Below are 71,426 nucleotides of genomic sequence, written 5' to 3' on the forward strand. Positions count from 1 at the left end.
TTCACCTCCACCCCCACGTCAAGTTGAGCCCCTCCATTTTCTTTATTTGCTTTTTTTTTCTTCTTCTTCTTCTTTGTTAAATTCCTTCTTTCAAAAATCATACTATTTTTTAGACTTTGTTGAGTTATTGATAACAAAACTAATTATTTTTCTAACATAAAACAAAAATTTAAAGGTATCATCAATTAATTTATCTCATTTTCATATAAATTCAAAGCTAGAAATGATAATTTTGAAAGAATCAATGAATTCTCCGAAAATTGAAAAAGTTTAATTGACTTTGGATTAAAAAAAAACTAAACAAAACCTAGTACTCATCTTCAAATCTAATGAGTTTATCAAATTGTTCGAAATGTAATAAAATATTTAGATATAATTTTAAGATTGAAGAGAGTTAAACTAATAGTAGTAAAAAAGGGAGGTGGAGTTGTGGTAAAAAGTGACATTGAAAGTGAGAAGTTTCATAATGGAGATGAAAATGAATTTTTGAAGAAGGAAGAAAGAGCAAGAAAAAAATAATGAGGAGAAAGTTAAAATAATAAGAAAAACAAGAACATATATTTTATAGCAAAATACTTGTAAAAATAAAATTATATTCATTTTTTTAATTTGTTCACGTTCTTTAAGAGAGTGTATACACTCTCCATGCCATGTGGATAAAAAATGATGTAATAATATCAATTTTGAATTGTTTAGGGGGTAATAGGATGCTTGCATAGTTTAGGTGTCTTTTAAATTTGTGATAACTTTAGATGTGACTTTATGTCTTTTCTCTTTATATATTATTCATAAATAAAATATAAAAATTCATGTTAGTGTTTTGGTACATAATTTAGTTGTACTCCTCCATGGTAGTTTGACAATTGTTGAGCTTGAGGTTTTCATTTTATTTTTTGCTATAAAAAAATAGTATTCTTTTGATCTTTGGTGTATAATGATTTTAGTATTGCCTACTTAAATTTCTTTGTTTGTGTAAAAATAATTCTAATATTGTTTAATTGATCAATTGAATCTATAATAGCTTTTATATGGATTGTTTATGTACGAGGTGTCTGTGTCTATTGAAAGATGTATGCTCTCATAGCACTTATTGCTTTCAAATCGAGAAAAACTAAAATACCCGAATTAAATCGAATCAAACCATAGCTATTTTTTGATTTGATTTTAGAAATTTAAAAATCGACTGTTTTAATTATAATTTTAACCACTAATCAGTAATCACTCCAAAACAAACCATGAAAACCTCTAAAATAATACTCAAATATACAAAAAATAAAATAAAATAATTTGTTGTTGCGTTCAGCATATGCCCTTTTACTAGGTTAAGTTAAATAAAATAATATTAAATATTTTCAAAAGTTATAATGAGATTATGGCCAGTAGAGATAAATATACAATTCAAATATAAATTTGATATTCAATTTCTCTGAGCTAAATTTTATATTTAATTTATAAGAAATTTATTTAATATGTATAAAATATTAATTTATAATCTTATACTTACTTTTAAAATTTTGAATCATAAATTTCATATTTTGAATGCAAATTACACAAATTAAATAATACTATAAATTATATATGATGATAACAAATTTCACATTATTAATACAATGAACTCTTTTTATTAAGAAAATATATAAGTAGTAGAATAAAAATTTACCAAAATAATATATTTTGTATGTAGTAATTATTTTTTTCGCGTATCAACTACGCGTGTATTTACCAGTTCAAATAGGCAATACTAACCTCATTTTGAAAGGGCATTGAGCCACCCCTATATTATTCTTTTTCTTAATTAACGAAGGAATTCTTGCATGAAATTTCGGTGATATGTCCGATCAAAACCCTAAGCCCTAAATCTATTATCTTAATATTCTAAGGAAAATTCAAGAAAAGAAAATTTTCAAGAACCTGTTGGCTTTTTTCAAGAAAATTCAAGTACTTTTTTAAAAATAAGTTAAGTTGTCATCCTGACAGTGTATATTAAGGATGTTCAAGAATTTGTTTTCTCTTCCCATTTTCTTGATATTATTCTTTTTAATTCATTAAGAAAAAGAAAAATTGTTCTGGTACTTTCCTTTCATCATAAATTCCCCTCATGATCTTCATGTATTTTAAGTCTCATTTTAGTAGCGGCTATATTAATCTATAGATCATGATCGACGCATATGGGTGTTACAATACGTCTTCGATCAAGAAGAACATAATTTAAAATCGAAGATTCTAAATCTGCAAATTCAGCATTACTATTCGTTGAACTAATCAGAAATTCCTTTTATATAGTGGATATACATGGACATCAACAATATAAATACACCATTGTTGACTTTTGTGTTACATATATACCTTTTCTTCTATTAGTATGATGATCCATTCTAGTTTCAAATGAATATTTTTATATCACAACACTATTTCTTTTTTACCATGAGATTTACATTCTTGTAGGACTGTTCTTTTTATGTTTGTTATTCTTATAAGTTGTGTTCTCCTAGGTTGAACTTTAACCCAGTTTCCATTTTCTATAGGCATGGGAATCTGTTATGTTAAGGTCAATGATAATGGTAAGTATTAGTTTCTTTGACATTGATCTAATGCTTTTTGATGGGCATACGTTCTGCTCAATTTATTATTCTAGTTGTACCTTCTTCTGAAGGATATGGTGTATCATGAGATGGACTGATACTGAGGAGAGAAATTAGATATGGTAATCATTTTGCAAAATATTGGACTGACAACTATTATGTTCATAACTTGGAATGGCTGTCGTAGTATATAAGGTTGCATGCATTACTCAACTGATTGGTTGTTTGACGGTTTGTGTTCATTAGTATCTTTTTACAGATGTCCTTTTATTTATTGTCCCACCGGTTTCAGAGCGCTGTTTTCAACTCCATGAGGAGTCCGTCAATGCACGATGAGGAACTATCAATCGGTAACCAATTGACATCGGATTCCGGTGAAGCGAAAAGCGCCTTTACCTTTAGTTGGAAATAAATATAGGTCGGATTTCCACTTCTATAAGCGTCTATGGCAGATGGAATACAAGATCTAGGCAAGCCTTTCTTCTTTTGTTAACTTAAAGGCTATGTAGAATCCCCATCCACGTTAATTAGAAAACAAAAAAAAATGATTATTTAATATCATATTCTATTAAGTCAGTTATAGTAGACTAGGAATCCAGAAAACTTCAAATCAAGAAGTCATACTCCGTCAACTACGCTTGGTTAAAGCTTTATCCCGGTTTGTTTCATTTCCTTTCAAGTCTAGTGGAATCACTATGTGGATTTACTTGTAATTGGGGAAACTGGGATGGTTGTACACGACACAAAATATTGATGCTTACATTTTGTTTTTGCTTTTATTGTATGATGTTCATATACATCGCATTGTTGGTGCCTTATTTGCAATAAAATACTTTCTTTATCTGTACCGCGTCCCAAAACATATATAAATAGAGAGAGATGAAATATATTTTTTGTTGATCACAACTGTATGTAGATATTTTTTGATTATTTATTCTAAGCTAAAGTTGAGTTGGAACATACATATTGGTACTTAGGTACTTTTAGCTAGCTCATAGAGATATTAAATGTCCCTGGTTCTTGTTTGTCAATTATAACATGTCACTTGTTCATTTTTGTTTCATGTTAGATGTGCAATCAACTTGCCAGAAATGATGTGCAGCATTGAACTCCCTTTGTTGGCACCATTGATACTGACTGTGTTAATCTGATAAAAGCTATTTTGATGTGTATTTCAAGAATCTCTTGTGGTGACTAGTTGGTTCTTAATGGTACTTGTACGATTGGTGCTCTGCCCTTCTCTTTATTGAGGATACTGTTGCGAATATCTGGACTGGAAGTGACTTTGTCGGTGAGAGCAATTGTAGAAGTAGTCAATCAGCTCCGCCATTTTACCATGACAAGAAGAAGTTCTTTGCCACGAGTGAGTTTTCAAGAAAGGCAGCAGGAAATAAGAATATTAAGACTGTTCATGATGTGCCACTCAGGCCAGGTAATTAGTCCTTGAGTGCTTGTTTGTGTTAATAATCAACGATGTTAGAAAATGTGTGCAACTAGTTATTGTTCTTTTCCATCACGCAGAAACTAGAGCCGTAAGGAGACTGCATCATTCTGCAGAAGCTATCTGCTTGGTGCTTCCACGACTGTCATCCCATCAATGTGATCAATCTTCCACCCCAAGTTGTGGTGATGGTGTATTGTTGTCAAATTTTTTGGGAGGATTAGGTCTCGTTCTGATATTACCTCAATCAAATACGTTAGTAATTCACACGACCTGATGTTTCTCTCTTCAGGTCAAGTGTGAAACTGAAACTTGTTAACATTTGGAATAGCAAATTACAAGCTCTAGGGGAGTGCACAAGTACACAGGATGAGGAGTCAAAAGAAAGTAAACTATTCCTACCATTCATTCCTGACGTGAATAAGAGCTGAATTTTTCTACTGCATGTTTCAGTTAGTTAGCTTCATTTCTTTCATCCAGTTTTCAAGATTATCTTAGAGAATTCTTATTAATCATGAAAACATTAGAGATTACAATGTCTTTTTCCAAGTCTCCTGGGCCACAAAATAGTCTTTCAAATTCCATCTTGCTTGTGTGTCATGCCTGACATTTTTTATTCAAATTTTCAGAATTTTCACAAACAAAATCTCAAAGTTTCTTACTGAAGAAAATGAGTGATATAAGGTACTTTGTCTTTTGCTTCATCACTTTGTGACTGTTTGGCGGAGTTTATTCTTGTGTAGAAACTTAAGCCCACGTCGAGATAGATGTGCGCTCCTTTTTACATAGTCAAGGATTATGATCTTTTGTTTGATTCTAACATTTATCTTCGTTGAACATTATACTCACTGTCATGTTCTACAGCATGCTGCAGATGAGTGAATTTGTAACTTACTGAATTATCAGGTCCTATCTAGAAAAATGAGGACAACAACCTATCTTGATTCTGAGCAAGAAATGGTATGTTTATTTTGGTCATAGGTAACACTGATTTTGAGTCTTTGACCATGCTTTCGCAGGTCATGCCCGTTACCAAATTCAAAACTGGGGTTGGATCTGCAATGTTCAAGATCATTTACCAAGTAAGTTACGATCTTTGTTTGGAGTTTCATGTCACAACCAGTCTATGGAACTTGAGAAAACTGCCATTTACATTGCACTTAATTTTGCAACATGAAGTTATATGTTTTGGTTGAAGCAGTAACATAAATCTGATTCACAAGCAGCTAAAATCTGTCACACTTCTTGCGGTAACATTTTCTAATACTTGTCTCTGTCATATTATAAATTCCTAAAGTAAAGTACATGCAAACCATCTGCAAATCGGTCTTAGAAGGGAAAGGTATTGTAGTACTGATTGTAGTTGTTGATACAGGATTAGTTGCTCACCTACTACATTCTCAAACCTTTTACTACAACTTATAGCTTATCTCTTCAGCATTTATATTCCTCCCTCCGGTGGATATATGCCTGTCTAAATGACAAGCATTTCTTCTCAGACTAGTTATTCTGTTTTGAGGTATCAATAACACAGTTTATATCAGTTATATATGTGCTCCATCTTAAGGCTTTCATGTGTCATTTGTGCGCATCGTCTCTTAAGGTCCATTTTATGTTGTTTTTTTTTGGTAAAAAGTAAATACCAATGACAAACGAAGGGGCCAATACACCTACAGAGCGGCTAGAATTCATAGCCACCTTCTATAATCTTTTAAGCCTCCTACTGAACAAGAGAACTAGTTACATGAAAAATGTTGAATCAACCTATAATTTCTATGAGCTTTCTTAGATCCTCTAAACAATGTTATTCTCTTTGTATATTCCATTTTATGTTTTTATTGGATTGGTTATAGCAAGTGAATTATGAATTGTAACTTATAAGGGAAGAGCTTTTTTGTTCTAATACCATCAGTAACTAGACAATGCTAGAAGTTCTTTCTTTTTGAATTATTGTAAGGCCTTGAACCTTAAATAGCTTCCAACATGATTTGGAAAACTATTCATGAAATCATTCATTTTTTAGGAAATACTTCACTAGCTAACTAGATTCTCTTGCACGTGTTTCATTAGAAAATGATTGTTTTCTTGATGATAATACAGGTTCCGTGTATTTTTGGCATCAATCTAAGTGATGTGGATCTGTTAGAATTTATTCAACAGGCATTAGTCCATCGACTCTAACTAGCTCTCATATTTTACTCCATTTAACTCTAACCTTGTTTAAGTTCTTGTTTAAATGTCGTGTCATGTTCTCTGAATAATGTATTAGCTTGCTGATACAGATGGATCATTAATAGTACCCCATCAGTGAATCAGGTCCTGAATAACAAGGCTTGCAAGGAGTAAGTTAATATTTAATGATTTTAGATATTTTTCTTAATTCCTGATGTCTTTGTTTTCATTTGTGTTGGAACAATATGAAGTCATGGCATGAAATCAACCTATAATGTGCAGCAAAGTGACTAAGATCATCTGTATCCTAGTGACAAAATTATCTCGTGAGTATACCTAATTTAGTTCTATGCTACCTACCAAGCAATTAATAATTTCGTGCTGAAGATGATATGTAGTCTGTGATCATCACAATGAAGTTAATCTGGATCTGGAGCACGATGGATCTATAGAGATTCAAGAAATAAATTGTACATCAACTCTCTCTCTCTCAAAACACACACTCATATGCTCATATACGTACACACACATTGCTGCAACCCTCAATTTGCCTTCTCCACAACCATTCACCCTATCACTTGAGTAGTTTAGATCTTTTAATTTAGTAAAATTAAGTACTTTTAATCTCTATGAAATATTTATCAATATTAATTATTAAATTTTATCAATACTTTAAAAATAAATTTAGTAAAAGTAAGCACTTTTAATTATTGAAACATAGAAATATGAAAGCATACAATGAACTTAAAGATCATTTCCTTGAGTTCTCTCACATTGACAAGTATTTTGGTGATATTCGAACTCATGAACATGAATATGTATATAAGTTTAAACTTTAAAAATAATTTATCACATATAAATTTAACTCAAATTAAAATGTAAAAAAAATATTAAAATTTCAACTTCATGAATAATTTATGGAATAATTCAAATTCCTAAAACGATTCATAGGGTTCAATGAGGAAGAAGAACGTATTTTTTTAATACTTAATTTATTGATATCTTTATTAAGTTTATTATAAAATGATTATATATTATTTACTTTTGAAAATAATAGTTAGTTCCTCATCACTATTCACTAGTCAAAGTGGGGAGAGGTGGCTATTATTTTTTCCATTTTATCCACCTATGCGCCGCATAGCTTCCTCTCTTTAAATTTTTTAATTTTTTTTGTTTGTTAGTTGTTTTCAAACTTAAGCCAATCCATATCACACATACATGTATATGTTATCATGTCTCAATCACTTCACAATTACCATTTAGGTTTAAAGTCCGCTTATATCCTCTACGATTGAGATATATTAGTCAACCAATGGATGTAATTCAAAATTTAATTTGAGCATTTCACACATTTGCCTTCTACAAGATATTTGTGTATCCTTGAGGAATTTTAATTTCATCACTGAACACATACATTTTTGCCTTATGTGTTATCCAAATTTCACTTTCCCTCTATTTTATTTCCTACCAACAATTACACCTATTGGTATAAAATGATTGTTTTATCACAAATAATATAAAATGGTTGTTTTATCATAATTTTTGTGATGACTATTTATAAAAATTTCTCATTTGCACAGGATGATTCCTTTTGAAACCGATTAATAAACAAAATAAATTTACATAAATCAAAACGAAAGGTGTACTTGTGAAACTTAACACAAATATTTTTTCTATAATAATAAATTAAAGAGTCAATTTAGTGAATCACAATTAGCCAATAAAGCAAATCGCTTAGATTCCTGGCTAATCTAGTCATTGTTCACGTTTCTAATCGCCACGTGTCACAACCTCATTCCTACGTTTATGTTAGAGAAAAACTTAGAATAATAACACGCTTAGTGCTTACCATGTGATTAATTAAAAATTAATACACCTACAAAGGCCAATTCTGATTTTTCGTTTGTTTTGTTATATTGTCATTATTGACATAATTTATGTTTACTTTTGTCGACTAACTATTGATGATTACGTGACAAACACATCAATAGCCTACCTTGAATAGGACTTTGATTTATATTTTGTTTTCCTTTTTTGTTATCCTCACTATGAGCTTAATTTAATTTAAACATTAGTTCAACTAATATATACTGACCAAATTTAAACATGTAAATACCTAGAAGGACGGCGAGCTAGTGTAAACACTTGGATAAAAACTTACATATCACAATTTTGTATTAAATTATATTTATTTATCGTAATTAAATAATAAATTGATGTTAAAACTTATAATTAATATACTCTGTATTATCGAATATAGTGATGCTAAAAATTGGAAATTCATCCTTTCATTAGGAGCTTCACTATCCAGAAATGTATGATCACACTATGTTTAGGATAGTATTTGGCTTTTGTATTTCTATAGGGGCATTCTTATATATAAAGTCACGATTCCAACCTCATTCGAGTTTTTAGTGTTTTTTTTTATTAGCATATTAAATTTATTCTTGTTATATTTAATTTTTTAATGTGAATAATTTTGTCATTCGATATATTTTGAATTTGATCTTATATATTACTACATATTATTATCCCATCTTTGATATGAAAAAGTCTCGTTTTTAACCTTGACAAATAATTTATTGATAACTTTAAATGAATTACAACCGTATATAAATAAATTTAAAATATTTTATACATAAAATTCACGTTATTTACGTTGAAACTTCATCAATATCAAAAATAAATACTTGCATTTTTATATTATGAATAACGCGTATAATATCAATCCACCTAACAAAAAGTACTTTTGGCTCGTGTGAATTATAATGGTAATGGGAATTGGGAAGGCCAATTGTTGTTCAATTCTTGTTTATTAAATTATTATTTCAAGGAAAAAAACAAAATTCTTATTTCATCGTCTATCTATCTTTTGACAACTTGGATTGTATTATATTTGTATAAAGTTTACTATTTTGATTGTTTCAGCAAACAAAGACCACGATTATCTTACTCTGTCTATTATAGTAAAATAAAAAATAAAAAATAGCACGTACTTCATCAAATTAAACTACCACTATTACTGTATTATTAAAGCATGTTAGTAAAATCACTAAGAAGGAAAAAACACCCGTATACCAATTTTTCACTTTTTATGAGGATACTATCGTGGTGAAACAATTTAATGATCCAAATATTATAATTTGAACTATAGATTACACGTTTAATTTTAATATTGAACCGGTTAAATTTGAAATGTCAAAATTGATATAGTTATATTTTTTTATCTTAAAAAAATAAAAAAGAATTACCAAATAAAAAATTGAACATTCACTAATAAATTAATAAGATACAATTTTAAACAGTCAATCAACTAAATTGCTATGGTTACTATTTACTCACCAATTAGGAATTCTTCTTTGTCATGTTGAAACTGTTAAGTGTTGTTGGGTAAACAAAGAGTTGGAGTTACAAGGCATAACAAAAACTTACCGCAAGAATAATTATGATCCCGTCTCAAATTATTCACGGTATATTTTAAAAATAAATGTCTCAAATTATTTTATTTATTGTCTTAGCAATTCAAGACAAATTCACTAATGAATTTTTCCATTTCAGCCTTAGCAATAATTTTCTTGAAATTACAAACACCTTAATAACTACATAGAGATGACACATACATTACATAAATATTAAATAAAAAGAGATTATATCTTAAAACATAAATAAGAGCAAAATAATCAAATTCATTCTAAGAATAATATTTCTTAACGGGTAAAATAAATAAAAATCACTCTTAATTATTGTTATTGTTTTAATTTATTTGACATATTTCTTGACTTTTTTAAAATTATTTTTTAATTTCAACTTTTCAGATGACATGTTTAAAACCTCAAAAAAAAAAAAAAACATATCGATACATTTAACATATTCCAAATTTAAGATCATGAAATTTTAAAAGAAATCTCTACTTTCTTATATTTTTATCAAATCAAAAACAGATTAAATAAATTGAAAAAAAAATCTTATAAAATGTGTAAAAAGAAAATTTGAGCCAAAAGGAAGTAGAACTCAATTAAATGAATTAACATTGGACACAAATAGTTGTCGAAATGTCCCTAATAAGTATATAACCTTTCAAATCACTACCTAACATTTCTTGATCTTGAAAATAAGTGAGAAGGCACACGTTTTTCTTTCATCTCTTCGAAGAATTTCAAGATAAGAATTAGCAAAGGCCGAGTTTTGGATTTTCTTTAACAAAGTTTTAGTCAATGAAACTGTTCATACACGTACAATTTATTCAATCAATTCTTTGCGTGAAGCTTTCTTCTTCTTCCTTTTCTGTTTCTTATATTAACCATACAAAACCCTATTAAAGTTTTGGCCTTAAATAAATTTTATTGGTCTTCAATAATTTTTGAGAGACTGCGGATTGTTGATTTTTTTATTTTTTTCGATTAAGGACGATATATCAAGATTTTCCAATTCTGGGTTCTTGAATTCTTGTTCATTTTTTGTGTCACTCTTGTGGAAAAGGTTTATCTCAAAGAGTCTTGCTTTTTTTTAAAATCCATTTCAGGTATGATTTTTAGTATCTGTACTCTTAAAAGAAAATTGAGTAGATTCTATTTATGGGAGCCGTTATTTGATTATGTTTATTGGTTACTTTCTTGTTTGATATGGTTTTTTGTGTCGGAATTATTGATTGCGATTTTGGGGGTAAATTGCAGTTAATGAGATTTAGTTTTGGGTTCTTTAACTTATGTAAATAATTGGATTTTGTCCGAAATAGTTTGTTTCACTGGTTAAATTCATTGTTCAAGAATGTTTGAAATTCTTGTGGAATTTGTTCCCTTTTTCAAGGGTCTATCAGAAATAACTCTCTATCTCGATCTCGAGGTAGGGGTAAAGTTTGCATAAACTCTATGCTTCTAATCAATAATATAATTTAAAAGTTTCCTAGAACCTACTTATGGGATTATAATATTGGGCATGTTGTTGTTGGGTAGCGTGTGGAATTTACTATTTAGGAGGTCATAGAATGTATAGACTGATACCTGTTAAGTATTATGTGCAGATTTTTTTTTTCTGAAGGATTCAAAAAGCGTAAGCTGGTCTGCATATAGTTGGTAAAGTTTCCAATTTTGAACTCTCGAAGCTTCAGAATTCAAACATGACTATTGGAAGCATTAGACCTGTAAAAGAGAAAAAATCAAGAAAGAACAAACAGCCAGTAGTGGATGACCAATCGCCATTATTGCCTACAAAGCATCAGGAAGATGGGTTCAATGGGGCTTCATATAGTGGGGCTGTATTTAATTTGTCGACTACAATTGTCGGTGCTGGAATCATGGCCTTACCTGCAACTATGAAGGTGTTGGGACTCATTCCTGGGATTATTATGATCATCTTGATGGCTTTCATCACAGAAGCTTCAGTTGAGTTGTTAATCAGGTTTAGTAGGACTTCAAATTCAGTTTCTTATGGAGGTCTTATGGGCGATGCTTTTGGCAACTATGGGAAGATGTTGCTTCAAATATGTGTACTTGTTAATAATATTGGTGTTCTTATTGTATACATGATTATCATAGGTAGGTATGCAATAATTGATTACCAGACCCTTAAAGACTTAGCTTCATGTGCATTAAGTTTATGACTACTTTCTCATCCACCTTTAATTCCATGATGATTGTGATACTCACTCTTTATATTCTCCTTTCAAAGGTGACGTGCTTTCTGGAACAACTTCAAGTGGAACCCACCATGCTGGTGTCCTGGAAGGTTGGTTCGGAGTTCATTGGTGGAATGGACGATTCTTTGTTCTTCTTGTGACCACCCTTGGCGTATTTGCACCATTAGCTTGCTTAAAGCGTATAGGTAAGTTCTTTCTGTAGATACATCAGTTTTTTGGGATATCACTTAATTTATCCAATCCTTTCATGCTATTTTTACTACCCAAATATGAATGTCAGTCAACTAGGTATATATAGAACTTGGTTGCCGTTTGGTAAGCAGCTCAAATTTTATTTTTTGTTCACGACTCTTCAGAAATACATGGGCAGTTGCTACATCCTTTTTCCTGTGAGTAGATAGTATTCTGTGCAATGCAACAATAAACTTTACATCAACAGTACTATTTCTCTGTATTACATGTGCAATGTGGTGACATAATGTTCCTCAATTTGCTTTGCAGATTCATTGAGATATACATCTGCATTATCAGTCGCCCTGGCTGTTGTATTTCTGGTCGTAACTGTGGGAATCACCATATTCAAGCTGATAAATGGATCAATTCTTATTCCCAGATTGCTTCCCAGTTTTTATGATCTAACGTCATTCCTCAAGCTCTTCACAGTTGTTCCTGTAATGGTCACTGCGTACATCTGTCACTATAATGGTAATGGCCCAATTATATTTTCATGCGGATATTGCTGTTGTGTTTTACTGCTAATATTTTATGAAAGGGAGGTATACATAGTTTTGACCAAATTTAATGGTAGAAACATCTCTGCTATGCTTGAATCATTAATCTTTGGTACATATTTCCCATAGTTTTTGGATTCTTATGCTTTCAGATTTCTCAGTTGGAGGAGTCTTTCATATAATCATATAAATTCTTTTATTATATAAGTCATGACAACCATATATATCTCAGATTAATGCAAACAGTTTTATTATATTAGAAGTACTATTAATACAAAAATTCTGGTTGTTTGGTGCATTAATTGATGATTACTGAATGTGTTATTCAAATATATCATATTTCAAGATCATTACTGCTTGCATTATGACTTTCTTTTCCTACTCTTTTTGTAAGTCCACCTCTTGATTTGATCTGCCCATGGATGATAGAGAAACCATCAGGAGTTCCTGTTATCTTTAGATGATCCTACTTATAAGTAGTTTGGCTCCGTGTAAGTTCAGTTAACTATTTAGTCTACTTCATATAGTATATATGATTGACGTAATATGATATCCTATGTGAAATTTTCTTCCTTGATGTGCATTCTTGTCAAATTGGATGTTGCAGTTGTAAATGGAAATTTAACTGTACATACGTCTTGCTACAACATTAGACTAAACAAGTGTACTTTTGCAGTTCACTCCATAGAAAATGAACTTGAAGAAAGCAGGCAGATCAGATCAGTGGTGCAAAGTGCGCTAGCTCTTTGCTCGAGTGTGTATGTGCTGACAAGCATTTTTGGATTTCTCCTATTTGGCGATGCAACTCTTGATGATGTGCTTGCCAACTTCGATGCTGATCTTGGAATTCCATTTGGCTCCTTTCTTAATGATGTTGTGCGTGTCAGCTATGCTGCCCACCTGATGCTCGTCTTTCCCATTGTTTTCTACCCACTGCGGCTTAACTTGGATGGCCTTGTATTTCCTTCTGCAAGGCCTCTAACCCTGGACAATTTGAGGTTTGCTTTAATCAGCGGTGGCCTCATTGCCATCATCTTTTTGGGGGCGAATTTCATCCCAAGCATCTGGGATGCTTTCCAATTCACTGGAGCAACTGCTGCTGTTTGCATAGGGTTCATATTTCCTGCTGCTGTTACTCTCAGGTAAACACATTTCTGTTGCACAATTCATTTTAAGCGTAACTTGACTGATGCTTGGCAAATCCAAAACTTGGGATTATAGCTTGCAATATATATCTTTTCTGCCAACCCCCCCACCCCCCACCCCTCCCTACCCGACCTGCGCCAACTTAAAAGGAACATGATAGTAGTAGGACTCATTTGAGTTGTTGCATGCATGAAAGTTTGTGTGAACGGAAGTTGCTGACCAGCTTTGTTGGCACATCTGATCAGCCTGCATTTGGTGGCCTTCGTAAGATTTGGTGCGAGCGTACTTGCTCTGCCCTCCGGTCAAGGAAGTGAATAAGCTGACCTCATCTTAGTTTGAGTTCTGTTCACTTTTTTGTGGATTGGGAGATGTCTACTTATGTTCACCTCTTCTTTAAAAAAGTTGGACATTTGAGACTACTGACAACACAGTTATCTGACTTCTATATGAAAGAGGAGTTGTTCAAAAGGCAGAGAATATTTTGTCTGTCCAATGTTGAAAGGTTGCTAATATTTTGCTTCTTGGAAAGCAGTAGAAAGACATCACGTCTGAGAATTCTATGCTAGTTAAGTTGGAGGTGCTTGGATATCTCATGGTTAAATACAATCAAAGGATGACTATAAATTGATTACAACGTGCTTTTGTTACTGATACCAGATTTTCCCTAATCAATCCTCTTCCCTCTCAAATTTCTTTGCTGATCCACTGGACGGTATTCTAGTAATACCTTTGTCATTCTAAGACCTTTATCATTCGATACCTTAAGAGTTTCGAACTGATACTTGTGTTTTCATCTTTCCTATTCGAATTATGGTAGGTACAAGAGCACTATCTCTAAAAATTAGGTAAAATTTACCTTGTTTGCAGTTTGGAAGTTTTGTCCAGGCAGGACTATATGTTGATTGATTAATGAATTTATGTTTGCTGGTTCGTTCCAAGTCCTGGGCCATTGATTATTTAAAGTTTAAACATTTAGGTGTGAATTTTAAGAATTACGAAGATTAGATATATCTTTAGCCTATAATTGCAATATATCCTTCTCCCTGCTTTCAAACCCCACCATCCTTTCCCCCCAGGTGTATGGCGAAATCAGATGAGCATTTATAGAATTGGTTGTATTTTGTTGCAGGGATCGGTATGGCATAGCAACTAAGAGGGACAAGATCTTAAGTATTTTTATGATTGTCCTTGCTGTCTTTTCAAACATGGTGGCCATATATAGCGATGCCTATGCCTTGTTTAAAAAGAATTCATCACCGCGTGAGTGATTTCTCATGTACCTGTGCGACAGGAGGAATTGGAAGTATCAGTTGTACTCATGGTGAAGTTAGGGTGAAGGCAGGATAATACTGGTTCAGCTTTTCTTTGAAGCTACTGGAGTCTAGTTCTAATAAGTTTTATAAATACTGCTCAATATCAAAATTTGAGTAGCTTTGCTCAACATGCATCAAGACATGGCTACAGCCTACAGTTTTGTACAGTGTCCACTGGAGTTTTGTCTTACATACGAAATGATGGTGTATAAACATCAAGTTCAGCTTGGATTGGCTTCAGTTCTCTGTATGTTGATTTCTTGTGTATTCATTTCCCTTGGTTGGGTTTGTTTTTTTCACATGCTGTTTTTTTCTTTTCCTTAATGAATCTCCAGGTCCCAGACGTCCTTTTTAGTTAGCTGGTGTTTGGAATTCATTTATTTGCATTGTTTCGTTTTCTTTCCCGTCAGTTCATAGGAGAGTTTTGTGGTTAAAGGAGCGAGCGGAACTCTGTAAAATTCTCTGTTATATTAATTGCTTTCTGATGGTTTTCATTCTCTTGTATTTTTTCCATCAAGCAAACAATTTTATCTTCTGAAGAGATATAAGTGCAGCATGAACTATTATTTTTGATTGATTAGATTCTGAAACAAAAATACATTGGTGCATTCTGAATACAGGGCCTAAACTAACTCTACATAATAATAGGGACACTACACCTATTTACAAAACCCAGCTAGTCGATAACAAATTTTATCTTCTGAAGAAATATAAGTGAAGCATGAACTATTATTTTTGATTGATTAGATTCTGAAACAAAAATACATTGGTGCATTCTGAATACAGGGCCTAAACTAACTCTACATAATAATAGGGACACTACACCTATTTACAAAACCCAGCTAGTCGATATTCAAACTTTGTGCTACCAAAATAATGTGCAAAATGACTTCTATGGATTCCCAGTACTAGTCACAAAAGGAACCAATCTTCTGTAATCTCTCCTCCTCCCAAGTGCACAACTATCAAGCACTCTACCTAGCATCAGCCTCGTGTTTTGAAGCGCTAATTCTTTGGCTGATAAACCTGATTCAGATGCATTAGGTTGGACTACTGGTGTGGAGCCAGCTCCAAGTCCGAGCATTGCATACTGCAATGGCCCACTCCGAGCCTTAAATGAGGTCTGAGGCGCAAGAATCTTCTCTTCAGCGCCAGCAAGTCCATTCTCAAACTGTCCTGGCTCATGCGGATGTGATCCAGGTAAGCTACAGCTCTGCAAGAGGGCTTCCAATACACTAAGTGCCTCCCAACACAAAGTGCTCTCTACCAACTGAGATACAATTGCATACATATGTGGACTTTGAGCAGCATCCATTGGAGTATGCTGAAGCAATGCCTTCAGCATGAGAAGTATGACACGCTGATATTCAACTGGCCCTTTCTCAAGAAGACGTAGGAGATGCCCAAATGCTAGAGCCGAGTGCTTGGGGAACCATTCATTGCACAGTAATGGTGAAACACAAGCTAGAAGGTGTTCTATATTTTTTATCTCACCGCGGGAGTAAGCCATGAACACAGTAGCCAATTCATCTATCGATTTTGCTCGACACCAGACAGCTATATTGGTTGCAACAGAGCAAGCCTTTTGATACTGGTGATGGAATGGTGAAGCAGGACCAACCCCTGCGTCCTGGTTAAGCTGTAAGCAGAGCCAGGGAAGTAAGCCTGTTATGTTCATTAGTAGGCGTGTTTCTGCATCACCAAAGATTGAATCACATGAAGGCACGGTGATTCTCGATAGAACTTCAATAGAGACAACATGACTGACAGTTGACATAAGGCCTTTAAGAACCAGTGGCTGCACTCCTTCAAAGACTGGCACCTTTGCATTTGAGGGTAATGGCTCACTAGCGTTCCGTGATTCCAGACGCTGGAAGTCAGAACTGTCACGAACATTTGAATCAAGCTCATCTCTGGGCATGCTTGAAAGAAGCACATTCTCAGTAGTTCTATCTCGGAATGATAAGCGATCAATTACACGACAAACGAGTTCCAGCACCTGACAATACACATGAACGAAGTCTGTATGCATCATGGCAACACAACCCCAGAAAAGCTGGGGATATAATATCACCTTTTCTGGCTCCATATTCTCCACCATCACCTGTAGTGTCAACAAGATCTCCATGACAAAGCCTAGAACAGGTGGTACTGGGTTACTCAAGCATCTGTGAAGGCAACGTAGCAAGGATACACAAGCATCATTAGTTACACGAGGCCGCAGCGCACGGTATATCTGGTGCGAGCGGCAGGCCAGGTGTCTTGATGTGCATTCCATAGCCCATTTAAGAGCCTCTGCTCCCCAAGTTTCCCGGAGATCTCCTTGGAAAAAGATAGCATCCACCATGCTCTGCACTAAGGCAGATAAGAGTGCTGCACTTGGCAGTTCCGTTCTGACAACTGTAGTGTCCTCGTTCTCCCACATCATGCTACCTCGCTTAGATTGAACATACTTTATCAAGCTCACTACTTGCTGCTTGTTCTCTCCATCACTATTTTCAACGTCATACAATTCCAAATGACGCCCAGCAAGGGAATACAACAGATTAACAAGAAGGTGCTGACAATGCTCCAAGACAATATCCTCTGAACTATCCATGGAGACGAAAGTGACATGAAAGAGCAATGGTAAATGCTCCCGGAAATCTTCATCATTCTCATAGGCGATTTCAGCAAGTAAAATCAACGCTATGTCTGCATGAGTGAGTAGGTGCTGTTGATGACCTTGCAATGCTGATTGAAGTTCTTTTGCATTAACAGCATGTGTTCCTGCCGCCAAGTGCAACCCTTCTTCCCCGGAATTTGGAGTATCAATGTGATAATCTCCACTGTCTCGAGAGACATGACGACTTCGTAGGCTTCCTGTTGAACTCCGTACTCCCATTAATGGTCCTGACATGTTCACCAGTGAAGGAAGAAGTTGGCCGGACCGACCGGCAGTTAGAGGAACAATATTCAATTCAGGAGGCATAGGACTCAAGGGGCCCGAGGCACTTCTGCCTCCAACCCCTGCTGTTCTCCAGCTCAAGCTCCCACTTGTGTTTCTTAGAGGACCATCAAGAGATCCACGAACTAATAAAGGTGACATGTGCGGTTGGCTGTCTACAATTGATGAAACTTGAGCCACAGACGGCCCTTGCGAGAACTCCAATAGAAAGTTTCCATTACCGTCTCCTCTGTTTGCACTAGGCCTCAGAGGCTCTATGTTATCTTCAAGCATACGCTGAGCCAGTTGATAAACGAGGTGATCAATAGTACGTTGGGGGCAGATGCGAGCCAAGTATAAACCAACCCTTTTAGCAACAGAGAAATATGTAGCAAATGCACCACTTATTTCTGCTGATGCATTTGAATCACAATCTTCAATCCCTTTTGCAATCAAAAAATCTAAAACTGGACTTATGTTCCTGGGTTTGCTAGCAATTGTGCTCCAAAGCTTTTCAATTTCATCAGGAAACTGATCACCATGTCTCCATGTCACATAATACAGACTTTTCAATAATCTCTCACTCCAGCCAGAATCCTTGAGTTTCCAGAAATTGAGATTCTCTATCCATGGAGCCATGCAGGTGAGGACTTGGTGCTGTGCAATTATATCAACAGCATCAAGCTGTCTCTGCATAATTTCTTCACAAAGCAACTGGCTCAGTTCAGGATGATCTTTAGCAAGTTTGCAAGAGAGTTTGTATTGGAACTGTTGATACGAGTCTGGAAGGTTCCCAACTACAGCAGCTCTGTAGCTTCCTGAACCCTCCATCCCATCATCGGCCCATTCACGGACAGAAAGCGTCTCAAGCATTTGGAGGGCATCATCACGAATCTGTCTGGAAGGATCCACCACCTTGTAGAGGATCAGACTTAAGAGTCTCTGTATTTCACATTTTGGAATCTCTTGACGCATATAGACTTCAGCTAGCACACTGAAATAGCCATCTGCAATTGCAGCATCAGAGTAGTAGCACTGTGCCAAATAAAGACGTGTAAGTATTTCAAAGGTATAAAAATAAAAAATGTATGCTAAACATCTGCCTAGGGCAAGAAAAGTGATAAACTTGCTCCATGTCAAAAAAATCAAAGTAGAGGATCTGAATTTTCAAACATATTTTTTGATACTAGATAGAAAAATAACAAAATGATATAAGAATACCACCACTGCACCAACTAAACAGAAGGCATAACAGAGGAAACTCAATTTCCATTCAAAAATGCATAAAAGATTAAATACTTACTAAATGGTTTACCTCCTGAAGTCAATGGGGATTATACAGCACATAAAATCACTATATTACACACAGTGGCAGAGGCAGGAATTCTATCAAGGGGGTTCAAATAAAAAAAATGTTGTTGCCTGGAATCGAACCCGTGACCCAAAGCTCACATAGGCGAAATCCTGACCCCCATAAACCATTGAGCTACTCCTTTGACATATGCTCAGGGGGTTCAATTTTAAATATATACACGTACACAAAAAAATTGATCTTAAATATATAGTGTAATTTTTTTTCCGAGGGGCTGGACACACTATAGATCCGCCCCTGATTACACATCCTCACCCACAATATTGACAAGTCACATAAAATTCATGTTTTAGAAGGTTAATATGATTACAGAATACATTTTAATAAAATATGTAGTGTACAATAAACGAGTAAATTGCACCATGAACTTTCTATAAGCATTAGGAAAAAGAAGCAGCACCTGGTCAATGCAAGCAGGAAACAGGTCCAAGTTAGTTATAAGAAGATTTCTTAAAGCTAATTTTGCAAGTGAAACTCGAAGATGACCTCCTCTGTGCCTATCACGACCAGTTGTTCCTCTGCCACCTTCACCAGTGTACTTTGAATAAGATGGAGTTCTTGGATCAGCAGGTGAATAACCAAAGGGTGCCCTTGGTGCAGGCTCAATGAATAGGCTATTTATCCAAGATATTACACGGCCACTCATCTTTCTGGCATTATCATCAAAGCAGGGTCCATATAACAGTGAAGCCATTGCATTCATGGAAGCCCATTGGATGGCTTCTACCTGTTCATTCAGTTCTTTATCAAATGTGAGTTTGTCTATAGAATCCTTTGATCGAGAGTGCTGAGTAGACTTGTAACGCTCAACTTCACGTCGATAATCATTAACACCATCCTGACTCCATGTATTGCCAGCATCATCGCTCCAGGAGAGCAGAAGATCAAAAAGCCGCTTCCTAGTTCTAATATCAAATTTCTCTGATTTTGACTCAACAAATTCAGGGGCCAGAGATCTCAGTACAGAAGCAAGTGCATAACGGAGTGGTTGCATCTCCTGGAAACTTTCGGCAGATGCTGTTAATATCTGTCTGGTTGTTTCTTCAATGAACTTCAAATAATGTAGGCGGAAAACAGGCTTCCTACTAAGCATTCCAGGCCAGATGTTTTCAGAAACTGTACGGTATATATTTGCAATGTGAACACGAAGTTCTTCTCGACGGGACCTTTGGCTCTGCAATGAAACAATTGAAATTCTACTAAAAAGAACCAAAGCACAGAATTTATACTGACAATGACACAGACAATCAACAATTTACAAACTTTGGCATGGGGATCTCAAAGGACTATGTAGCTGCAGTTTCAGCAAGTTCCATACCTGTATTTTCTTTGGCATAAATTAGGAAATATCCTATACATGTAATAGGTGTGAGCAGTATATTTTTCAATACATGAATTTGACATCTGATTTCATTCTTTCTTAACATCAATTGTAGAAGATTGTTAGAAGTTCTTTAAATAGAGTAAGATGCTAGTATATAAGAACATCATCAGGAACATATGCTCTACAACTATAAGCATTCGTTCAAGCAAAAAAGTTTTAACCTGGATTCTTGTAAGGCTTATTTTAGGCACAACATTATTGCTTGGCATTTATGTACCTAACAAGTATGCATGAGCTCATAACCTGACAAAGCAAAGGGAGGGAGGGAAATGAAAAACCACAACAAGGAAAAGAACTCCAGTTTTGGAATATTTGCTTAGTCTAACTTGCTCCATATTTATATTTTGGCTTGCTTTATTCCAAATTCTTCTAGATTCCGACTTTCCCATTGAACACATTTTCTCGACGTTTCTTAACAATATTATCTTTCAATCATCATGGTTTTACACATGTAGATAGGTGCATTTGGAAGTTCACGGGGATATGACCAAACCATCTCAATCGACCTTTTCTAATTGTATCCTCTAGTAGCATACATAGAGGATAAAGCAAGAGAAGTTGCTTGAAACAGTTCGTAAATTTCCTACATAGACATCCGGCTGGTACACGTTAAACCAAAATGTTGAAGTTATTAAATGGGGAAAAAGTAGACCTAAGATCACATGGAAGAAAGTTGTCTCAAAAGACCTACAATCTCTCAGAATCTATGCAGATTTGGCAAGAGAAAAGACAAATAACAAATTAGAAGTGAAAGATTCATGTAGGCAACACTGACTAGTTGGGGTAATGCTTAGTCTTGAAGTATGTTTACAATATGCCCAATGTTACTGGGAGCCTTTTTGTCTGTTTAGATATATGGATGCCAGTAGAACATGTCGATAATCTTAGTAATTTTTAATAAATTAGAGAACCTCTAGAGTCAGTGAACACCCAAATTATCAAATATTTGAATAAAGCGGGTTCAAATAGAGCAAAATGAACGGAATCAAAGATGGAGGAGGATTGTCCCAGCTTGCATTTGGTGGACAATTTGGAAGGAAAGGAATCAAAGATGCTTTTAAGGAAAACAAAACAATATCCAGAAGATAAAGACTAATTGCCTAGGGCTTTATTATTTTTGGTGTAAGCAAGTAGTGATAGAAGATGCTGAAAATGTGTTTAATATTATTGACTGGTTGTAATCAGAAGATCCTAGGAATGATATAAGTAAAACTTTTTGGAGGGGGACTACACTTTGATGTAGTATACCTGTGGATATATAGAAGTAATGTTACCTTTCTCAAAAAAATAGAGCAAAATGAATATACTGAGCCAAACTAGCTTAGCATTGAGGTGTCGTTATTTTTGTTTTCTTTTTCAGGTATTCTTTTGTTCCTCAATTTCATCTCCTTGCTGACTACTTCAAGTTTGTCTACTAACACTTAATGCCAGATCGGTTTCTTACTGTAGTATTAGAAACAAAAGGAGTATACTTTTATAATTCTCAATACTAGCACATGCACACATTAAAAAACTCCTAGGCTACTTAGTAATATATAAAATGGACAAAACATCAAATTGCTCAATCCATCCAAACAAAACAAAAGCGAAAGCAAGATCACTCTTTTACTGAAATTACATATAAAGCAAGTGAACGCAAAAGGAAAGCTACGATGACAAGAGTTTGAAAAAATTACCTTCCATTTTGGTTTCCCTTCTGCCTCCAGAGAGGCCTCATCAATGAAAGATGCAAGCTCACTAAACATGACTTCGCATACTTCAAGATGGGAGTGCCCCAGAGCCATTGTAGCTGCATGCTAAACAAGCAGAAAGAAGAAGTCACTCAACATGACGCCAAATCAAAGAAGAGTTATATTTCGCTCCTTTTACTTTTTTCAATCATGCAGATACTTTATTTTTGGAAAAAAAAGAACTTAATTACAACCTAATTTTTTGGAAGATTATATTTAGTATCAAAAGTTTTGGAGAATAAAAAATCCAAAAATACTTATCTCAAAAAAGTACCGATAGAACTGCATTTAATGTGCACATGAGGTTTATCAATATGACTGTCAAATTTTAAGCAACCCCAAGATATAGCATCCTTAGCCCATCAATCCTACAGAAATTCTTCCAGTGATTACCCAATTAAATCTTGGTTTTAACAATCTTTGAAGTTCCAGAATATGAAATATTTGTTCTTAAGCAAGTCACTAGAGGCAAACATATCAGAAAATAATTTAGACAGTGGCTTAACAAATTTTTAAACCATATATACAGTTGGAGCTTGGATGCTTAAGTATCCCCAGTGAAAAATAAAGGTAAGAGAAAAATGAACCCAAGTAAATCACACTCATGTCATGTTCAGATTTTCCACCAATACAAAATCTCTTACTTACTGCTACTCCGACCAATAAATGTAGTAAAAATGATAACATAGGTCCGACCATTCTGCTACTATCAGAATGATTACAGGTAGTAGCTACTCACTATATTTGTTTCAGAGCCAGACTTTAGGGACGGGAAGATGAGGTGGAAAAGTTCTTTTATTGCTGCCGAACCACCACCTTCTCTACTATCAGATGGACATGAACATGCAAACATAGCATACATCAGCCATTGATCTAGCTTGTTGTCAGTGTCCTGTGACTGATGGGCCTTCCCTCCCAACTCAGCAGGCGTTATATGAGCAAGCCGCTGAATAACTTCCAATCTGCATGAGGCATCAACATTATATGAAACTTCAAACTTTCTGCATAGAATTACTCTTAAGTTTAAAAACTTTAAAATAAGGAATTGCATCAATGATTAAGGAATGGAACTTCAAATATTCAATCACTTTAACAATGAAGAAAATATTCCTATAGAAGACATGCTTCATGAAAGAACTCTGAAATCCATCAAACAACAAGCAATGCACAGCTTGAACATATATCAGGAGAAACTATCACCTTATGGAATGGGCATTCGTATATTTTCCTAGGAGGAAAAAATACTTGTGAGTAATGGTAAGTAAAGAATTACATTTACTACGTTTAAGTTTTTTTGCAAGCTATTTACTAAATTATAGGTGGACAACCATTACACACAAATAATTCCACAACAGGGTCATTTTGGCTTCCCCAAGTATACCAAAAGTACTCATGAAAGATACATGACACATTAAAGCAGGAAGCTTGGGACATTTCGGCATGTTTCAGATGTCTATATTTCCACAGCTTGCTTACTTTGCTTCCTGAACAGAACTTGGACACAGCTCCGATGCATGCTTGACAAGCTCGCTAAGACAGCGGGCCCATCTGTTCTTATCCGGGCTCTCAAAGAGTATAGATTGGAGAGTAACATCAGGGGGTACAGGATCAGACTCTCGCCTCAGATCAAATGGACGGCCCGAATCCCAGTAACAACTCTGAACAATATCATCCTGAAGAAGCAAAGATCCTTACTAGATATGCGCTTGAATTTCCTAATAAAAATAAGAGAATGTCAAGATGCATTAAAAGGGAAAGAGAATGCTACCCACCCCATGCTCTTCTAAAACATCAATTATGAATATCGGTTCAGCTTCATCTTTCAAAACATGATCTGATCTCTCATGCAATGAGAGTTCCCTAGTATCATTTCTTAAAGCACGAACACAGCGCAGTAACTCCAGTGCTGTGTGTCGGATCTGACTATCCACTGAACTAAGGAAAATAAGACCAACTGCATCTATCTCTGAAGCACGAAATTCAATTGTTTCTTGAGAGTGATGGAAAGAAGATTTCTTGAATCCCTCTGTTCTTTGCACACGCTTTGCATCAGAAGCATTGTACTCCACCTTATCATCAACTAGACAAGCTCTCCAAAAACGCATGAGCTCCAGAAGGCGCCCTAGAGAAGTCTGAATGAGAAGGGGGAACTCATCTGGAAGACGTAGAATGAAGTTTGACATCCCTCTCATAACTGAAAAGCGACGATGTGGCAGGTACCTCACGATCCGATTGAGTACCTGTACCGCTTCCTCACGCACACCAGGATCAATACTGATGCCATGTTGTGGTATTATCTCAGTAATTTTATCACTTCGGCCAACTTCTTCAATCAGATATGGTATACATTTCAGAACTGAGCGGAATAGATATCCCTGAGACTTCTCTTTTGTTACAGCATCTGGCACAACAAAAGAGTTCTGTAAATAAAATCACTACTTCACACAATGTAGAGGGGCAGTTCAATCTCACAAACCAAAAGATATTTCTTAGGGGATGAATGGAACGTAAACGTGGCTAGTTTATTGAGTATCAAACCTAAAAAGTGTGGATGATGAATAGATTTGGTGTTATGTTATGATTTTACATCGTAAACCATAAACATGGCACAAAGCAGGTATATGGGCAAGCAGCAATTAGCAGAGACAAATGAGTGACCGGTGAATGGAAGACTTTAAAGCTGTGAATTTGGATATGAGTAACCAAAGTTTAATATGTCAATCTATTAAATGAAATAAGAAAATTGAACATCCACACATACCTACTGAGACAGATTAATGCAATTAGATGCAATACCCACACATACTTCTGGCATTCATACTTCAAGTGGCATACTTTCTCAATACACGAAACAGATAAAAAGGTATATACGTCCATGATGGGGGCATCTCTTGATGTATGCAGTTAATTTTAGCTGACCAACAAATAACGCATTTTCAACAGGAAAACAATTGAGAAAAGCATCTTAAGGAGGTAACAGTCAAAAACAAGCTAAAGTACAAAATTCTTGAATTAAATTCCACATGTCAGCTGACCTTATCATAAAGATTTGCAAGTTAAGTCCCATCAATCTTCAAGAGTATAAGTGCTATTTGTACCGTAGATAATTACCTATAGTGGTCCTTGAAGAAGTAAGAAGAGCCTGGCTATATGTCCTATGACAAGATCTCAAAATTGACTCAATTGCAGCCTTCACTTTTGGGATGAAATGGCCAATACCACGAACTGTCGTATATGCGATAAAGAATGTCATGAGTTCAGAAAAGCAAGGCCAAACAAATAACAAATGCCAATGAAACCGAGTATATTATCATTACCATGGAGAATTTCCAAGCCAACATGCTGACTGGTCGGAGACATGACAATGGCAAGCAAAGCACGAAGACCAATAACTTTAGCTTCACTTGGACTGTCTTGCTTCAGCAACTCCAATATCATATGGTTCATAGCGAAATCAATGTTATGTTCAGCAATAGTCACACAGAATTCGACGAGCTTATCATGTTGTACATCCTGTGTAAGCATGCCTTTTCTGAGAACTGTAAGGAGCTGTGATGTCACACTGTCTAGGTAATCCCAAACACGATTTGGAGGCTGGGAATCACCATGAACACTCAAGTAGAATCTCAGTACACGATGTAAGCAGTCTAAGGCCATGAATCGATGGTTCTTGTCCTATGAAAAGGATCAATATTATATGTGCGCTGAAAAATCTTCAAAAAGGCAGCCACAACAAGGTTATATTTTTTTGCAATAAAGATTATAATTACAGCTTACCTTCAGATGCTTATACAGTTGTTCCATGTGAGGACCAAAGTTACTGAGAAAAACATGTGGATCACCAAGACACAGAAGAAGTGTCACTAAAGGATAGCCAACCTAGAGTTGCAGAACAAATACAAATTAGAGAAACTACGATAATTACAAAAAGGGGGACTATAAATGTAATATTAGCATTTCTATTTCAAAAAAATAAATGTAATATTAGCATTTAAGAGAGGACTCTTCAGTATGTTCTTGTGTCCCTTCTCACATTTTGAGAGAGCAAGGCCTCTTCACGTACTAAATCCACATGAAGCTCAGGACAAGCTGAGTGTTTATTATTCATTGGAACTTTTTCCAGGCTAGTATATAAATGTGGTAAGCACTACGCTCTGACCTCTAGATGATAACTTATACAGTGCCCTGAGCTGAATGAAGGAACCAAGTATAGCAAATTCCTGCTATTCCCTGGATTCCAATTTGTTCTTGCCAAAATACCAGAGTGTTACAATAGAAGATCTAATACATGTATCTTGTAGGCCCCTTAATTGACATTCTAGGCGCAAACGATATAAAATATCTACTAAGATCTGAGGAAAGAGACAGCAACATCAATGACGAGTCTGACCACAAAACCGAAATGTAAGAATGTATGTATGGTTTATGGAAAAAGAATGATAAAGAAGCTATCTGGGTCAACAAGCAGGAAGGGGAAACCATCTCACTTGAGAACAAACTTGAGGTACAGTTTGATGGCAAACAAAGATTTTAAAATTTTGAGATTCCTCTTTAAATATTACTCTCTCCGTTTCAAATTGTTGGTCTTATTTTCCTTTTTGGTTCGTTTCAGAAAGAATGTTTCTTTCCTCTCTTTTTTTGGGCAATCCTTTAGTTCTAACATTCCACATGGCATGTTTAAGACCACAAGATTAAAGGATATTTTGGTATATTCTACAAATCCTTGGTTTAAGACCACAAATTCAAAAGCCTTCTTTACTTTCTTAAACACTGCGAAAATTTCAAGACCAGACAAAAAATTGAAACGGAGGGAGTACTAAATAGGTAATTTCAACTATCCTTGTGACCAAAATAGAGATTATATTGACAAGTAAAGGTCTATAAAAAGATTTCTATGCTTACAGAGATATGTTTGCTCTGCTTATCCATCCAATGCATGAGCTGTATCCTTATTCGTGCCACAGCTTCATACCATAGAGTTAGCGCAGGATCTACGCTTGAAGGAGGCCATTGACCCTTAACACCATCCGCAAGAGGTGCTAGGATATTGGATAGCATATTGCATAAGGCATGATGAAGTTCGCTTTTTCGTTTGTGAGGAGCACGATTCAAAGGGTTAGCTTTAGCCACAAAGGAAGCTGAAGCATTCAGTCCACCCTCTGTCTTCACCTGGAAATAACATATCTTAATGATGCTTCTATGCATATCTATTCAGCAAGAAAAGCATGACACATACCCCTAGCTTGAGATAGCGCATTCCATTTATAATACTAAGTGCTTCACTGCGAGCAACATTAGTATCTATACGACGGGTATTGAGTTCCATGAAAAAGCGCTCCGTCACTGAACTAAATCTGTTGACAGACAATGGGAAAACATTAACACTCACATAAACTAACCATGAGGCTGAAAGTCACCTCCTCATTGATTAACATGGTTTGTTGCAAAGATTGTGAATTCAATATGTCTACAGGGTAAAGATTTATCACAACTGTATGAAAGTAACTTGTTATTTTCACGTGAAACACGCATCAGGGTAAAGTACAGAGTTGATTTCAATTTTTCCTGTTACTTTCCACTTTTTGTTCTATCCGTTGGATAGTGTTTCCAAATTAAGCAATAAATCTCGGTATGAGTAACTATTAACCGATCAAGAGTTTGAGTTTGAACATTGGACTACGAAAAATTGGGTTCCCTTTACTTACCTGATCCGAGATAGAGCACCAAGGAGTTGAGCAACTAAGTCTAGAAGAAGCCCCCGCAAATCAACCAACGAAGGATACTCAACCTGGCTAACAACTCTGCAACAGATAAAATTGGTTCAGCATATGGACTTCAAAGTCAATAGTTATTTCATAATTCTAGCATTTGAGTTAAGATTGACAAGGTCGATTAGATTAAAAAAAATGAGATTAGATAAATTCTCTTGGCTGTCTAAATAGCCATAGAAACAAAGACATATTTAAACAAAACAAAAGCAACTTTCTTGTAAGTTCAAAATAAAAGCACTCATGTCAGAGTGATAAATATCAGTACATCTGATATGAAAAGGTTTAGATTGCATATCTGTCCTAGCAATCATATTGTAATCCTATAGAAGTCCATTAAAGACCAAATTATATTTTACAGATGGGAAGGTAATAAATACAATAGAAATACTGCGCTTTCCATTCATACCGTCTCAAGAAACAAAGCAATTATTTTGTTTATATGGTAAATACTAATACAGAAGAACATAAATCATGTTGTTTGGATGTTGTACAAGAACAAGGTTTTGAAAAGAAAAAAAAATATTGGCCTTTTAATATGTTATGGCAGACAAGACCAAAATAATTAAATAAAATACATAAAATAAAACCCAGGAAGAGGAATGAAAAGCATACTGAGGTTACATTATGGCTCTAGCAAATAAGGATAAACCACAACAAGATAAATGAACTAAAAGGTGGACCAAAGCAGTTGTCAATAACTTATACTATTATTCTGGAAAAAAACAAACAGGAAACTGAGTAGTACCATAAGTTCTGAACTAGCTTTATAACCTACCTGTCTGCATTTATTAGCCAATCGAATACAAAATTCTCAAGCCCAATCCATAGCTTCTCTGCAGTTCAAGGAGGCACATTAAACTCAACTAGCAGTGGATTAGCTTCGTAGAGAAAGGTAGACTTGTTGAATCTGTAAATCTACCTGTAAGCCCTTCTTGTGGACAACATTCCACAAAGCGAATACACGCAGAACAAAAGATGCACTCCACTGCAAGCTGAACCATGGAAGATCTTACTTTTTTTATAAGGATTTGAGAAATTTAAGAACCATGGAAGAACTTCCTCACGGGTTTAAACAAAGATACTTAAGTTGCTAAACCATACAGAACTTAATCAGATACTCCACAAAAGGAAAATATGCATGTAAAGTACCTATGATATAATACCACTTTGGTATCATTAGGCACGAAATGAATAGTGGCCTAAATGTGCATCAGTAATGCCTTCCTGCTCATTACTCTGCCAGTTGAGGTAATAATGGCTACTTCTTATAATCAGTTAGAACAGTTTTGGGTTTATTTTCTTATATTATAGAAACAATCTCTTCCTTTCTGGTTTCTTCCAACTTCCGGCAGCCAACTGCATGAGGTTCTCTCTCTTCTTTTTTTTTTTGATGACAAAGGAAACCCGCAGCCGCTACCCTTTGGGTGCGCACAGGGTAAAACCCCCGCTCCTATGCAACTGCATGAGGTTCTCTCTTTATATATATACATATACATATATATATGTGTGTGTGTGTGTGTGTGTGTGTATGTGTGTGTACATATAAGGTCAACTGTATGAGGTTCTCCAGTTTTATCGAGTCCCAAAAGGAAGCAAACTCATGAGGTTCTATACTTGGAAAGTTAAGTTTCTCTTAAAGTGAAAGGATGGCTATTCTGCCTGGAAATATTTTGAGCTGCATAGCTGTGTTATAATTTCAGCCTACCAGATGTGTGATTTATAAGAAGTGATTCCCATAGTTCCATTCTTTTGCTTTTCCATAGATTGCGTGATCAGTCATTTTCAATCAATTTGTTCAATAACCAGAAAATGGAAGTGCAGAGGAACAACCTCATAGCAACTTCCATGCTAAAAGATGTGAATGAGAGAAGGAGTCATGGACTTCCTTTTCAAAAAGGAGTCACAGAAAAGAGAGTTGGTAGATTAACAAACCTTTCTCTGAAATGTTGATGCATCATTTGCACCTTTGGGAGATTCACTGCAACCAACCATAGTACATCAGATTTAAAGCATTGAAAATTTCTCTACTGTAGTATACACATTATTGTAGTGTAATCCCATCATTAACAAAGTTTCATCAGAAATAAAAATAGATTGATGGCATGGCGATTTTCATGATAGATTTGTACTTTCTATGCGTCCCCTAGATCTCAATCAATGAACTACACTACTTCATAAAAGAAGACTATAAGAGTGATAATTTCAGAAAGAGCAAGGTTTCTTTATTTAACAAAAAAACACTTATCACATGTAAAATCTCCCCATGGTCACCTCAAGCCAAAAATGGTAAGTGAAGGCCCCAGCTATTAGAGGTCGTCCATATGCAAGAACAGTAGCAGAAAATGCAATTGATCGCGTGGCAACTAATCTCCTCTATTTTCCCTTGTCCTAGTTTTACTTTTTCAAAACTGTAACATACTTATCCAGTCCCAGATTAACTAGAAAGAAATGAAACTATATATAACTATTATTCCACCATCCCATTTTACCTGGACACGCAGTTTAAGATGTTAATTTAGTTCATTTTTATAAGTGGTAGTGGATGAATATAGTAAAATAATGCTTGAAAAACTGGGTATTTTGTCGTTGCTGTAATGGTTGAAAACTAGCTCGGAAGAAAAAAGATCATATCAAATCTTAAATGTTAATAGCTAAAAGAATTTGAATTACTGAAAGTTGTGAAAGTTGTATAAAATAGTAGTATTATGATTGGAATTGGAATGATGACAAATATTTGAGATTTCCCAAAATAAAAAGAAATGTTTATATTGGGAAGTAAGGAGTAATTAACAAGCTAGTGAATAATTTACCATGGTTTGTCACGTATGTGAATTCTCATACAGCACATGTAAGGGGAACAACTGTACAATATATATTTACCAAATGGATCTGCTAGCACAACTGTATGAACTATGAAGGGCAAATTTTCTTTCACCAAAATGAACTTGCATTAATTGGCAGCAGAATGATAAAATACACTTTGTCTTAACACATAAATGAAAACCATGTGCCATGATTAGGATAAATTGTAACTGAAAATGTGCACCTTTCTCTCCATCTTAGAAGGGCCTCCAGGAGAGGAACAGGTGTGTGGCGTGCAACCATAGCCAATGAATCCAGTACTTGCTCATAGGCTGGATCAGATGGCCGAAGGTACTGTCCATCCTGTACTTCGTCAAGTGAGAAATTTCAGACAAAGTTGAAGAATCCAAGTCAAAAGGAAATTAATCACAAACACCTATCAGGAAAAAATTAAAAATAATAATTTAAAAAAGAAAATTAAGCAAAAAACAACAACACAACGAAAAGATTCCGCTCCACCTCATCTTAAGTAGACTATGCTTGTCATTTTCCCTTTGTGGGGTTAGAGAACCAACTTAAGCCAAGGGCGGAGCCAAGGTACCGTAAGTGGGTTCATCGTCAAAAAATAATACTATATATATAAGGTCAAAAATATTTTTTTTTATATATATAGTAGATGTTGAATCAACTTAGTCTCTTTGTTTATTTTCCTCCATATATTCCCCCTCTAGTAAAAGCATACCATAATTCTCCTTTCCACACTTGAGAGCTAGAGGCAGCATAAAAAGGTATTCCTCAAAACAAATTCTAACGCGCTTGCATTAATCACTCTCGGGGAAGTTTATCTTTTGTCTAAACCAGCATAGAATGGAAGAATATGACTCCAAAATCCATCTTGAACTTTCTCTTAGTGTTACAGGAACTATACTGCCGACTAATATGACAAGCATTTTGCAAATATCTTTCTTGACAAGAAGTTAAGAATCAAAATCACAGTACATCACAAAAATACAAATAATCCCCAAAATGGTATCAACACATGAAAATAGAGAAAACTTTTGGTTGAAGAGTACCTGAGCTTGAGCGGTTTCAATGCGACGCCTGGCAAGCGGAAGGAACCTCTGAAGCAATGCGTCAACAATCAGCTTAGCTGCACTCCCAGCCTTCATTTCTTTTTACTTCCGTTCTCTCAATCTTACACCATTTTGATGCAACTGCAGACTTCAGATTTCATATCCAGTAGAAAATGTCCACTTTGTACCTGCGCGTGATCCCAATTCAGATTGAAGGACTTCGAAATTTCACTCAACCAACTACCCCTCGATCCCAAGCTAATTTGAGTCAAGTACGTGAATTCGAAATGCAAAGTATAAATTAGGGTTCATCCAGATACTGCTATCATGCTAAATTTAGCTAATTTGTTACAAAGAGAAATAGAGGATGATAAGGACTGACCGAAGAGAAATGGTACTGGAATCCGGCTACTTGAAAATTCAGCGGCGAGTGACTAATCCATCTTCATCTTCAAATTTAGTCATTGATATTGTTTTCCAGTTTTTATTTCTGCTGCATCGCCCTTCCTGTCTGATGCTGATTTCTTATTTAATAGTAAAAAAAAAAAAAAAAAACAACTTGCGCCAATGCGTTTCACTGCCCGTTCATTACTGCAGTTTTTCTTGCTCTGATGGTTGGATTTTAGCTGTAGACCCACTCAGACCAGTGCTCTCTTCGTTGTCGTCAATATCGTCAGACTACTTTTAATATCTTTTCTTTTTAACAATTTGCTGACTCTTTAATTATACTTTATTTGAACACTGTTATTAATTTATATTTAGTTTTAAAACTAGTAAAGGAAATTCAATATTACGAAATTTATAAAATAATACTTAGGGTCTGTTTGGAAAGATATCCTGGTAATTGGATTTGGTATAATTGGGTGTAATTACATTGTATGTCCTGTTTGGTTGGACAAGTAATTACTTGATCAGCAGGTAATTGATATAATTGGCATGGGTAATTACACTCTGCAATTCACAGGCAAAGACGGTGAATTGCTGATAATTACATGGTGTAATTACCAGTTGATTACTTTTAAATTTCTATTTTTATTTTTTTTGTTTTAATTTTTTTTACTTCTATTATTTTAAGTTCTTTTTTTTATTATTATTATTCTAAAAAAATTAAAAGTTTATTTTTTATTTTATATTATTATATTTAATTTTCTTCTTGTTCTCAACCTTACTTTACGTGATTCTATGCAATTTTTTCGTATTATATATTTCTTTATGTCATGCTTATTTTCTCATTAGTATAATTTTATTAGTATTCTAATTTTTAAATCAAAATATAATTTATTGTTAAGTAATGTTATAGACTTACATTTTCTTTTTTAAGAAAAAAAATCATATTTATGCATGCTATGTTGAAATTTGCTATAAGAGTATCATGTTAATTTTTTTGTTTTGAATTTATAACTTATGTTATATTTTTTGTTTCATTTGTTTTAGTAATATTGAATTCACAGTGCACGTTATTTTTTAATTTCTTTTTGTCAAACATTTAATAATTTATGACATTTTATTTATATATTAATCTTTTTATCAAACATGCATTTTACGATGTTTGTAGAAACTTCATACTTTTAGTTTTTACGATTAAGTCAATTGAAATATATTAATTTGAAAAAATATAAATAAATTATTTTTTCATAATATAGGTTAAAGAATATATGTTTATTAATTAATATATTTTCAAAAAAGAATATATATCTTAAATATTTAATTTAATGTCATTTATAAAGTTTCTTATTTGTCTAGTATAAATTTTAAATAATTAATTTTTATTTTTAAAATTTAATATAATTTTATGATTGCAATTGTGGATCCAAACAGAACATGTGTAATTACACTGTGGCATCCAAACAGAACATGTGTAATTATACTGTGGCAATCAAACAAATCAGTGTAATTACTAGACTGTGTAATTACTAGGCTAGTAATTACTACCCTAGTAATTACACCAATTTCAATTACCAGGTGGCTTTCTAAATAGACCCTTAAAATCTATCTGTCATTAAAATTAAAACATTATATTATCTTACATACAAGATTACATAGTAACGAACATTAATAATTTTATAATTTATCTTTTTGCTTCCAAGAAGTGTTGTATTTTTGAGGAATCAAATAAACATCAACTTGAGATATTAAATTTTCTAATAAATAAATAATCATTGGTGAAGAAATAAATAAGTTGAAAAAAGTTAACAAATATTCTAATTTTAACGTGTAGAAAGTTCAGTTCTACCTTTTGCTTTACATATATTATTTTAAAATTCATAATTTAAATATGTATCATAAGAAATTATTAAAATGGAAAATTAAAGGAAGAATTGATCATATTAAACAACAATTCAACTTATTAATTGAAAGAGAAAAATATTACACAAAACTATTTAGTTTGTTTGGTGCTTTTTAAAAATCATCATACCAGAGTGATGAAGTTCAATTTGAAACTGCATTTCTATTCCAATCGTAGTGTTGATAAGCACATCTATTACTTCAAAAAAGATATTTACAACTTGCAGTAAACTCGAGAATTTATTCATACTTCATATTGAATATGAGGAATTAATTTATTGTGTACTTATCTATGTTTTTGGGATTAAAAGAGGCTTCAGTCTAGTCATATTCCTTTATAGGTCATTCGGCACAATATCCTTGAAGCTAGGGGTGGCGTTCGGTTCGGTTTAATCAAACTTCAGTTCGTTTCTTCGATTTTTGGTTTTAGAAAAGTGTGCACCGTATATTAAACCAAACTAATTTGGTTCGGTTCGATTTGATTCGGTGTTTTTAAATCGGTTTTTTGGTGTGAATGAAAAATAAAATAAGGATAAAGTATAAGATACTTAGAAATTTAAAACTATGTTAAGGAATGATGTGTATTGCCGTGGAACACTTATTGTGCTAACTAAAAGACTATATTTGTCTTTATCAAGAACATTGTGCCTCCAACTATTTCTCGAGAAAAACAAGTACGAAGACGGTTCCTTTACATAATGTACATTGGTAGAAATATGTTTGAGTTTCTCTTGGAAATTAATATTTGAAGTTAACTATTGAATTGTACATTTGTTGTTACATTGATTTGTTCATGAATGATTTAATTGTTAGTTGAATTTTTATTTTTTAGTTAAAAGAATGCCCATATATATATTTTTTTTTAAAAATAATCTTTTTTTCATAATAAAAGTTCGGTTCTTTGGTGCACCAAAGTTGTGAGACCTTTACACGAACATCGAATCGAAGAATCGAACTTCCAAAAAAATAACACCGACACCGAACCGAGAAACCGAAGAACCGAATTAGTTCGATTCGGTTCCTTTTTTCGGTATTTATGCCCACCCCTACTTGAAGTCATGTCAAAAGATTATTAATTCTTGTCTTCTTTTACTGGTTCACTTTGCACATCAAAGTACGATAAAGTTTTTAAGGTCCTGATGTCCTTACAATAACATACCAAATTTGAATTTTGTCTTCGAGAGATAGTTATATAGATTTTTAAGGAATTTTTTTACGGTACCTTCAATAATTTCAGTAGAGAAAACTTCATGAATACTCAATTAACGTGTGTTATTTAATTTGTACTAACAAATACTTATAACAATAACTTTGCAGAAACATAAACAACAAAGTTTAAAGCACATACTCAAAAACAATAATTAATAACATAAGCATAAATTAATGACTGTAAAAAAATACCAGGATCTGTAACAATAGAATGAAATAGAATGTAAAACGGATCTGTAACCGGCAGTGAAACACATTCGACTATGAAGGGCACCGTGGTCCTTCACTTGGGCTGGGGTTTGTTGGCTGTAGGACGACAGACCCTCCCACGGCCCGTCATCATGACCACGACCCATAGAGGGCTCCGTGGTTTGATGCCTGAGCCTGGGTGGTTCTGCCCTCGCCTCCACGAGCTTTCTCACGGCTCGTGTAGTGGTCCATGTCTCGTGAAGGGGTCTGTGGTCCACCACTGCTGGGTGGGTGTGAACCATGGGTGGGTGTGAAAGGTTGTGACATTTCCAAAGGGTTGCAACTTTTTCAAATAGTTGTTACCTTTCTGATAAGGCACAATAAACATTTATTCACACTACCTTTTATTGTCTATAAATAGAGAGATTTATTTTCATTTTAAAACAACAAAAATTCTCAACTTTTTCTTCTTCTTCTGCACAATTAAATATTCGTGTACTTTGCTCCTATTGATTGGTTCACTGACATCATTGCTTATGTTACAGATCCTTATATGTATTTTTACAGTCATTAATTTATGCTTATGTTATTAAGAATAAATGATAAGATGTTATAATTTTCATTTTTGCTTTACATTAATAATGTTTGTTACTACGTAATCTTGTATGTAAGATAATATAGTGTTTTAGTTTTAATGACAGACAAGTTTTAACTTTTAAGTATTATTTTATAAATTCTATGATATTAAATTCTAATTTTACTAGTTAATTTAATAAAAGGGAAAAAGGACGGATTTATCCCCGAACTTTAATAAATGGTACGTCTATACCCTCTGTTATACTTTGCGTCCACATAAGCCCCTGCCATCCAATTATAGGTACACACATGCCCCTCTCACTAACGGACCCCTCATTTTTTACACGTGTCTTAATCCTAATGAACTATCCGTTTGACATTTTTTTTAACCCATAAATTAACCAACTATCCGCCCATAACCCAATTTCCTCTAAGATATATTCTAATTAAAAGACCTAAATCTAAAGGTCCCGTTCCTATCACCCAATATCAGGCTTAATCATATCACTCAACATCTCATCATATACATATTTCATATCATCAATCATAACAAACCTCGATAAGCACATCAACAACTTGTTATAACCCCAAACATCAACTTTAAACCTGCACCTCATCTCCCGAACAAAATCCATCACGAAAACAATATCATCCTGAGTTTCGCAAGATTTAATTATAGAAAGTCGGGTTCTTTCAGCAACCCGGAAGAGGTTATTGGAAATCAAAATGCATAAAAGGGGTGCGTAAGATTGAGGATTGGGTTTAAATAAAAGGGTATTTCGGGTAGATAAATTATCGAAGAAGGAGATTACAATGTGGGGGTTGAGATTTAGATTTTGCGAAAGGAAAGAAAAGAAATGAGAAAGGGATAAAGAAGGAATAAAGGTGTTGAGAGAAAGGTGTTTTCGCCAATTTGGGTTTGAAAGGACGGAGAGAAGGTGTTGGTTAATGGAGGAAGAAGAAGAAGAAGAAGTGATGGATTTGATGAAGAAGATGGAACTTGAGTGAGCTGAACGCAACGCCTTTGATAGTTGCATCATTGTATGATCGGGAAATTCAACAGCAGAGATGAAGAGAACTCCATGTAACAGTAAGGAAGAGAGGAGAAAATTTAGTTTAAGTGTTATAGATCCATTGGAGCTGAGAAATAGAGCTTTGAAGGCTGAGTTGAAGAAAACAACAGTAGGTGTTTTTTTAAAAATTTATTTTATGTGTATTATTTTGTGTGATAGGAACAGGACCTTTAGATTTGAGTCTTTTAATTAGGATATATCTTAGAAGAAATTGGGTGGATATTGGGTTATAGGGCGAATAGTTGGTTTATGGGTTTAAAAAAAGGTCAAACGGATAGTTCATTAGGGTTAAGACACGTGTAAAAAATGAGAGGTCCGTTAGTGAGAGGGGCATGTGTGTACCTATAATTGGACGGCAAGGGCTTATGTGAACGCAAAGTACAACGGAGGGTATAGACATATCATTTATTAAAGTTCGGGGGTAAATCTGTCCTTTTACCCTTAGTAAAATAAACCCTTCTGAAGGGAGTGCCACGTAAATATGGGTATAAATCCGTTTTGGATGCTTTAGACCCGTATCCGGAGGGCTTCAAGATTTGGGTCCAATTTCTCCACCTCCTTCTTTCTTGCTGTTTCCTCCTATCTTCGATTTTCCTCCACCTTCCTCCTTGCCACTCAGTTCACTCTCCCGTCGTAGAATGACGACTGACATGAACCCGCCGCCGCCCCGGAACCCTAAAACCGGGGTTGTGACCCAGGAACCTCATCCTTCAAACTCAGACGAAGTTACGACCTCAAACTCTACTCGGACTTCAATGAAACCCCCACCTCCAAAATTTCTAAGCAAGTCGGACTCGGATACATCGAAACAATTCGATCAAGAGAAGTCCCAATCACAACCGGTTATTTCTCAAAGCGGTGCAGAACCTACTGAAAGTGCCTATGCTCAAGAAGATTCCAGCTTGAGCTTAATGAGACCCCCACCTCCAAAATTTCTAAGCAACGCGGACTCAGATTCATCGACACTCGATCAAGAGAAGTCCCAATTAAAACCGGTTATTTCTAAAACCGGTGCTGAACCTGATGAAAGTGCCAATTCTCAAGAGGACTCCAGCTCGAGCTCCGTGTCCCAAAGTAAAGACACCAATGAAGACAAGAAGCAAGAACAGCGATCGGCTGCTTCGGTTCCGTACACGATTCCAACATGGAGTGGGCGTCCGTGTCATCAGTTTTATCTTGAAGTGCTTAAAGATGGATCCATCATTGATAAATTTGATGTGTATGTGTCTGCAAACTTCAATGCAATTGATGTTTAGTTCCTCATAAGCTTATTCTTCTATTGTGCTGGCTTTTAAGTACCACTTTAGGTACACAATCAAATGAATTGATAAGGCAGAAATTTTATTGTGTCCTCCAGTTAGAAGTTCTAGGAATATTTTGACTAAAACAAAATAACTACTGTCCTTGATTATCACATTAAGTTTTTTTTTTTTTTTGAGTAGTATTTATATTTTTGGTGCAATTGCCTAGTGTTTAGTTTATTGGTTTGAAATTGTCTATCATATTGCTAGAAGCTACGTGTAAGGGTTACTGAGGTTTCTTATCAAGTGCTGTCTTATTTTGTAGTTACCTACAAATGAACTTGTACAAGTTTAATTTTTCTAGTTATCACATTCTGTACGGGTTTCTGTATCTCTCTTACTGTTCATGCCTCTCATTTGGGAGGACGGCCCATTTGCATTGTCTCTGAGACTCTGCAAGGCTTCATTTTTTGTATCAGCTGCTGGGATTTTACTTTATTTAATGGAATCTTATCACCTTTTACTGTTATCCAGGCACAAGAAGGGGGCGTACATGTTTGGGCGTGTTGATCTTTGTGATTTTGTCCTTGAACACCCGACCATCTCTCGCTTTCATGCTGGTAATGCTTCTTTACTTCTACAAGTGGTATATATGGGACTAACTTTGCTCTACCAGCCTTTTATTTCCTTATATCATTGTGGTGTTGTGCTATATGGATATTCTTGGTGTAATTAACACAATTCATATGCAAGTATTTGTTCAGTTTTTTAAAAAAGATTTTTGATTGGCATTGATTATGTAACCACCATCTCTTTGCAGTTTTGCAGTTCAAGGGAAATGGCAATGCTTATGTTTATGACCTTGGTAGTACACACGGGACATTTGTTAATAAAAAAGAGGTACTTTAACGTATCATTTTATACCTATCCATTACTCCAGTTAACTCAGAATATATAACAGATGAGGAGGTTCAAATAATCAATTGCATTCCTTCAGCTTATGCATCATGCCTTTTTATACTTGTCTGCTCTATCCTCTGCCCATAATTGATAGCTACTCCATTATTTTTCTTTTAGCACTTGCATGTTACTGTCAAGATTATTATTATGGTGTGATTTCATTTTTCAAATCTGTAAAGAACATATATACTAATGGCTTGCCCATTTGCAAACTATTAGGTGAAGAAGAGAGTTTTTGTGGATCTCCATGTTGGTGATGTCCTTCGATTTGGACAGTAAGTTATTAACTCCAGCTTTGACTCTCCGGAAAAGAAAAATGGCACTCTATGTTGTTATGTTATCTATCTGATAGGATTGTAGTAAAAATCATGTATAATTGAGATTCTAGGATATACTACATTCATAATTGATGGTTGCCTCATTCTGATATATGATCTCGTAGTTCCACTGTGAGCTCTTTCATTTTATCTTTTTTTTAAAATATAAAATTTCATCATTCAGAATGAGAAGGCAAGTTAGATGAGAAGATTTTAAGAATTAAGACCAACAAAGTAATAATACGATGAATGTTGGGCCTTTAGGATGCAACATTTTCAGAAGAAGTGTGTCCTAGAAGTACAAAGGTTATGTTGCAGGCGCAATCATACACTGGATTAAAAATGATCATGCTCGGAGGAATAAACAAGTTTTCTTACTAGTGGTGTTATAATGTTTTGGCATTTTTCTAATGTTCTTCACTTTCTACAGATCATCACGATTATACATATTAGAAGGACCAACTGACCTGATGCCACCGGTATGACAATTGTGCTATTGCAATTCCAAAAATACTAATTACTTTTGTAATGACAATTGGAATGATATTAACTCCAATTTATTCATTATCTATGTCACACCAGATGTTCTATGGGTACAAGCTATTTAATGCCCTTGATCGGATAATTGTTCTTATTTAAAAGTTAAAAAAGACAGAGTTCCTTTTATTTCCTTAGAACATTTTATACAGTTATTCTTGCTTGTCTTGCCAACGCAATATAGCATTTTTCTTTAAATCCCTTTTGGAACTGATTACCAGAACAGATGACACGCATTCAACAAATTGAAGGGCTAAATTTTACCAAACAGAACACTTTTATTAGAGTTAACTAGTTTCAAATGCATTACTTTGTTTTTATGTTGTAGGAAGCTGACCTGAAGAGGGTAAGACAAGCGAAGATCCGGGAAGAGATGCATGACATGGAAGCATCACTTCTCCGTGCAAAACTGGAAGCATCTCGTGCAGATGGGATCTCATGGGGAATGCGTGATGATGCTATTGAGGAAAACGAGGTCAGTTTTTGTGTCTCATTTTCCTTTAGGGTATTTGGTGAATGTAACATTTCTTTTTGGACAACAATTATTAGAGTTACTCTAGGATATGTTCACCTACACATATCAACTAATTTCTCACTGGCAAGGTTTTTAGTGTTAATTTTTCTCTGTTTTTTCCGAATGTTCCCTCTCTGTAGGCTGTTAGACAACTTAGATCTCTGCAGACGTGCAGAGCCCAATCCCCAACCCACCGTTATTTTTTCTTGAAAGAAATTGTTTATGTATTTAAAATATTCAGCAACACCTTTGACAATGTAGTGGACTCCATAATAAGTGATACTGTCCAGGGAATTAAAGAGTCACGGGTTGTGCAAGTAACTGTCTGCTTTGGTTGCTTTCGCCTGCTATAGACGATTTAAACTTTTTATCCGAGCATTGATCCCTTGCACACTGCAGTCATTCTTTCCTGCTATTATTCATTCAATATTTTAAATTCTTGTAGCATGTGATGAAATCCTGATAGAGTGCTGTCCGAATTGATTTTGATGCTAGGATGAAGTTGACGAAATAACTTGGCAAACTTACAAGGGACAACTTACAGAGAAGCAGGAAAAAACACGTGAAAAAGTTGTGAAAAGACTTGAAAAGGTAGCTGTTTACTTAATTTCTCTATGTTACTGTTAACCCGAAGGATCTCTTGAGGAAAGGTACCCCTTTGCAAATGTATGCGTTTCTTATTGTACCCCTTCTGATTTTAGATTGCTCATATGAAAAAAGAGATAGATGCTATTCGGGCCAAGGATATTTCTCAAGGTGGATTGACACAGGGACAGCAAACTCAAATTGCTCGTAATGAACAGAGGATGTCACAGGTTAATAGCTCCTTCAGCGTTTTCTCTTTGTTTCCTTAATACTCAAAGAAGATATTCTTTTGTTCTATTTGGTGTTGAATATCACATGTTCATTTAACTCCCTTTCTTATAAGGTCTAATAATACTCCAGTACACAGAATGTTTTAGCATTTTCTTAGGGTAGCCTGGCCACTTCCTTTAATTTATGTGCTGAAAATTTATCAGATAGTGGAAGAGCTTGAAAACTTGGAAGAGACTTTAAATGAGAGTATACGGGAAAGTCTTGGTGCACGCACTGGAAGGACATCCAATGGAAAGAAAAGGGAGCCTGAAGAAGAAGAGTTTTCAAGGTTAGTATGTAATTTGCAGATCTTCAATTATTTCAACAAACTTCATTGTTTGGTTGATACTTTATGCAGTACATAATTCTTGAAATGATCTTAGGAAAGGTTAGATTGGCGTTTGCCATGAAAATTGTGACTTATTTGTGAGTATTTGAAAAAAGTTGTGTTTGGCCATGAGTACAAATTGAAGTTGTTTTTGAATTTTTGTGAGTAAGTTAGAGTGAAAGTAGTTTTTTGGTGTTTTTTCACATTCCTGAAAACACAATTTTTTTGCCAAACGCACACTTGGGATTGTCGTGATTTTGATTTAGTGAGTGGAGCTAGCCCATTGACAACATGTGGTTAGTACATAACTTGTAGATCTTCAATAATTTCAACAAATTTCATTGTGTGGTAGATGCTTTACGCCGTATGTGTTGCTTGAAATGATCTAAATTAGGTTGGCAGTAGTATTATACTTGGGATTGTCATTAGTGAGTTGAGCTAGCGCATTGACAAGGTGAACTTGAATTTCTTACCGCACAGTGAGGAGGATGAATTCTATGATCGCACACAGAAGCCTTCAAAGAACAAAGCTGGCGAAAATCAATCAATTGAGACAGCTGATTCTCTTCTTGATAAGAAGGATGCCATTGTCAGGGAAATGGAAGACAGGAGAAAATTATTTCTTGATGAAAAGGATGGTACTGGTCAGGAAAGTGCAGTTGAAGCTGGAGATGAACTAGATGCTTACATGTCTGGGCTTTCATCTCAGCTAGGTGCGTGATTATTTTAGCAAATAAACTCCAAAATTGTCTTGAATGTTAATGTCTTATCTCGTTGGAGGTAACATTTGGGTTTCTTTTTATGATATTATATATTTGAGATTTCGGTTAAATCTGACAAAGCTTGTGGAATATCTTGTGGCATCTTATCATGCGCTGGTCTCTCACTTTGTCTCTTCTGTTCATAATGGGAGCATACCTAATGATTGGTACTATTATATTATTAAGATTTTTATTTTTTTTGAGCATACATACAAATAAGGCTGTCAGTTTATAAGTATGATTGTGCATTTATCTAAGAGAAATGCATTGGGTAGTTTTGTTCAGTTAACAACATGCATATCTGCTGAACGGTGTAGCTGAATCCTTCCACACCAGTAACACTTACATATTTATGTGTATGAGCATTCAATTAAGCAAGGGATCATTTCTGACGGTGGAAGAATGGGTATCCCATGAATTATATTCAAACTCCTTTGTTGAGATAGATTTTTGACAGAATTTAGCATGTGCGTCTTGTTGAGGCTTTTACTTTTTTGTTCTGATGCCAGCTCTGGAAAAGGAGGAAAAGCTTCACAAGGAACTCTCTACTCTCCAAACGGAGTTGGACAGAGTACTTTACTTGCTTAAGATTGCTGATCCCACTGGTGAGGCTGCTAAAAAGAGGGAGTTGAAAGTACAAGAACCAAAGACCAATATGACCAAAACTGTTGCAACTGCTGCCCATCAGCAGTCTCCACCCGAGCAGAACAAAAAAGATAGAGCAGAACCTAAGGTCTTAATGGAGAAACAGGATACTATTGATGCTAACTCTTCATCCAGTCAAGAAACAAAGAAGGAGATTGTGGCTGATGCAGCTGGTGGTAAAAATGTTGTGTACATTGCTAGTAAGCCCCAATGGCTTGGTGCTGTAGATGAAAAGAAAAAACAAGAGAAAGTTATTGAACGACAGACAGAACTTCAAGAAAATGATCAATTTGTCGACTACAAGGACAGGAATAAAGTTTTGGTAAAACCAGATGCTACACAGTTGACTGCCGACTCTGGAATTGAAAGTGCAGCTCCTGGACTAATAATAAGGAAGCGCAAGCAAGTTGATAAGTCTGATGTTACTGAACTCAAAGATTCTCAAGAATCCTCTGGAGCTGATATACAAGCAGAAGATGCGGTAGCTCTGCTGTTGAAACATTCTCAAAGATACCATAGTACTGATGATGAAGTGGAATCCAGCGGACGCGATGTATCACATGAAAGTCAAACCAGGAAGGAAAAGAAAAAAAAGCAGAAGAAGGTTCTTGGTCCAGACAGACCATCATTTCTGAAGAGTGAGAAGGACTACGATTCTTGGGTTCCTCCTGAAGGTATGCCACTTATTTGGTTCATGCCTAGCTTAGTTGCTTACTAATGGATGTTCAAGTTTTTTGACAATTTTGCTCGTCTTTGTGAAACTTTTACCAGGGCAATCAGGTGACGGACGCACCTCACTGAATGATCGTCTTGGTTATTGAATGGTCGAGATTTTGATTGTTTGACACATAACTATGGGATGAGGTAGCTCGACTTACAGCCTCCGGATGGATCATGTAACTAAATAGCATTTACAGCTTGGTTTGAGATCTCATCTTGCAAAAATCCTTGACAGGGATGTCTGAGAGAGAACAGCAGAGGGGTCCACATCTGTGATGTTTTATGCTTGGCTGAAACACCAATTTTGACATTGTAGGCGGCATAATTCCATGAAAGATTTGTTGTTTGAAGAGAAGAAAAGAAGTAGAAAACGGGAAGGTACAAGAGCTGGATTATGATCCCCTTCTCCCACGCTTGCTCCGTTGCTCGTGTACCTTCTGTTGAGTAACAAGAACCTAACACCTTCCTGATTTGAATTGTATATAGAGATTGACCTGGAAAGGATAGAGATAATGAGAAGATGTGCTTGTAATGCAATGCTTTGTGCCAGCTCCAAAAAGCTCATAAGTGATTTTGTGTAGCATGATACAAGTCGATTTTATTTTTGTATAACCCGTGTTCGGCAACCGATTAATCAAGATTTTCAATGCATAAAAGGGAAACAACTACCGTTTCTCTATTCTCAATATTTGAATCCAAAAACATCTGATAAAGAGTGAGAGGTTGTTTTCTTCTGAAGCCATGTAATTTTACATTTGAAAGCCATTACCTCAAAAAGCTGACACCTTTGGCAGAAACTAATTGTGCAGAATTTTATCATTCACCCTGACTGCCGCAGATACAACCCCGAATCATAGTTGTGTTCAGTGCAACGTCGGGAACAACATAATTCTCTAATGATTTTTCAAACACTTCAGAAGCCTGTGCTTCATCAATCATATTTAGTTTACAAAATACTGCAATACACTCCTCTCACTCACTTCATCTGACAGTCACAAAGCATCAATAGCCTTGCCAGTTACCACTCTTACACAGCTCATCAATAAAAATGTTGTGCATCACATTATACACAGCAAACGTTAACAGAATCGCATTTTTTCTAACCATAATAGGTAGGATCATAACAAAATCATGATCTTTACCAAAAGCCTCAACTTCTGCCTTATTTACCTTCCAATAACCCCAAATCAAAGCTGAAAAAGCGTAATAGAACAGTCCAGTATAAATCGAATCCACCATCTTTTACAAGCAAAATCAGCTGCAAAATCGCTTTCGTTTTAAAGCCCAGATGAAAAATCGAAAACTCAGTTCATGATTTTTCCATTGAGCTTCTAGAATAGAAAACATTTTGTCAAGTGCTTCGTCGGGTACAACCATTTTCCCGATAGAAAGAGAATGATTTGGAAGAAACTGAACGACAATTTGAGAATGTAGGAGTTTCAAATCTGAACAGAGAGAATTAATCTACTCAGAGTGATGTACTTTAATCGAAGATTTCGGGAGGGTGGCCGGTGCGGTGGTATTCAGGTGGCCGGCGGCGGTTATTAAGATACTCAAGAGTCGAAAAATCAGTTTGTTGCTGTAAAAACTACTAAACTAGTCTTGAGAGAGAGAGAGAGAGATTGCTTTAGTATAAAAAACCATTCAAACGCCAAATTGGCCTTGAATTAGATGACTTGAACATGCTATAATTCTTATGGTACACCAATAAACATCACTTAAGATATAATCATAATCATAATATAAAATAAGTAACATAAAAAAGCTGCATAATTATAACCATGCTATAGTACTTGTAGCTAGCCCAATCTTCTTTTATATAATTGGGGCCTAACATTACTAGCTAATACACCACTTGAGACAAGTGTTGATTAATTAATACTACTAGATTTGACATAATACAGTATGGATGATCATGGGCACTTTGGGCCACCTCTCTTGGTCTTCCAGTTATTGTAGCAAGGGCAACTTTGCTTATTGCCATAGGTACCAGCAGGAACACAGAGGCACTTTGCACAGCATTTCTGGCAGAAAAACATACACGGCTTCTTATACGCTGTCTTTGAACACCGATACGTGCATTTTGGTTGACAATCTGTAAAATAACAGAACACACTTGATCAGGACGGAGCTACCTTTATCAAAGGGATTGAAAAATTGTACGGTAATCTCAGCATTACTAATACACCATATTCAGTATGATGAAGTTAAACTTATAATTAGTAAGTGAGCATATGTCATGTTGAAGTGAGTGTTATATACCTTGAGGATGGAGACTTCCCTGACTAACACCATACTGCAAATACCACATTTAAAATATAGTTTAGCCATGGAAATTAAATTAATTAGCTAAGAAAGTACATAAATAACAATGTAGTAATTAAAACAAGTTGATCTTACCAGTTGGTTATTTCTCTGTTGTTGCTGCTGCTCATCACGCATAATGTTGGCCCTTGAAACCTGAACACACAACCACACACATCATTTAATATATTTTCAACAATACGTATATATATAATTCGAGTCGAAAACAATAGATCGATGCACAAAACATTTGGGCTCACCTGATTTTGAGTCAGGAAAACCACCAAAAGAACAAACAATACAATGCTCATTTTCCCAGCCATTGCAGTAATATAATTTTGTTTGAAGCTAAGAGAGGAAGTGAAGTGTGTAGAGCTTTGAGAGAATCGACTTCTATTTATAGAGAGGGATCTTCTCAAGTGGTTAAGCTCTTTAGACTAGCACTTGCTGTTGTCACACTCCAACAGTATCCCCTATGCGAAATTGAACAAAATATATCCGCAGTTAATAGTTTGGTCTAAAAATGTCTCTGCCATCAATAGTTTGGTCCAAAAACTATTAACTGCATGAACATTTTTGGGCCAAACTATTAACCGGGAGCATTTTATTTCAATTTCGCATAGTTCAAGAACTTTTTTACCCTTTTCATTCGTTTTAAGTCAATTTTTTTCTCATAGTCCAGTTCAAAAAGATAATGTTTTCTCTTTATTTTACGTTACGGTATTTGATAGAATTTTAAGAACAAAAGAAAAACTTATAAACATGTTTGGAAAATGTTACTCGGTTGGATTCATCCATACATCCGTATCTAAACTAGCGTTAACGGCTAAATATCTTCTGTTTTAATTTATGTGTCATCTTTGACTTACATAAAATTTGATATTTATAATTTAAAGTGTGAATATAAATCATTTCATTAAAAAGTAAATTTTAAAGTTTTTTTTTTTGGATGAACTAAAAAAGAAAGTGTGAGAGGAGAAGCAGTACATAACATAATCTAAAAAGTTTACATTAGGTACCAAAATAGTCCTCATTATCAACAATTTAAAGAGGATGTAAGAGCTCACATGTCTTTTTTATATTTTTCTCTGCTGTTAAAAACGTTACACTTTTGCATGAAGTGGCCCCAACAGGTCATGTCATTAATGGTAGTTGTTTAATTAATTACCAATTATAGAAAAATGACAAACAAATTAAGATGAAATAAACAAATATATAAATTGAAAAAAGTGTCTATAATGGTATGTGAAAGATATTTCTCAACTTGATCATTCAATTCTTAGTCTCAAGCAGTAAGAAGCTGTGGGAGGGTCATTAATTCATAATTGTCTTTTTCAACCTTACAAGGCACATGGCTCTGTTCTTCATTTATTTGGGATAAATAGGAAAATAAAAAGTTGAAAGCCAAAAAGTTTCTCCAAGTAGTGATGCAAAATGAAAAGGAGAATAACAAAAAGGATGGAAAACACAAAACTGCTACATTTTGGGTTTAATAGGTGGAAAAACACTTCTTTATGGTGTGTTAAGGAAAATGCATTTCTGAAAAATAAGTTTTTTCCGTGTCGGATAAGTAAGTAAAAAAATATATCTCAAGAACATTTATATGTAATCTAGCAAAATACTATAAGGATGGCGAGTGTGAGATGGTCCAGGGGTGGGGATTGGACGGGGTGGGGAGTGAGGGTTCGGAAGTGGGATGGTCAAGGGGTTGGGTTGAATAGGTGGAGAGGAGACAATAAACTTGGAATGTCTCTTGAGAAATTTGTTTTCCGTACTTCATTTTAAAGAATTTGTTTATCTAAAAAATATTTTCCAAATCTCGGTAATTCATTAATTGGAATGAGCTGTTACTTTAATTCATGAAGGAAGATTGGCTAAATTCATACAATTGAGGAGTCTAACTTTTCCTCATCCCACTAAAGTGGGACTTAATAATGAAAACCAAATATTTTTTGGACTTCATTTTTTGAAATTTTTTTATATATCGAAACGGGTCTGTTTAAATACCATCCGGTGAATTCATTATCAACACCGCCTCAATTTCGATATTTTCTCCCCTCAAAATATGGTAATTTTTTTGTAAGTTGTTTTTTTTTTTTTTTTTTTGTGCAACTCAGAAATTCGCAATTGCTATCTTTTAGGTGCGCGTTAGGTAAATTCGTTTTTTTTTGCAATAGCTTGCAACCCACACCAGAGATGTAATTTGCGCTAGACAAGCCCGATCCAATGAACTCGACAGTTGATGGGGGAATCTGTTGGGATATATACTATTAACCATATGTTAAGAAGTAATATTTATTATAGAATAAATATTTGCTCAATTTAATAGATCATATATTCATTTATGGTGTATGTTTACTTATATAGTAGATGATTTAGTGTGTAGAGTTTTAGCTTATATACAGAGGATTAAATCATCGGTTCTTATACGTATAAAGTTTTTTGTTCACAATCTAGGATGTAAATTGGGCATGCCATCAGTACGATTGTAGCACAAGATTATATGTAATTTATCTTGATTATGGGAACAATATAGTTCCAACTTCTTGTGCTAGTGCATTTTGTATGTATTAAATGGGGGCCGAGTAGAGATAGTTGTTTTAGACTGACTAACAAAAACATATTCTCTAAACTATTAAATGTACTTATATTCTTAATCCTGATATAACTATTATGATCTGCATATATTAATTGTCATTTTGATTTATTAAAAGGTGAGATTCTGAGATGGGTCAATATGCCTTGTAGATTGGATGATAATAATATATATTGGTGAAATAATAAGTTAGTTGATGAAATTCATGTCTCGTTAAAGAGATTGATTGATATGCCTTTTCAAGAAACTTATAAGTTTTCATCGTGTCAAACCTTGCAAGTGAATTTATGAATCCGACACATGAAATAAGTTAAGTAGTGCTCTAAAGGAAATTAATCATTAAATTAAATTCGTCAGTAATTTAATTTATTGATTAGTATCTGTAGTCTTAACATGGGAATTACATAAGTGTTTAATGGGGAATTACGAAATATAAATAGAGGAGTGCAATTACGAATTTCTAGTGGAATGATTTTATAATTTATTATGGTAAAAATATTTCAAATTAATTATTTGGAATTATTTCCATAATAGGAAGCCTCAGTAATTAATTATGTGGTCCCTACAGTGCCCATATTTAAAAAAAAAAAAGGAGTCAGGCGTGTGTTTCTTGTTTTTTTCAAGAAAACTGGGTATATCTATAAATAGAGATTCTCTAACCTAGAAAAAAATTGAAGGTTATTTGCCCACCCAAGTATCGAGAGAGTTCGGATGTGAACTTGGGATCACTGTAGAAGATCATAGTTGTTGTCTATCTTGTGGATTCACTTGAAGATTTGGGAATTCGCTTGAAGGTATTTGCTCACGTTTCAAGAGGCATTTATTGAATTAAATTTAAGTTTATGTATTCTAGCATAAACGGTATTGATTATCTATTATTCATGTAAGTAGTATGATATGGTATGCTTCCGCTGTGCATATATGTTTTCCAACAGAATCGATCCCTAACATTCCTTATGGGATACCACCCGACACCTATTGCACCAATTAAATCACCCCGTGTGAGGTATCCTATTTCGACATTTTCATATATCTATTCAGTTTTTTAAAAAATAATTCACATGCACTCGCTTTAGATATGCGATATCGGTTAGACTTGATAAAAAGAACTGATTTCAGTAATATAAAATTGAAGTTTAGCAAAATATGTAGCAGCAATTGTGATAAACAGAGTGGTGACAAGTACTAAATAATTTAAGAGGAAACAAGTTGGAGTGAGGAAGTTATCTCAATTGTCTCACATCAGCATGTGCAAATGAAAACAATGAAAGTGATAGCATACCCTTCACCATGTGCTTTCACATGCCCTTTTTAGAGGTACACAATTTCCAGCTTTCAATTTGCTTTAATTTGCCCACCACCAACAATATATGTACAGTAACTTCCAAAATATAAATGGACTTCAACAATATATCTTCACCATCCAACTAACTAATAAATTGCCTCACTCAGTACAAAAGTCATGTTTGGTCATACATTTTGAAGTTAAAATTTGAAAATTTTGAGTTTTTAAAGTTGTAATTTTTGAAACATGAAATTGCGTCTGGACATGCATTTTACTTGAGAAAATTTTAAGTTTCGTGGGTGAAAGTGAAGACTGTTTGAAATTCAAAATTTGAAAATCTGATCAAATTTCATCGCCAAACACTAGCTATATCCGGTGATTGTTTTGAGTGGCCACTAGTCTTCCCACTTTATGTTACTTTTCTTCTCTTTTGTCTTTATACTTGGAGTTTCATACTACAGAAGCCGATTCAAGAATTGAATTTAGTAAATTCCATCTTAAAAGTTCTTTTAACACTGAATTCATAATATATCACTAGCTCAGTCCGTGATACATTTTTTAATTAATTCCTAGTTTCAATAATGCACTTGAAGTTTTGCAATTTTCTCTTTTGATTGGGGCTGAGGGTGGGTCAGGGATGGGATTAATTGGTTGTATTCATTGAACAATAGAGAGAGTTCCAGCTTTATAAGTTTGTGCAAAGTACAATGCTTGCAGGATATTAAAAAGTAAGCATTTGTGGATTACACCATCCAGAATGTGGTGAAATGATTGAAATTTCTCCAATTTTTAACCAAATGTTATCAGATTCAAGTCGTGAAAATATGAAAGAAAAAAAAATACATACACCAATGTAGCCTAAATATAGACCCTTATCTCTAACCATGGTTAAAGTAGTTTTTTTTGAATTAATAGACCAGAAAAAGCATAGCCATAAATCACCATTTGCTTGCAATTATATGCAAAGTCTCTTCATGACTCACTTTTAGATAAAAAAAAATTATTGCCTAAATTAAGCCATAGTTTGGCCATAAAGGAAAGTACAAAGGTGACTAATAACATTACATTAACAAAAATAGAAAAAAATGTTAAAAAGAACGACCATGGAGACTTAGGGATCTAGAGCATTTGATCGTTATCTAAAAAATAATAATTCAAGTTTCAAAAAACTGACTGACCAATTTTTTTCACGGAACTTCAAAAAAAATTCAAGTAAAATACATGTCCAAGCACAACTTCAAAAACTCAAGTTTTCAAACTTCAAAATCTATGACCAAACGAGAGCAAAGTCAAACTGAAAAGTCTGTAAGGAAATGATGATACTTTCTAAGGCAAAGGCTTACTCTATTTTCAGAGTTTTACTGCTTTGAAGTTTGAAGCACCTCAACATAAATTTCCTGAAGACTACTGTAAGGAAAGGGGTTGTTCTTGATTGTTATGAACTCTCACTGGCACTGAATGACATCGCAAGATTGATCAAGACAACTCTTAGATAAAAGAGATATTGTCAGCATATATACAGAAGATATAAACAGATTTTGTTAATACAGAAGATTCACCACCAGAAGATCTTGTGACAATACTGTTGTCTCAACTACTATACACGCATGCCTCAAAGCTTGCAAATGTCACTCTATCATATCCATGTTCTCTCATAATGGTGGTTATAGCACAAACCGATACTATTTACAATTTGAAAATACAAAGAATAGTATCCTTTTGCATAAAGGAAAACAGCCTGCAAAACCTGGAAATCATTTGTATCCTTGCACCTCAATGCTTCTGCAGTAGAAATTAGACCCCAGAATGATCGTCTATATTTATTCACAAGCTTTCTTCGACCATGACTAAATTATGAGGCACCATCACATATCCTCCATAATCTGTTAGAAACAGGTTGGTGAATCTGAATTCTCATCGCATACAGGCTTCAGCTGGAAATTTCTATCCCAGCTGCACTAGAGAGTGCAGGCTAAACGATCAAGAAAAGAACCAGAGCATCCAGGATGCAAGACGCTAATCATGTTTTTATACATCATACAGCAGAATCTGCATCTCACTGGATCCTATGTAGTAAGAACAAACTTTTCATCGTCTTACCATTATCGCATTTGAAACCCAAGAAGGCACTGCCCAGCTTAGTACTTAAAGGGGTGTGAGGCTACACGTGAACCTAATCAATTGAAGAAATAGGGAGATTCTATGACATCTCTCAAATCAAAGTCCCCACGTTCAGGCAAAGGGGGGAATGACAGTGTAGGATAGGAAACTTGGAAGCTCTCCAACAACTGCGAAAAGATGGAAAGAAACAAATATGAGTGGACAATGAAGTAACATTTTCAGATTTTGACACATCAAACGCGTTAAACAAATTTTAGTGAATGGCTTCAGTCCTTTGATCAACGGGACAGGTTTCATTCTTGCAACTACTTCAGAAGGAAAAAGAAAGAAGCCAAGAAATATTTGGATTATTTTTGAATGAATAAATTAGTCATTCTCGTTCAACTTCATCAGCTCTGTTTGATAACAAGGAAGAGCTGCAATCATTTTCCAAACAGATTATTTCTTCCAATGGTCAAAGGAAGCCGGGCAATACTAGTTTATTTAAAACGTTTTAATGCTTCCTTACATTCTTGTTTGAAAGGTGGAGTGTAGATTCTTAAGTAATAAGAAACACTGAAATTGATAATATGATATATTCTACTTCTCCGATAATGCTGATACTTACTTTCTCTAGAATTGGCGTTTCATAAAGCTCTACAAACTTTTCTCTCAATATCCTGTTCAACTTATCAACATCGCACGCATGCGTCCAATACGAGTCATGAACACCTGTAGCAGAAAATGTTCAATTGTTTTCTTTCCATAGAACCCGCGCAAAGTGGGGGAAAAAAAAGAGAACTAAGGAACCTGCAAAATTTAAGCCTGCCCTTCTGCATGCAACTGCAGTCATCATCATATGTGAACCATCAAGGGAGTGAATGAAATTTGGCGGAAAAGCTGTCCTTTGCCTCTTGACCATTACCTGCAAAGGACAGAAATATAAGCAATTTTCTTCTGGAGGTTTGCCAAGTTGAGTCTCAAAGAGGAAACATTTGAAGAAAAATGAGCATTCATTTGTATCCCCGTTAGTTCCCACCTCGTTGATATGGAAGAACAGAATATTAGATAACATAAAGCATGAGGGCAAAAAAAATAAAAATACCTTTTCTGTTTCCCGTTGCAAAGTCAAAATTTGGAGAGAAGTCTTAATCTGCAACAAGATTTGCCAAATAGAGATGTAATGACTCTTGAGTAGTTTATAATAGCATGGGGACCAAAAATGGACAAATAGTAACACTCACAAAATGTCTTCCAATTTTGCGGTAAGGCTGAACAACTGGAAGCCCAAGAGGAGTTGTCCATCTGACTGGTTCATTTTCAGAAGCAATTATCTGTTGAAATTTAGAGGTCAATGAAGATAAACTTCAGCAGAACAAATTTTAATGCACTTTTATCACCTGATCAAATATTTCTGCAAAATATCCAATCTCAATTTTTTTTTAATCATTGAATAAATATAGTTCTTGTATAATTTGATAAGCCTGCTTCAGATGGAAAATCTTTTTTTTTTTCAACTGTCATCAGATGGAAAATCTATGACCGATCTTAAAATGACTCATGGCAGAATCAGAGAAAACTCAGAACAAAGAATCAACCATGACTGACCTGGCGCGCCTCCCCTCCCCTCCCACCACCATTTACAAAAACAAAAAGTAGGGAACACAAGAAACAACAGATAAGAAAGAATTTCTTGTACGCTCAAGTTGAACAAAATTATACAGACATCCCTTCTAGAGTAATAGCTGGTGCATTATGGCAAAGATTAGGTGTGCTCAGCTTCTGAAGGCTCAAAGTAATTAATCAAAATACATATATGCTTATGAAGGACCATCCTACCAAAAATAGCTGATAGGACTAGTCTCATCTACAAAATTCAAGTTAGTTTTTTTTTTTTTTTGATGAAGAGCGGATTCAAACAAGCTATCACACTCTAATTAATATCCATCCCCAAAGAATCGTGTGCGATTTTGAGTGTCAAGAAGAACGAATTTGCAAAACTGGGAGATGCAAGAGTTCCAGAGAATGCTGGAGCTGCTGTACTAACATATTATTACACGACAGCAAAAGAATGCAGGGGAGTGGAGCTTTCTCAGTGAGATCTTTTTACTACGGGCTTCTCGCAAAAAGAAGAAGCAACATTTCCACGCCTCACTATTTGGATCCCTATAGCTCCGAGCAAGGTATGCTTCTTCACGTGCCTGGAAACTAAGGGTTCATTTACAACAACAACATACCCAGTGAAATCCCACAAATGAGGTCTGGGGAGGGTAGAATATACGCAGAGCTTACCACTACCTCGTGGAGGTAGAGATAATTGGTGCATTTACACGGTGAAAAATTGAAGTGGATAATTGGTGCTATACCACTACCTCCATGAGGTAGAGATAATTGGACTTTGGAGTACCCACAGGGTCCCACTTGTGGAAAACGTAGGTTCTACCACTTTTGTGTTCCACTTGTATACCAAACTTTTCCTCAACTATCTCAACGGTCCAATCAACCAGGGAAAAAACCCTTCAGCCAATTAAAATCTTTACCATCATGTGTCAATAACAACAGGAACATATAATCACAGACATACATGTCCATATTGATAGCTTTAACATCATTAGAAACAAAAGTAGAAAAACAGGGTTGAGCGAATTTACAAAGCAATTTTGACTAAGATCAACTAAAAGATGACCACTGAAGAGTTATTACACACTTGAGAGCTTGTACAAGAGTAGAACAGTCCGGTAGTTGACACCATAGTGTAGCAACATTAAACTGCTCTTTGACCTAAACAGAGAGGGATTGAACTTGCAACACATTTCAATGGTGACAAAGTAAGCAATTAGGCATACCTTAGCACATTCGCCAAGCCAAGTCATGATGCTGCGTGCAGCTTCAAACATCTCCCCCAATGCAGTTAATGTGACCTAATCAATGCGTCAAAAGATGCTGGTCATTGACCAAGATAAGAACTTAATTACTGTTAGAATAGAAATAAGTATTTCCTACTTATAATAGAAATAAGAATAGGAATAGGAATAGGAATAAGAATAGGAATCCTAGTTGGAAAAGGATTCCAATGTAGTGTCTATAAATAGGGTCTCAATGTAACTATTTAGATACACAATTCAATAATATTTTTCGTATATATTTCTCACATGGTATCAGAGCATTGGTGAGAACAAACAAGTCACCGTATGTCTATGTCAATTTCCGGTGACTGTTGGGTCTGATTTTGTTATACTTTTTTCTTTCTGTGGGTGTTGTGAGAAAACCAACACCACCACGAGGCTCGGAAAGCCCCCGCGACCAAACCCCAGCCAAAACCACCGGAAAACACCACCCCACGCGCTCTCACGCGCCTATCGGAGGTGGCAGTTTCCGGCGAGATCTGTCTCACGCGCCGGCCCCTGAGGGCTTTTCTGATCATATTTTTTTGAGATTTTTTTTGACAGTTGGGGTTGTCCAGCCAATCCGACCAGGCCCATACTGTTTTTGACCAGATCCGATCGCCGGAATTAGAGTTCCAGCTATTTCCAGGCAGTTTCCGGCGACTTTTCTTCGAGATTTGAATTTTCCGAGACAAATTTAGCATAATGTCTTTTGGGTGTGATGTTTTTGGTTCCAAAAATATGGGGATTGGAAGTTCTAGCCCTATAATCACTTCAGAACTTTTATTGGGAAGTTCAAACTATTTATCTTGGGTTTCCTCGGTTGAGTTGTGGTGCAAGGGTCAAGGTGTCCAAGATCACTTAACGAACAAGGCTTATGAGGTAGATGTAAAGGCAAAAACTAGTGAGGAAGATGCAAAAGCCAAAGCACAATGGGAGAAAGTAGATGCTCAATTATGTAGTCTCCTATGGCGTTCTATTGATTTCAAGTTGATGCCCTTGTTTCGCCCATTCCAGACGTGTTATACAGTTTGGGAAAAGGCTCGTGCTTTATACACTAATGACATATCTCGATTCTATGATGTGATATCTCGATTGACCAACTTAAAGAAACAAGAATCCGATATGTCTACTTACTTAGGACAAGTACAGGCAGTCATGGAGGAATTTGACACATTAATGCCAGTTACTACGAATGTGGAAAAACAACAAGAACACAGACAAACATTGTTTCTAGTTCTTACTCTTGCTGGACTTCCTCCTGATCATGATTCTGTACGTGATCAGATTTTAGCTAGCCCTACAGTTCCTACAATCGATGAATTATTCTCTTGTCTCCTTCGTCTTGCGGCACCTCCCAGTCACAAGGTAGTTTCATCACCCACTGTTGACTCATCTATTCTTGCATCTCAAACCTTCGAAAAGCGTACATATCAATCTATGGAGAATCGGCGAGGAGGAGGGCGTTTTGGGAAACCTCGATCCAAGTGTAGTCATTGTCATAAGCCTGGACACACTCGTGATATATGTTATATTTTGCATGGTCCACCACCCAGTTATGATCCTATTGTTCTAAAGGAATATAATGAGTTCCTTCGAAATCGAGGAAATAAGCAAACGTCTCCACAAGTAGTTTCGGTTGCACAACCTGATGTCTCTGTTGCGGGTAATTCTTTTGCTTGTGTGTCGCAATCTAGTACTCTTGGAACATGGGTCATGGACTCTGGGGCTTCTGATCATATCTCTGGTAATAAATCACTTTTATCCGATATTGTTTATTCACAATCTCTTCCAGCTATTACTTTAGCCAATGGGATCCAAACCAAACCAAAAGGGGTTGGAAAAGCCAAACCCCTATCTTCTGTCACCCTAGACTCTGTTCTTTATGTCCCTGGTTCTCCTTTTAATCTAGCATCTGTTAGTCGTTTGACGAAAGCCCTACATTGTAGCATAACTTTTTTCGATGATTTTTTTCTCATGCAGGACCGCAGTACGGGACAGATGATTGGAACAGGACATGAATCACAAGGCCTTTACTATCTTACCTCTTCAAATTCCTTAGCAGCATGCTCCATTACAGATTCCCCAGATTTAATTCACAAACGTTTGGGACATCCGAGTCTATCCAAACTGCAAAAGATGGTGCCTAGTTTGTCTAGTTTATCCACATTAGATTGTGAGTCGTGTCAACTTGGGAAACACACTCGTGCTACGTTTTCTCGTAGTACTGAGGGTCGTTCAGAGTCTATTTTTTCATTAGTTCATTCTGATATTTGGGGTCCTAGTAGAGTCAGTTCCACCTTAGGATTTCGTTATTTTGTTAGTTTCATTGATGATTATTCAAAATGTACTTGGGTTTTCTTAATGAAAGATCGTTCTGAGTTATTTTCTATTTTCAAAAGTTTCTTTGCTGAAATACAAAATCAGTTTGGTGTTTCTATTCGTACTTTTCGTAGTGATAATGCCTTAGAATACTTATCCTCCCAATTTCGGGAGTTTATGACTCACCAAGGCATTATTCACCAGACTACTTGTCCATACACCCCTCAACAAAATGGTGTAGCTGAAAGAAAAAATCGGCATCTTATTGAGACCGCTCGTACTCTTCTCCTTGAATCCAATGTTCCATTGCGTTTTTGGGGAGATGCAGTTCTTACGTCTTGTTATTTGATAAATAGAATGCCCTCTTCTTCTATTCAGAATCAGGTTCCCCATTCCATACTGTTTCCTCAGTCACATCTCTATCCTATCCCTCCTCGTGTCTTTGGGAGCACATGCTTCGTTCATAACTTAGCCCCAGGAAAAGATAAATTAGCTCCTCGTGCCCTCAAATGTGTCTTTCTTGGTTACTCTCGAGTCCAAAAAGGGTATCGTTGTTATTCACATGATCTTCATCGATACCTTATGTCTGCTGATGTTACATTTTTTGAGTCTCAGCCTTACTATACATCTTCTGATCATCCTGATGTCTCTATGGTCTTACCCATACCTCAGGTTTTACCTGTGCCAACCTTTGTGGAATCTACGGTTACTTCTACATCTCCAGTTGTAGTGCCACCACTACTAACTTATCATCGCCGTCCACGTCCAACCCTAGTCCCAGATGATTCATGTCATGCGCCAGACCCTGCTCCTACTGCGGACTTGCCTCCTCCTAGCCAACCGCTTGCACTTCAAAAAGGTATACGATCCACTCGAAATACTAACCCACATTATACCTTCTTAAGTTATCATCGTCTATCATCACCCCATTATGCATTTGTGTCGTCTTTGTCCTCTATTTCCATTCCTAAGACTACAGGTGAAGCACTTTCTCATTCTGGATGGAGGCAGGCTATGGTTGATGAGATGTCTGCTTTACATAAGAGTGGTACTTGGGAGCTTGTCTCCCTTCCTGCAGGTAAATCTACTGTTGGTTGTCGTTGGGTTTATGCAGTCAAAATTGGTCCAGACGGTCAGGTTGATCGACTTAAGGCTCGCCTTGTTGCCAAAGGGTATACTCAGATATTTGGGCTAGATTATAGTGACACTTTCGCTCCTGTGGCTAAAATTGCATCTGTTCGTCTTTTTCTATCTATGGCTGCCGTTCGTCATTGGCCTCTTCATCAGTTGGACATTAAGAATGCTTTTCTGCATGGTGATCTTGAGGAAGAAGTCTATATGGAGCAACCACCTGGTTTTGTTGCTCAGGGGGAGTCTAGTAGCCTTGTATGTCGATTGCGCAGGTCACTCTATGGTCTAAAACAGTCTCCTCGAGCTTGGTTCGGGAAGTTCAGCACAGTAATTCAGGAGTTTGGCATGACTCGTAGTGGAGCTGATCACTCTGTGTTTTATCGGCATTCTGCACCAAGTCGATGTATCTATTTGGTTGTTTACGTTGATGATATTGTTATCACCGGTAATGATCAAGATGGTATCACCGATTTGAAGCAACATCTCTTTAAGCACTTCCAAACTAAAGACCTTGGCAGATTGAAGTATTTTCTAGGTATTGAGGTTGCTCAGTCTAGATCAGGTATTGTTATTTCTCAGCGCAAGTATGCCTTAGACATTCTTGAGGAGACAGGGATGATGGGATGTAGACCTGTTGACACTCCTATGGATCCGAATGTTAAACTTCTTCCAGGACAGGGGGAGCCACTTAGTAATCCTGAAAGGTATAGACGACTTGTTGGAAAGTTGAATTATCTCACAGTGACTAGACCTGACATCTCTTTTCCTGTGAGTGTTGTAAGTCAGTTTATGACTTCCCCTTGTGATAGTCATTGGGAAGCAGTTGTTCGTATTCTGCGATATATAAAGTCAGCTCCCGGTAAAGGACTACTCTTTGAGGATCAAGGCCATGAGCATATCATTGGATATACAGACGCTGATTGGGCAGGATCACCCTCTGACAGACGTTCGACATCCGGATATTGTGTTTTAGTAGGAGGTAATTTGGTGTCGTGGAAGAGCAAGAAACAGAATGTGGTTGCTCGATCTAGTGCAGAATCAGAATATCGAGCAATGGCGACAGCAACTTGTGAGCTAGTTTGGATCAAACAGTTGCTGGGAGAACTAAAATTTGGCAAAGTTGATAAGATGGAACTTGTGTGTGATAATCAAGCGGCTCTTCATATCGCATCAAATCCAGTGTTTCATGAAAGGACTAAGCACATTGAGATTGACTGTCACTTTGTCAGAGAAAAGATACTCTCGGGAGATATTGTTACGAAATTTGTGAAGTCAAATGATCAGCTTGCAGATATCTTCACCAAGTCCCTCACATGTCCTCGTATTAATTACATCTGTAACAAGCTAGGTACATATGATTTGTATGCACCAGCTTGAGGGGGAGTGTTAGAATAGAAATAAGTATTTCCTACTTATAATAGAAATAAGAATAGGAATAGGAATAGGAATAAGAATAGGAATCCTAGTTGGAAAAGGATTCCAATGTAGTGTCTATAAATAGGGTCTCAATGTAACTATTTAGATACACAATTCAATAATATTTTTCGTATATATTTCTCACAATTACATATGATGGAATCGGCAAATCAATGCGTCAAAAGGTGCTGATTATTGACCAACATAAGAACTTCATTATATGATGTAATGGGAGTTTATTTATTGGCCAAGTTAATCAGCACTCTATAAGCATCGTCACATTGGTGACGTCTTCTTATAGAACTTCATGTGATACGATACATCGATTACATTTAGAGAAAGTAACAATAACAAAGCATGTGACAAGTGGGCTATTTATGGGTGCGAACACACACAAATTGACAGTCACTTCCAAGCAAGCAGAAACCAGATACAGCTGACACCAGAAGCAGCAGTTCTTTAAAAAAAAAAAAAGAACTGCTGCTTCTGGTGTCAGCTGTATCTGGTTTCTGCTTGCTTGGAAGTGACTGTCAATTTGTGTGTGTTCACACCCATAAATAGCCCACTTGTCACATGCTTTGTTATAAGCAGCAGTTCTGTTCTTTTGTTTTAAGCAATTGAAGAGCTGATTCTCAACTGATGACAGTTAGGCCTAGAAGCAGCTACCAAAGGAATATCAATTATAATAAAACCCATTTATCATGTTTCAATATGTTAACATATAGAACACCTATCGAAAGATTATCAACATATGGTACTCCATCTTGCCCTTACTTTTGCGGCATAGCTAGCAGCACCAAATAGCTCAGAACCATCAGCAATTGCACCACGCTCCTTTAACCTCCTCTTTATTTGATCACGAGCCCCAATGTAAGTGACCCCATAGACTGATGTCATCACTGTCTGCTTCACCAACTTCCTGTCAACCTGTATGACAAGCCATAAATCGAACCTGAGTGATTTAGTTGCCTTATCATCAAGCAACTGCAACACATAAAGCTCATGCTATCAGAAGCAACAATTCTCTTTCAGGTGGCACACCAAAACTCTATCTGTCAAACCATTTATCTCAAACTACCAACAAGTTCAGAAAAGGGGAGTACGCTGTTGGCTGTGGCCTTAACAAGGTGATCAGCATAATACCTGATTAACTAAAACCCTTGCACGAACAGCATCTGGAAATTCTGCAGGATCTCTTTGTGCATCTCTATTCATAATATCAAGGACTCTGAAAAATAGCCACATCAAAATATTGTTCACTATGTCTTATTCCTCAATACTAACTTCCAAGGGTTTAAATTTAATTAGCCAGAAGTGTTGAGATGAAAAATATTCCAACTCAATGCTTCTTTTGACAGTTAAGGGAAAAACTCTGAAGCTATAAGCGTTTGAACCTGTGATAACCCCAAAGTGAATACAAAATCTTCAAAAAGAAAGAGCTTCAAGTTCTAATTCAGCAGTGATAAAGATCCCACAAAGTATGAATTAATGCCTCGTCCAACACTTAGATATCAACCAATTTTCCCTTGCACATTATGAACAAGCTTATTTCATCTCCTTTAAGATTTTCATATGAGCACAACATGGGATCTCCGAAAATTTTCGTGACATTTCGCAGAGCTCATAGATCGATAGGTTGAGAACTCCATAACTAATTTAATGATATTCATCATTCCATAAAGTTTAGTAAAGGACTCCATATTTTGTCTTTACACAATTAGATGCAGAGCAGCAGCAAAATTTTGAAGCCAAATCATGTCATGTTGGGTATGTCTGTGGCCCATGGGTTCATTGTTTAATTAAAGTGTGACCTTTCACGTGCTGCACTCTTTTATCCTCCTTAAAAGATCATAGCAAGCAATAAAGTAAAGCATAAATTACCATAGATACAATGTTCTTTCTATTCCAATACAGTTTGTTCTCCAAGCATGAATAGTAAAACTACGGAAAGCTTTGTTATGGCAGGAAAGGTCGACCTGCATCCACTCCTAATGTTCTAGTCTGAAGCTGGCCAGTGGTTTGTCAAATGATAATGACCAAGTGTTGGTACTATAGTTGCTACCGTGGGAAAATTGTTTGCTTCACATGCAAGTAGAGGTCAAGAGAGAGAATAGCAGCACCTCAAGGCCTCTTAGTCCATTAACAGGAAAAAGGATTAAAAAAACTCACCTAGCTGCTATGCCAGAGTAAACATCAGCAGGTTTTTCTCCAGTAACCAAATTGACTGCAGCAGCTCCCAACTGAACCGATGAATTTCAATAGAAGAGTTGATTAAGTAGATCCAGAGATTATTATAGATAACAAAACAGAAAAGTAATAAATAATTGTTTGGCTTATCTCACACAGAAGGAAAATGAACTCTTTATGCTTGATTGATAAGATAAGAAAGAATGGAAATAGTGTTAACTGATGGAGACACTCCAAACATGCATTTGTTTACAATTGTAACTGAACCACATAAGATTCTGAACCCCAAAGGAGGAAGTAGCGAGGAGGATGGAAGAAGAAAATGGTGGTGGTCTAGGCTTTAATATTAATTCAAGCAAGTTAAAACATGTCAATTGGGTGGAAAGGGGGAATGCATATCAGATTCATTGTAATCAAACACTAATGTTTAACGTCGTGCTATTTATTACCTTATCTCTTCCAAGGGCAGCATAATGTTGTAAACCATTGCAGGAACCATCCTGAAAATTACAACAGAAAGATACAAAATTTTACACAAACTCAAAATATTACAGAGAAGTTCAATCAAAAAAGATAATGTACTTAGGCAGCAAATGGTCTCATTAGTTGAAAATTATATCAAATAACATTTCTCGAACAACAGTTAGTTTGAGACATGAATAGCTGTCAGGTGCAACTGAGTTCTAGCCCAACTCCTGTAGTCTACATGAAATGAATTGTCAACTTTCACCAACTTATATTAAATGACTCTGCGATGAAACCAAAAAGAGAATTCCTTTTGTTTGAACTTTTTCATTAGTCTGGAAGCAACTAACGACATCAGCCAGCTTGTTCAAAATATGCAGTTTATTATGGAATTCAAACCCCAAGAAACTGTTTGAAATACATGCCCCATCAATTGGCGAGAAAGGTATATATAAAGCCTTTCTTATTTTGTCAAAACTAAATTAATAAAATCCAAATATATCAATGATCTCCACATAAGACTTTGTGCTGCCTTCTAATTATACTGACATGATTTTCATAACACGTAGCAATGGCTTATAAATAAAGGTGCATATATACTCTCAGTTTGAGTCAAACATCAAAAGACAATGTTTTTCGTTCTTTTTTGAGAAATGGTAATACATTGGGTCTATCGAAAACAGACTCTCTTCCCCACAAAGGTAGGAGAAAGGTCTGTGTACATCCTAACCTCTCCAACCTCCCCAGTCCCCACTTGTGTGATTAGACTGGGTATGTAGTTGTTGGTAATACATTATCAACATAGCATTAAGGAAGTAATCTGTACAAAGGTTATCCGAAGCAAAGATAGAGCTTCAAAAGCATCCCTAGCCTATTCTTTGTAGGGTTCCTAGAAATTCAAGCATAGATTCTGCATTATTTTAGGATACTCACTTCCTTACACCAGAACGGAAAACACATTACACAATTTCACTTGCTCTTGTGTAAAGTGTTGAATTTTTCCTCAAGGCATCTAAGGTTTCTTTCTCTCCAAAACATCAACAGACAAATTAAATGTGCAGGCCTCAATAATAGTGAAACTTGCCTGGTGTACAGGAATATGAGAAATAACTGTCTCTGGGGATGAGCTTCTGACAGCTTCACTAAGATTAATGCATACAGCCAGGCACTGAAAGGGATCCTCTGCATTCAACCACCAGCGCCTTCCTTCGAGCGGTTTGTCAGCAGAATCAAATATATCATCCAAGTGACTTTCAGTAAAAGCTATTCTACCATCAAGAGATAATTTATCCACACCACCAGCAAATAAATTTGCAAGGTGTATCTTCAACCAGCGCAAACCTGACTCTCCAAGAGGACGACCTGCTGCAAACTCCAGGACACCCCGACAGATATCAGAACCGAGATGGTTTAAATGTGGATGCATGGGGTATGCCCGACCTCGGAAATCAACGTTGTGCGGGTAGAAGAAACCTTCTTCATCTTTCATTCTATGCGCTACCTGTTCAATCATGGAGAAGAAAACCTCAGGAAGAAATGTAACAGATACAGAAATATATGAGCCATGATTGCAACTGTGCCCGAATAAGATTTTCTATATATGTTTCCAGATGTTATTGGAAGTTTAGTAAAACATAAAAAAGAGAAGCAACTGGAACCTACAGCAAGTTTCAGCTCGATGTCACATCGTTGTGAGTGCCTTTCTCTGTTCTCTTTCTTGACAGATTTTAATTTCCACCTCCACTTTGTGCATACTACCTCATCTTCCGTATCTGGTTCTTCTGGCAAAGGGGCCTGCAAAAAACAGAAATATTACAGTGATCGCCAGTTCCACATAAACCATTTTACACAGCTTATGAAATTCATTTACTTAACAATGAAAAAGAAAGTAGCTTTTGCATCTCAATAAAATAGTTAAAGTATAGAGCAGCTAACATCATCACGGTCCACCAAATCAGCCAGACGACCACCACCAGCCCATATTCTATCAACAACAGAAAGTACCCTTTTGTTTATCCTCCATTTGGTACTTCCCAGAGTATCAAGAGCCTAGATACATTTAAAAAGAACACATGTCTCAAGTTCCATGAGGTGAGCAAACAAAGGAAACACGTGATATCAAGTTTTAAGATTGGATAAATCATTGGCAAATGAACCTCAAAAACTGGTCGCAACTGGTTCCGGGAGGCTCTCTTTACTGCTTCACGTTGTTGTCTTGCTCCATGTGTCCGCATGACATACGAAGGCAGATAGAGGTGTCCACCCTTGTCATAACTGTAGACAGAAAAAACAAGATGTAGACACATTTTCTTGTAAGATATATATATATATATAGTATATGCATAAGTGAAAGAAATAGGAAAGGGAATGGAAAAACAGAATATGAACAGACTAAAAATTACTATACCCTGTCCACTTCACAGGAGGCACCAACATTGGCATGTAAGGTATCACCATGTGTCTGGCCTGCTTGCAGGACAAAAGTAAACAAACCACTGAGGATAGTTCTCATATCTGGTAGCTCAATAAAACAAGGCTAGCTGATCAACAAAAGAAGTTTTTAAATAACATATATCTCCCAAAGAGGCAAAAAATTACTTACAGTTCTTTCAAGTCCTTTGAAAACCAGTTCATCACATTGGATAACACCATATCTTCTGCTCGCACTCCTGTGAGGGAATAATCCCACAATTATCATCAATTGTTTTTTCTAAAAGAATATCATCAATTGGTAGTCACAATTAAATTTTAAAAATATCGACGTGAAGGGAATGAAAAGTACTTAGTTTCTTTGGCTACAGTTCTAGTACTGTGTATAAAGGCAGGTCGAATGTCAGGTGGATCAACTGCTAACTGATCAGCAGGAGACTGTATATAAGCTGTCTGTAGAAGGAACTCAATTAAACGGCTTCCAACCTGGTAGAAGAAAAAGTACTGTCAAAGTTCAACAAATCATACATAGAATTTTTTTGAAGTTTCAACATCAACGAGGGTAAGCCCAACCTTTGCTTTAGCATCTTGGCCCCAGGGCTTTGAATCGTCTTGACTTCTCACTATCTGGTTCACTGCACGTAACTTCTGTTTTTTCATTAGACTAGTGACTTTCTTGTGTAGTTTCTTTTGTTCTAGAGTGGCATGTTCTCCATCTTCCATTTTCCTATCTTTCTCTGCTTTATGCTTCTCTGTTTTCTCTAAAAACTTGTGTATTCTAACCTGGTGCATGAGGAAGTGCATGATCAGCTCCAGGTACTATCAAATGGAAGTCTCTGTGCTTTTCAAACATTTCTCCCCACCATTTCTTGAAACTTGACACAGGGTAAACCAAAATAAGGTTTGTCACGGGATAGCCAACATAACACCGAATACACTAAGTTCCAACATGCTTGGAAACTATCTTGTATATAACATATAAGATGTTGACAGTACAGTTTAATTTATCAGTTAAATTAGATCTAACACACAAACATTTTTTAATATTCTTGTTAGCTATAGAATAATAGAAACTACATACTGGTACAGTTAAACCCATCAAGCCATAGTTAGTTAAACTACCTTACATCACTGCAATAGTTGAACATCTTGTGCAAATTGCGAGGCAAAATTATGTCATGTTGTGCAGTTAGTGAGTCTATGACTAGTCTTTGTTTTCAAAAACTTGCAGTTCATTTTCTGATATTCAAACTTTAGAATCTAGAGCAAAAGCAGGTGAAGTTTCACATTCTATTTTTACCTGGAACTACATTGACAGTGTCAACAAGGCAATTTCTAGACCATAATATTCAAAGTGGTTGCACTGACTTTTTCTTTCTTCCCTATATCATCATAATTAAAACACTAGTTGCATAGAATTTAGGTTAAATGTCAAATGATTCCATTGGGAAAGCATTTGTTGTCAACTACAACTTAGTTGTTTTCATGGACAACTAATTAGAAGTACAAAACGCTTAAAGTGTCAATCAAGATGTCCCAGGTCAGTAGTGCTTCCTTCACTTCTACACTTCTAGCTTTGTCAGTTCTGCAGGTGTATCATTGTCCAATGTCCACTATTGATAGTTCTAAGTATTGTACAGTTGGTCTCTAATATGCTGACACACAATTTTTCCACCATTTATCTGTACAGACTTCACAAGTGATATTCTCCCAGACACTCTATTGCTCCATCACAACACTTATAGAAGAGGAGCTGAATAACACAGAAGAAAAACTTAAGAGAAAGTTCATAACGCAGCAAGTTTGATGCTTAAAAATAGTGTTCTCTAGATCACACACATAAAATTCCAGGATAACCAACCTCCTGTTCAATTGCATCACCAATAGTAAGCGCAGCTTGTACCACTCTTGCATTACCATGTTCACCCCCTGTCATCAATAATCCCATCAACTTATGCATAGTGATAACCGCCATCATATCCGCAGGTAACAGGTGAAAATATTTTGAATAAGCTGCTTTAGACTTCCCTTGGATACATAATTCCTGCTCTTGAGCTATCTTATCGCGCAAAGGCTCAAACCACCCCAAAAACAATGACTTCACATATGGCAAATTGGGTGCTAATTTCTGCTCACACATATCAAACAAAAGCTCCCTGTACTCCTTTGCAGCTTGTTCCCATGCCTGTGTCTCTATCTTGACTTGCCTCCTCTTAAGCGCTGGATACTTCCTGCGGTCAATACCACTAGTCAACAACCTTTGATTCCTCCGCCTAAAAGTAAACTGTTTTTTCTCTTCTTTCTTCAATTCTGTTAACAATTCTTGAACTTCACCAACCACAGACACATCTTCCTCCGCATCAGTGGAAGATACTGCAACAGCCTCAGCTACACTAGCATAGCTCTTTCGACAAATATCATTGTTACTCACTTGACTTTTCATAGCACACAATAAGGGTCTCCTCAAGAACTCATCAAATTCACCAAGATTCTGAAACCCCATTTCAAGAAATCCACTATTTGAACAAGAAACAGGGATAAAGGATCTTAATATTCTTTTATCATTGAAAACAGAATCTTGGCCGAAACCAAGAAAACTATAAGTACGATTCTTTGAGGTAAGAAGAATCTTTTGTGGGGTTCTTGAAGAGAACTGTTTGACTATGTTTCGCCACATAATAGGGGAATTCTGATATGGGCTTATTTCTAAATTAGTGAATTGGTTGAATTTGATGGTTAGGGAAATGGGGGTTTTAGTGCAGGACATCAAATTGTTCAAGATTTTTTGTGAAAGAAATAGAGTTGTAATGAAGAAAGAGATAATAAATAGAAGAGAAGCAAGATGAAGGGTCAAGAAAAATGCAGATATTCATGAGACTGAATCACTCCGAAGTGTAAAAGTAAACAAGAAAATAGGGAAACTGGATATTTGTACGAAGGAGGTGGGTGGGCTAACAGCAAACCGACTTTATAAACCCTCCTTAAATCTTGGGTCCGTTGTGGCTAATGGAGTCTATGCCCTCTACTATTTATACACACTTTTTTGTAACTTCATCTGCTTTTTTACGAGCTAGACCCGACCAAGGGACACGTGTAAGTATTCCAGAATTTTTTTCTCTAATTTTTAATTAAGAAAACAAAAAGAAAAACCATTATTTGGGCTTTTTATTAAGAGATAATTTTAGATATAGCAAAGATAAAAATTCTATTCGTATGCAATAGCTATAGTTTGCATAATTGCGCTCCATAGCAAATTTATGTTTGTTATGGAGCTATTAATCTGTATATTTCAGGATTCATTCGAAGCTATGTACAATTTTATTTTTTAAATAAATTTAATAAAAAGCTGTAAATTCTGTTACAAAAAAGGAAGACAATCGCTAAATTAACGCAAAAAAGATCTCTTTCCTTCTACGACTTCTTCATCAGTAATGACTCCATGGTAACTGGGTAAATCACATTGATCAAGCTTTGGTGATTCTCTTCAAGCAATCGAGATCAAATCAATTTTAGAGATAACAAGAGGAGCTAAAATGTTTTGATTTAACTTTTTTCAGATCGAATTTGGTGTTCTTCGTGTATTGAAATTCATTTTTGTTTTTAAACATTCATCCATTGAATGAACAATTCGAATTGTATTTTTTTTAGATGTAATAGATTCTAACTCATATAGTCTCAATCATTGTTCGAATTCGAGTCAGATCATCCGTTGAATTATGCAAAAAATCGTGCTTGTATAATGTTCTGGAAGATATTGTTGTTTATCCTTCATTTTTGAAAGTATTGTTCAAATTCGAGTAAGATCATCCGTTTATTTTTGCAAAAAATTGTGATTCTATAATGTTGTGGAAGATATTGTTGTTTATCCTTCATTTTTGAAAGAAATTTGTTTTGTGAAAGTCATTAATTTACAGGATTGTAGATTATGATAGGAATCTATGTTGTTTGTTCTAATTTGTATATTTGTTGTCGTTTATTTGAATCTATGAATGAATAATGAAATTGTATATATATACAGTGCATGTTCGTCCTTAGTTCTAATAGTTTAGTTTGTATATTGTGTACAATTTGTATATGTATAAGTCTTTTATGTTATGCTTGTCAATTATATATTTATTTGTAGTTGTAGTTTATATATACATATACTCTTTGTATATGTATATACGTGGAATCTGTATATGATTTAGTCTATTATGTATAGTCTTTTATTTTGTGGTTCAATTTTTGTGAACTTGCATATTAATTCAGTGCAGGCTCGTGTTTTGTTGTGATAATTTAGTTTGTATATTATATACAATATGTATAAGTATATGCCTATTATGTTAGGCTTGTCAATTGAATATTTGTATATGGCTGTAATTTGTATATGTAGTGTATAAGAATAAATTTGGAATCGGTATATTAAATTGATTAGCTATAATTTGTATAAGTATATGTTCTTTTTTGTTGTGATTTTTTGATTTGTATATTTCGATAATCTTGCCAATTTATATACAATTTGATTTTAAAAAATAAATAAAGAAAATTGCGCTAATTTCTGTACAAAAAAAAAAATCGCTAAACTCACGCACATTATATTTTAATAGGATTTCTTTCCTTCTACGACTTCTTCATTAGTTAGGACTCCATTGTATCTGTATAAACAAACTAAAACATAGTAATTGTTTATAAACAAAATTACTACATATACATAAAGAGATTATACATATATGTATTGTTATGTATAACTATGGAAAATATACAAATAACAAATTATATACAAACAAATGCTAATATCTACTGCTACTTGTATATAAAGTGTCTTCTGTGCAAAATGTATAGAATCTGTATAAACAAACTAAAACATAGTAATTGTATATAAACAAAAATACCACATATATATTTAAAGAAATTATACAGACAAGTCTTGTTATATATGACAATGACACATATACAAACAACAAATTATATACAAACAAATGCTATATATATACAATTGATTTTTATACAACATATAATTGTATAAAGGAAATTCATATGCATGATAATGGTGTATACAAACAAATAATCAAAAAATTATACAAATCTGTAAAAACAAACAAATAAACATAATAAATATGAGAAAGTATTACTACATATATATACAAAAGGGCTTATTATACAATCACAAAATAGAACTCAATAATTATTGTTTATACATAAACTTTTAACTTCTTCAGATCCATCCGATTCCACTAAGCCAAGGACAATGTCTTCAGATGATTTTGATTGATCGCTCGTCGAATCAATTGCTTTTGCTTTCCTGTTCTTTGTTGAACTAGATTCGCCTTTTGTATTTGACTTTGTGTTAATTTCATCCATTCTAATTGGGTCATTTTCAAACTTGAATTTGAAAAATTGAAAAAAAAAAATTGATTTAGACAAGTTTTGGCGGAACCTGAAATTTTTGAAGTCGTGATTGAGAGCGTAGTTGGTGAAGATTTGAAATTCAAACTAATTTTGTGGAGAGAATTTAGGAGAAATTGAAGGGTATGTTAGAGAGAAAGGAGATGAAGTGAGTTGTATAAAAAAATAACTTCCGTTTTTTTTATTTACTTATACAAATTCATGAGACCCGTCAATAGCAAGATATGTGAAACTGTAGCTACTCAAAGGAAATAAATGAAATAGTAGTTATATTATTTATTTTAAATTAATAATTTGCCATTAGGCACAATTTTCCCTTTTATTAATGTGTTTTGGGAGTGAGAGTGGTATAATTCATTTAAAATACTAATATTTAACTTTTTTTATTAAATGCATGTAGAAATATTAGTTTTTAATTCGCAAATACTTTTAAAATTATAGTTATGGATGCGGAATAATTTACCCACTTCTTGTGTGGAATTAAATGAATGGAGAAAAAAAATATTAGTTACAATTTTTTAATTAGCCGAAAAAGTTTATTTCAAAATTATAGTCATGAACGTGGACTAATTTACCGACCTTTGAATATAAGTACATGAGGTATTAATTTATTTTGAAATTAATTCTACCT

General features: G+C 35.2%; 5 protein-coding genes across 7 annotated transcripts; 2 read left to right on the forward strand and 3 right to left on the reverse strand.

The window, feature by feature from the left end:
* Positions 1-11,220: 11,220 nt before the first annotated feature.
* Positions 11,221-15,429, forward strand: LOC125810941 (amino acid transporter AVT6A-like). 2 transcript variants are annotated; one of them, XR_007441893.1, is made up of 6 exons: positions 11,221-11,729; positions 11,863-12,015; positions 12,332-12,535; positions 13,238-13,703; positions 14,575-14,683; positions 14,837-15,049. XR_007441893.1 is itself a non-coding variant. In XM_049490447.1 (5 exons), exons 1-5 carry the CDS (start codon positions 11,312-11,314, stop codon positions 14,973-14,975), a joined length of 1,380 nt encoding a protein of 459 aa, XP_049346404.1. In that variant the 5' UTR covers positions 11,221-11,311; the 3' UTR covers positions 14,976-15,429. The 2 variants fall into 2 exon arrangements, 1 of the variants encoding a protein (XP_049346404.1); XM_049490447.1 differs by lacking the exon at positions 14,575-14,683 and having other exon boundaries at positions 14,837-15,429.
* Positions 15,430-15,808: 379 nt separating this feature from the next.
* Positions 15,809-32,278, reverse strand: LOC125811154 (uncharacterized). Its single transcript, XM_049490672.1, has 17 exons — positions 32,079-32,278; positions 31,250-31,368; positions 30,136-30,181; positions 29,123-29,195; positions 28,979-29,036; positions 28,138-28,233; positions 27,669-27,786; positions 27,335-27,601; positions 26,210-26,311; positions 25,750-26,107; positions 25,544-25,657; positions 24,205-24,833; positions 23,909-24,105; positions 23,172-23,394; positions 22,379-22,498; positions 19,719-20,492; positions 15,809-18,981 (listed from the first exon to the last, which is right to left on the reverse strand). Exons 1-17 carry the CDS (start codon positions 32,172-32,174, stop codon positions 15,913-15,915), a joined length of 6,459 nt encoding a protein of 2,152 aa, XP_049346629.1. The 5' UTR covers positions 32,175-32,278; the 3' UTR covers positions 15,809-15,912.
* A 5,736-nt stretch (positions 32,279-38,014) lies between these two features.
* On the forward strand, positions 38,015-44,940 carry LOC125810947 (uncharacterized). Its single transcript, XM_049490450.1, has 12 exons — positions 38,015-38,630; positions 39,187-39,272; positions 39,473-39,552; positions 39,832-39,887; positions 40,360-40,408; positions 40,795-40,941; positions 41,476-41,571; positions 41,682-41,795; positions 42,000-42,124; positions 42,644-42,876; positions 43,434-44,243; positions 44,341-44,940. Exons 1-12 carry the CDS (start codon positions 38,050-38,052, stop codon positions 44,388-44,390), a joined length of 2,427 nt encoding a protein of 808 aa, XP_049346407.1. The 5' UTR covers positions 38,015-38,049; the 3' UTR covers positions 44,391-44,940.
* Positions 44,941-46,023: 1,083 nt separating this feature from the next.
* On the reverse strand, positions 46,024-47,085 carry LOC125810703 (protein GAST1). The gene is made up of 4 exons (XM_049490176.1): positions 46,854-47,085; positions 46,690-46,749; positions 46,552-46,585; positions 46,024-46,384 (listed from the first exon to the last, which is right to left on the reverse strand). The coding sequence occupies exons 1-4, from the start codon at positions 46,914-46,916 to the stop codon at positions 46,203-46,205; spliced, it is 339 nt and encodes a 112-aa protein (XP_049346133.1). The 5' UTR covers positions 46,917-47,085; the 3' UTR covers positions 46,024-46,202.
* A 5,120-nt stretch (positions 47,086-52,205) lies between these two features.
* On the reverse strand, positions 52,206-68,227 carry LOC125810702 (DNA-directed RNA polymerase 2B, chloroplastic/mitochondrial). 2 transcript variants are annotated; one of them, XM_049490174.1, is made up of 19 exons: positions 67,272-68,227; positions 65,984-66,193; positions 65,763-65,896; positions 65,583-65,649; positions 65,388-65,446; positions 65,137-65,254; positions 64,916-65,029; positions 64,639-64,774; positions 64,065-64,477; positions 62,965-63,015; positions 62,498-62,568; positions 61,472-61,556; positions 61,103-61,255; positions 55,421-55,495; positions 53,819-53,908; positions 53,680-53,727; positions 53,385-53,499; positions 53,203-53,306; positions 52,206-52,762 (listed from the first exon to the last, which is right to left on the reverse strand). In XM_049490174.1, exons 1-19 carry the CDS (start codon positions 68,175-68,177, stop codon positions 52,652-52,654), a joined length of 3,060 nt encoding a protein of 1,019 aa, XP_049346131.1. In that variant the 5' UTR covers positions 68,178-68,227; the 3' UTR covers positions 52,206-52,651. The 2 variants fall into 2 exon arrangements, with proteins under 2 accessions (XP_049346131.1, XP_049346132.1); XM_049490175.1 differs by having other exon boundaries at positions 65,583-65,646; positions 67,272-67,880.
* Between the last annotated feature and the right edge of the window lie 3,199 nt (positions 68,228-71,426).

This window comes from Solanum verrucosum, unplaced genomic scaffold, assembly GCF_900185275.1.
Source record: "Solanum verrucosum unplaced genomic scaffold, falcon-dt-bn FXZP01000032.1, whole genome shotgun sequence".
Classification (NCBI taxonomy): domain Eukaryota; kingdom Viridiplantae; phylum Streptophyta; class Magnoliopsida; order Solanales; family Solanaceae; genus Solanum; species Solanum verrucosum.

Excerpts from the sequence above, each read along its gene's own strand:
- LOC125810702 (XM_049490174.1), bottom strand. The coding sequence starts at position 68,177 with ATGTCCTGCACTAAAACCCCCATTTCCCTAACCATCAAATTCAACCAA. Across the intron at positions 63,016-64,064 it reads CTCATATTCCTGTACACCAG|GATGGTTCCTGCAATGGTTT; the intron begins GCAAGTTTCACT and ends TGTAATTTTCAG. Across the intron at positions 62,569-62,964 it reads CTGCCCTTGGAAGAGATAAG|TTGGGAGCTGCTGCAGTCAA; the intron begins GTAATAAATAGC and ends TCATCGGTTCAG.
- LOC125811154 (XM_049490672.1), bottom strand. The coding sequence starts at position 32,174 with ATGAAGGCTGGGAGTGCAGCTAAGCTGATTGTTGACGCATTGCTTCAG. Across the intron at positions 27,787-28,137 it reads GGTGCTCTATCTCGGATCAG|ATTTAGTTCAGTGACGGAGC; the intron begins GTAAGTAAAGGG and ends GTCTGTCAACAG. Across the intron at positions 23,395-23,908 it reads AGTTCTGTTCAGGAAGCAAA|ATTGGAAGTTATTCAGCGGC; the intron begins GTAAGCAAGCTG and ends TGCCTCATGCAG.
- LOC125810941 (XM_049490447.1), top strand. The coding sequence starts at position 11,312 with ATGACTATTGGAAGCATTAGACCTGTAAAAGAGAAAAAATCAAGAAAG. Across the intron at positions 12,016-12,331 it reads AGCTTGCTTAAAGCGTATAG|ATTCATTGAGATATACATCT; the intron begins GTAAGTTCTTTC and ends TTTGCTTTGCAG. Across the intron at positions 13,704-14,836 it reads CCTGCTGCTGTTACTCTCAG|GGATCGGTATGGCATAGCAA; the intron begins GTAAACACATTT and ends ATTTTGTTGCAG.
- LOC125810703 (XM_049490176.1), bottom strand. The coding sequence starts at position 46,916 with ATGGCTGGGAAAATGAGCATTGTATTGTTTGTTCTTTTGGTGGTTTTC. Across the intron at positions 46,750-46,853 it reads TTTTCCTGACTCAAAATCAG|GTTTCAAGGGCCAACATTAT; the intron begins GTGAGCCCAAAT and ends TTGTGTGTTCAG. Across the intron at positions 46,385-46,551 it reads GGGAAGTCTCCATCCTCAAG|ATTGTCAACCAAAATGCACG; the intron begins GTATATAACACT and ends GTTATTTTACAG.
- LOC125810947 (XM_049490450.1), top strand. The coding sequence starts at position 38,050 with ATGACGACTGACATGAACCCGCCGCCGCCCCGGAACCCTAAAACCGGG. Across the intron at positions 40,409-40,794 it reads CAACTGACCTGATGCCACCG|GAAGCTGACCTGAAGAGGGT; the intron begins GTATGACAATTG and ends TTTATGTTGTAG. Across the intron at positions 42,125-42,643 it reads GAAGAAGAAGAGTTTTCAAG|TGAGGAGGATGAATTCTATG; the intron begins GTTAGTATGTAA and ends CTTACCGCACAG.